This window comes from Bos indicus, chromosome 13 (genome assembly GCF_029378745.1).
Source record: "Bos indicus isolate NIAB-ARS_2022 breed Sahiwal x Tharparkar chromosome 13, NIAB-ARS_B.indTharparkar_mat_pri_1.0, whole genome shotgun sequence".
In the NCBI taxonomy this organism is placed as follows: domain Eukaryota; kingdom Metazoa; phylum Chordata; class Mammalia; order Artiodactyla; family Bovidae; genus Bos; species Bos indicus.
Window position 1 is genome coordinate 74,012,150 of NC_091772.1, and position 72,089 is coordinate 74,084,238.

The 72,089-nt window shown below is 42.7% G+C and overlaps 2 protein-coding genes and 1 long non-coding RNA gene across 3 annotated transcripts; 2 read left to right on the forward strand and 1 right to left on the reverse strand.

Annotated features, from left to right (window-relative positions):
• The first annotated feature begins 13,567 nt into the window (after positions 1–13,567).
• On the forward strand, positions 13,568–23,698 carry LOC139186422 (trophoblast Kunitz domain protein 1). Its single transcript, XM_070800674.1, has 8 exons — positions 13,568–13,661; positions 17,363–17,446; positions 17,841–17,912; positions 19,123–19,221; positions 19,718–19,801; positions 20,878–20,949; positions 22,158–22,256; positions 23,502–23,698. The coding sequence occupies exons 1-8, from the start codon at positions 13,568–13,570 to the stop codon at positions 23,696–23,698; spliced, it is 801 nt and encodes a 266-aa protein (XP_070656775.1).
• Positions 23,699–24,119: 421 nt separating this feature from the next.
• Positions 24,120–44,107, forward strand: LOC139186423 (trophoblast Kunitz domain protein 1-like). Its single transcript, XM_070800675.1, has 11 exons — positions 24,120–24,246; positions 25,519–25,602; positions 26,686–26,757; positions 36,555–36,653; positions 37,151–37,232; positions 38,318–38,391; positions 39,558–39,656; positions 40,141–40,224; positions 41,303–41,374; positions 42,571–42,669; positions 43,908–44,107. Exons 1-11 carry the CDS (start codon positions 24,120–24,122, stop codon positions 44,105–44,107), a joined length of 1,092 nt encoding a protein of 363 aa, XP_070656776.1.
• Positions 28,778–32,105, reverse strand: LOC139186600 (uncharacterized). The gene is made up of 2 exons (XR_011570240.1): positions 30,586–32,105; positions 28,778–29,129 (listed from the first exon to the last, which is right to left on the reverse strand). It is a non-coding gene; the product is annotated as an uncharacterized lncRNA (long non-coding RNA).
• Positions 44,108–72,089: the final 27,982 nt, after the last annotated feature.

Sequence of the window (72,089 nt, forward strand, 5' to 3'; positions counted from 1 at the left end):
AAACCTTATATTTGTTATGAGAATCTGATGGTCTGAGACAGAGTAGCTCCTGGTATTGTTTTTGCTGACTGTACACAGCTTCTCTATCTCTGGCTACAAAGAATTCAACCAAAATAATTTTGGTATTGACCATTTGGTGAGGTCCATGTGTGAAATTGTATTGTGGATAAAGGGTATTTGCTATGACCACTGCATTCTTGGTAGAATTCAGTGTATCTTTGGTTCTCCAAGGCCAAACTTGCCTGTTACTCCAGGTATCTCTTGATTTCTTACTTTGGCATTCCAATCCTCAATGATGAGTAGACCACTTTTTTTTTTTTTTCTGGTGTTAGTTATAGGAGGTCTTCTAGGTTTTCAGAGAAATGATCAACATCAGCTTCTTCAGCATCAGTAGTAGGGGAATAAACTTGAATTACTGTGATGTTGACTGGCTTGCCTTGGAGATGAGCTGAGTACATGCCGTCGTTTTTGAGGTTGCACCCAAGTACTGCAATTCAGACTGTTTTGTTGCTTATGAGGGTTACTCCATTTTTTCTCTAGGTTCCTTACCCACCATAGTAGATAAATGGTCGTCTGAATTAAATTTGCCATTCCTGCCCATTTCAGTTCATTGATTCCTAAGATCTTGATGTCTATTGTTACCAATCCTGCTTGACCATGTCCAATTTAACCTCAAATTATGGACACAAAATTCTAGGTTCCTATGCAATACTGTTCTTTGCAGCATCTTATTTAACTTTCATCAGCAGACACATAAACAACTGAGCATCATTTCCAATCAGGTCCAGCTGCTTCATTCTTCTGAGGCTGTTAGTAGTTCTCCTCTGCTCTTCCCCAGTAGCATATTGGACAGCTTCTGAGCTGGGGGACTCATCTTTCAGGGTCATATCTTTTTGTCCTTTAATACAGTTCATGAGGTCCTCATGGCAAATATACTGGGGTGGTATGCCAGTCCCTGTCCCAGTAGATCACATTTTGTCAGAACTCCCCACTATGGACCGTCCAACTTGGGTGGCCCTACATGGCATGGCTCATAGATTCATTGAATTACACAAGCCCCTTTGCCACAACAAGGCAGTGATCCATGAAGAGGAGTAATACTATATGTTATTTAATTTTGAATCATTATCAGTTTATAACAGTGTAATGAAAATGACTTGATATTAATGAAAAGAGTTTGGCTTCAGTAACTCACTGTGTTTTGTGATCTTGGGCAAGTCATTTTATCTCCCTGAAATACAGGTTCTTTTTTAGCAAAAAGAGAAAGGTGATATCTACATTAAAAATGCCCAGATTTGGGTACTCCAAGAACCACGATGATTTCAGTGCTAAAGTGCTTTGAACACCACAGACTAAGGCAAATTGTCTAGAAGCAGAGAGTTTTATTTTCCTCTGTTCCTGACTGCTCTTAAATGAGCTGTCAACTGGAGTAAAGAAAGGAAGAAATAACATTGACCTTATTAGTGTCATCTTCTAGATACCCTCGGGAAACTGCCCCAGTGCCAGATTGGAGTCACAGTCTCAATTTCTAATAGGTCTCCTTCCTCAGAAGTAGCCAAAAGCCCTCAGGCTTCAGTGATTGATCTCACCTTGGTCCAGCAGTTTCCCCACTCCTCCTTGTGTTTATTTGACTCTCTTGACAATGTTGTTAAGTGTTCAGTTCAGTTCAGTTGCTCAGTCATTTCTGACATTTTGTGACCCCATGGACTGCACCACACCAGGCCTCCCTGTCCATCCCAACTCCCAGAGCTTATTCAAACTCATGTACATTGAGTCGGTGATGCCATCCAACCATCTCATCCTCTGTTGACTCATTCTCCTCCACCTTTCTTTACTAGCATCAGAGTATAATCCAAGGAATCAGTTCTTTGCATCAGGTGTCCAAAGTATTGGAGTTTCAGCTTCAGCATCAGTTCTTCCAATGAATATTCAGGACTGATTTCCTTTAGGACTGAGTGGTTTGATCTCCTTGCAGTCCAAGGGACTCTCAAGATTCTTCTACAACACCACAGTTCAAAGCATCAATTCTTCGGTGCCATACTTCTTTATAGTCCAACTCTCAAATCCATACATGACTACTGGAAAAACAATAGCTTTCACTAGACAGAATTTTGTTGGCAAAGCAATGTCTGTGCTTTTTAATATGCTATCTAGGTTGGTCATAGCTTTTCTTCCAAGGAGCAAGCGCCTTTTAATTTCATGGCTGCAGTCACCATTTGCAGTGATTTTGGAGCCCCCAAAATACAGTCTCTCACCATTTACATTGCTTCCCCATCTATTTGCCATGAAGTGATGGGACTGGTGCCAGGGACCCTTTAGACTTCTTCGCTTTCTGCCATAAGGGTGGTGTCATATGCATATCTGAGGTTATTGATATTTCTCCTGGCAATCTTGATTCCAGCTTGTGTTTCATAGAGCCTGGCGTTTCCCATGATGTATTTTGCGTGTAAGTTAGATAAGCAGGGCGACAATATACAGCCTTAAGTATTCCTTTCCCGATTTGGAACCAGTCTGTTGTTCCACGTCCAGTTCTAACTTTTGCTTCTTAACCTGCATACAGATTTCTCAGGAGGCAAGTAAGTTGTTCTGGTACTCCCATCTCTTGAAGAATTTTCCACAGTTTGTTGTGATCCACACAGTCAAAGGCTTTGGCATTAGAAAAGAAAAGAAAAAGTAGAAAAGAAGAAGAAGTAAAGAAGTAGTAAAGAAGAAGTAGATGTTTTTCTGGAACTCTCTTGCTTTTTCATAATCCAGTGGATGTTGGCCATTTGATCTCTGGTTCCTCTGCCTTTTCTAATTCCAGCTTGAACATCTGCAAGTTCATGGTTCACATACTGTTGAAGCCTGACTTGCAGAATTTTGAGCCTTACTTTGCTCATGTGAGATGAGTGCAATTGTGTGGTAGTATGAACATTCTTTGGCATTGCCTTTCTTTGGGATTGGAATGAAAACTGATCTTTTCCAGTCCTGTGGCCACTGCTGAGTTTTCCAAATTTTTGGCATATTGAGGGCAGCACTTTCACAGCATTATCTTTTAGGGTTTGAAATAGCTTAACTGGAGTCCCATTCTGTCTACTAGCTTTGTTCCTAGTGATGCTTCCTAAGGCCCACTTGACTTAGCATTCCAGGATGTCTGCTCTAGGTGAGTGACCACACCATTGTGGTTATCTGTGTCATGAAGATCTATTTTGTACAGTTCTTCTGTATATTCTTGACACCTTTTCTTAATATCTTCTGCTTCTGTTAGATCCATACCATTTCTGTTCTTTACTGTGCCCATCTTTGCATGAAATGTTCCCTTGATATCTGTAATTTTCTTGAAGAGATCTCTAGTCTTTCCCTTTCTATTGTTTTCCTCTATTTCTTTGCATTGATCACTGAGGAAGGCTTTCTTATCTCTCCTTGTTATTCTTTAGAACTTTGCATTGAAATGGGTATATCCTTCCTTTTCTCCTTTGCCTTTCATTTCTCTTATTTCTAGCTATTTGTAAGGCCTCCTCAGACAACCATTTTGCCTTTTTGCATTTCTTTTTCTTGGGGATGATCTTGATCACTGCCTCCTGTACAATAGTTCTTCAGGCACTCTGTCTACCAGACTTAATCTCTTGAATCTATCTGTCACTTCCACTGTATAATCATAAGGATTTTGATGTAGAATATACCTGAATGGTCTAGTGCTTTTGCCTACTTTCTTCAATTTAAGTCTGAATTTGGCAATGAGGAGTTCATGATCTGAGCCACAGTCAGCTCCCGGTCTTGTTTTTGCTCATTGTATAGAGTTTCTCAATCTTCAGCTGCAAATGATATAATCGATCTGATTTCAGTGTTGACCATCTGGTGACGTCCATGTGTAGAGTCTTCTCTCGTGTTGTTGGAAGAGGGTGTTTGCTATGACCACCATAAAGCCATAACTTAGTTAAATGTTAGTTATAATAATTACTGATCATAATTATTTCAAAGGATTTTGACTTTGCAGGGAGAAGAATATATGTCTTTGGCCTTTAATGATTCAGAGCAACCCCAGGATGTGAGCAACATGATATCATGTCACAAGTGAAGAAGAGTGTAATTTCCAGCTCCAGATCACATAGTTAGGAAATGGCAGAACTGAGACTCAAACTGAATTCTTCTGTTTCAAAACCCACTAGAGGAGAGTCCAGAGTTGAGGAGGGGGTATATGGGTGGTAGGTAATCTTGCAAAGTCCCTGAGATCCACTCTAGTCCCTGAGGTCCACTCTGGCAGGTGGCTCTCCTCTTATTGAAACCAGATGAGGGGCAGTGGGTGGTCATGCTCTGGAGATGTGTTTATGTCTCTATTTCCCTTCTGCACACTCCCTTTACCTTATTTCAACCCAGAATATCAGAGTTTGTGCCCCAGATGGAGCTGCTCTTCCCCAGCTCAACATCTCTTTGGAATAGTGCCAGGTAAACAGCTTGTGTGTTCCAGTAGAGATGCTGCCACAATGGTTGCAGGAAGCTTACCTGTGTCATATCTGTCTTCTGAAGTAGGTGGAAATAATGTGAGAGGGGGAGCATTGACAGGTAGATATGAAGTCTCCTCATGAGGATGTAAAGGAGGATCTGGGCTAACACACTGCTGGTCACCTAGCAGTCTTTGATCAGCTCTCATCCACTCATGGGCCATCCATCACGTGCCATGCAGTGCTCTAGGTGCTGCAATGCCCCTTGAGTGACTATACTGCACAGAATTCCACATGGAGAATTACATTCTCTTTTCTCACAAGACCACAGACAGAGTCAAGTTTAGAATCATACTTCCTGGGCATCCTCACCAAAGCAGACAGAAGCAGGACAGAGGAACCTGGCGGTCTACAGTCCTTGGGGTCTCAAAGAGTCAGATGAGACTGAGTTACTGAGCAGATACACACATACAAGCAGAAGCAGGACAATAAGGTGATGAGATTTCACATTGCACATGCTGCTGCTGCTGCTAAGTTGCTTCAGTCGTGTCTGACTCTGTGCGACCCCATGGACTGCAGCCCACCAGGCTTCTCCGTCCATGGGATTCTCCAGGCAAGAACACTGGAGTGGGTTGCCACATTGCACATAGCTGACCCCAAATCCTCCATTTCCACACTCCCTCTTCGCGTTTGTTCTTACCCATCAGCTGGGGTGTAAACATATCTGTCAGCACCCTTCTCTCCATAAATGCCATTCTTAAAGGCCAAAAACATGAGCACACTCTGACTTTCTGCAGCCCTTCTCGTCCTCCTGGGGACCCTTCTGGCCGGCATTCTGGGGGGTGAAAAAAGCAACCGGGTCTGGGGTACGTCCCAGCTCACCTGTCCTCTACAGACTGGAGGGAAAGGAGGGGAGTGCATGGAAGGGGCAGGAAGAGGAGTGTGGTGGATGCTGCCAGCCCTCTGAGGATTTCTTCTGGGAAGTGAACAGTTGAACTCCAAGGACATTTCTTGACTCTCAGAAGTATCATTATGTGTTCTGCTTTTAATAAAAATATCTCACCTCATTTTACAAAATCATGAATTTCATCTCTGAGACTGTCCATTCCTGGTTTCTTCCTTTTCCCTAAACTCCACTTTGGAATAGTAAAAAGATCCAGTTTGATCCTTATCCTGGTTTATGCCCCAGGACACTGGAAACTCTTGGAATTTATTGTCTTACTTTAAGCACTGAAATCTCTGAAGGAAAAGAACTTAGATAGTATCTGTGTACAGCTGGACTCCAGAAATGCCATCAGATGTTTAGAGGGTTAGAATTATCAGTCTCCCTGGGGAGAAGAGAATAGATTCTGAATTCCATCAATAATGGCCAAAGATTTACTCAAACTGAACACATCAAACCATCAATTAAAATCCAAGAACACTGGATTCAGAAAGCTTCAGAGGGTTGATAACATCAAGAGTTTGTAAGGGAGGAGTGTCTGGAGATGGTGTAGACGCTCGGCAATTCCTACTCCCTCTTTGCCTTATGCTTTTCCTCTCTCTAGCTGTCTCAGAGTTTTATAGTTTATAATAACTGGGGACCATAAGTAAAGGTAAAGTTCTGTGAGTGGTTCTGATAACTTGTTCAACATGGGAATTGGGTCAAGGAATCTGAATTGACAGCCAGTTGGTCACACGTGTAAATGATCCCAGGACCTGTGATCAAAACTTGAAGGGTGGGCTGTGTTCACAGATGGAGCCCTCACCCTATAGGGTCTGGATCACCTCTGCAGATTTAGTGTCAGAAGTGAACTGACTCCTGGATGTCCAGTCGGTGTGGAGAAACGGGCTGCTGTCGGCAAAGACCTCATATGTTTGGTGTCAGGGACAACACCCAGACTTACACTTTTCCTCCGTTTCTGTCTGGGGTGAGGCTCAGGGACAGTTGACTATATTATGTTGAACAGAGCACTCAGAACGCCTCAGTAGTTTTCTGCATTTTCAGAATTCTTAGCAGAATCGGACTTGATAAGATGGGTTGTGACAGACTGCGTCTTGTCCTCATCCTACCACCTACATGCTGTGCCTCCGGGGATATTCCCACCTACAGCTTTTTCATGAGAGCAGGGTCACCATGTTCCTAGAGATTTTTGAAAGGATTACTAGTCATGAGGACAAAGAATTTACACCTTTGTGGCCCGTGGTTTCCATTTTCCCCCAAAGCATTTTCATCTGAAAGACTTGTCAACCTACCTACATTTACTTCTCCATGATGTGCAAAAAAAAAAAAAAAAAAGTGTCACAAAACGGTCATTTCTTTGTGATGAAATTAATCAGAGAGTTGCGTGCCAGTGGAGGCAATCAGTTCAGAGGCAATTGTAGGCAGAGCAAGAAATGAAGTACTTTGTTGAGTTTGCTCTTGGGGCTGAGATTGTTTTTCCCAGGCTGGTATGATCTTAGTAAAGACTCAATGCCCTTCCCTTTGCTCACATATCAGACTATATTTTATTTTTCTATAATAATATTGATGACAGTTGCATTCATAATTATATAGATAGGCCTCATCATCATAGAGACTAATAGGAATATTACTCTATTGACTCCCTACAATGATGATGCACTTGACATGAGTATGAAATATAAGAGTTATTTACTTGAGGATTATTTATCAAAATGGATCTTTCTGATTTGAAAGCATAGTTTTTTAAAGTAAGGAAACAGCTCTAAACAAAATACAGTAAAATAATATACACATTAAGGAGGGAAACACACAGTGAAGACTGGAGAATATCTTATGCCTACAATGGGTGCTGTGAAGAAGAAGTTTTGGGAATTCAGAGTGTGGCAAGGGTCAGGGAAATACTCTGTGATAGGGTAGCTTTGGACAGAGCTGTACAAAAAAGTGCCTGAATGTTAGAGCAGCAACCAGGAACAGAATGGCTGAGGCTGAGAAGGTTGAGGGGCAGGGGAGTGGACGGGATGAGACAGAGAGGGCCTGGGGACAAGTCATGAAGAGGCTTGTAGAATTTTAAAAATCAGAATTTAACTCTTAGAAAGCTAGGGGTTTACTGAGGGAATGGTCCTGGGACCCAGGGGATAGGATTCAGTTTGAAACAGGATTCTTGTGGCTGTAGTATGGAGAGTGGCCTCTAGGGGGTGATAGGCAGAGACAGAGGACCCTGGGCAGGCTGCTGTATTTTCCAGGGGAGCCATGATGAAGTGTGTATTCATATTGTTGTCTGGATTGATCTCAGTTCATTAGAATAACCTGAATAGACTTGCTCTATTGAGACTTCTGTGGCAGCTTAATCACAAATCAGGATTCATTAAATCTTCAGGCATTTGTGATGTATTCACCCATGAAACTCTCAACTTTCCATGAGGTTTGGGGTCAGGGAAAAGCAGAAGGTGAGGATTAAAGCCTTTATCTATCACTGACTCATGTTGATGATTGACAGAGAATAACAAAATTCTGTGAAGTAATTTCCTACAAATAAAAAAAATGTATAAATTTAAAAAAGCAAAGTACTCAACCACCAAATCAGGTTAGTTACCCAGGCAACAAACCTCCATTCTAAGGTTAGATTGAGGTTTTGCTAGTGACCTCCCTCACATCATGAAAGACTCCCTTGGTTCTTTCATTTCCTAGGAAATCCAATTGTTTTAGACACTCTTTTCCAGGAATGGTTAAAAGACCAATTAATACTTCTTATATAAGTCAAAGTATCAGTATACCCACAATATTCCTTAATTCCAGTGCCCATTATGTGAACACAGTGGGGGATTTTCTTCCAAGTCTTCCTCCATTAAATCATAATGCCTTCACACTTTCTTTTTTTGTACTGGAAGCTTTCAGCTACATACATGTACAGATATTAGTATTATAAACTCATGGACAAATGTCCAGCTCCAGTCATGATCAACATATGGAGAATATTCTTAATATGTATCTTTTATTCCTGTCCTATTAGCAGCTAATCAGTGGCAACATGCCAATTCATGTAAAAATATCAGTAATGATATGTAATTATTTACAATATTACCCTGTCGATCTGAAGCCTAAAAACATGAATAATATTGTCCTACAAAGCAGGATATGAAACAGCCTTTTCACATGCACCCCTACCAGGCTTTATTGCAAACAAACTGGTATTTTCTGTATTGACCGTTTAGGCCCAGCTGTGATAACCATCTTCCTATTTCACTGAGATCCTCCCATCCCTATAGCCTGACATGTGCCTGGAGCCTCCATACACAGGTCCCTGCAAGACCAAACTAATCAGACACAGCTACAACACCAAGTCCAGCTTCTGGGATATTTTTGTATATGGTAGCTAAAATGATAAGAATAAAGAGAAAAGGGAACCCTCTTACCCTGTTGGTGGGAATGCAAACTAGTACAGCCACTATGGAGAACAGTGTGGAGATTCCTTAAAAAACTGGAAATAGAACTGCCTTATGACCCAGCAATCCTAGTGCTGGGCATACACACCGAGGAAACCAGAATTGAAAGAGACACGTGTACCCAATGTTCATCGCAGCACTGTTTATAATAGCCAGGATATGGAAGCAACCTAGATGTCCATCAGCAGATGAATGGATAAGAAAGCTGTGGTATATATACAAACGGAGTATTATTCAGCCATTAAAAAGAATACATTTGAATCAGTTCTAATGAGGTAGATGAAACTGGAGCCTATTATACAGAGTGAAGTAAGTCAGAAAGAAAAACACCAATACAGTATACTAACGCATATATATGGAATTTAGAAAGATGGTAACGATAACCCTGTATACGAGACAGCAAAAGAGACACTGATGTATAGAACAGTCTTTTGGACTCTGTGGGAGAGGGAGAGGGTGAGACGATTTGGGGGAATGGCACTGAAACATGTATAATATCATATAAGAAACGAATCACCAGTCCAGGTTCGATACAGGATGCTTGGGGCTGGTGCACTGGGATGACCCGGAGGGATGGTACAGGGAGGGAGGTGGGAGGGGAGTTCAGGATGGGGAACACGTGTACCCCCGTGGCGGATTCATGTTGATGTGTGGCAGAACCAATACAATATTGTAAAGTAATTAGCCTCCAATTAAAATAAATAAATTTAAATTAAAAAAAAAAAAAAGATTACTGTGGGGACCAGGCTGTGTTAAGACCCATGCAGGTGCTATCCTATCCTGGGTAAGATAGAAGGCATAGAATGGGGAGAGGGAAGGGGCTGGGAAAGAGGTGGAGCTCATGAGGATACACACTCCTCAAAATCACCCACAGCGACTATTTTCCTAGCTACCTCCTGGGAGAAGTGGCTGCAGTGCCCTTAGAAACATGTGCTGAGCATGTCCTCCAGGTGCCAGCTTGGCAAAAGATCAGCCCTAGAAGCACCGTCCTGATAATCTGAGCTTACTCATTCTCCCCTTCTTGCATGGGAAGAGTAAGTCTGCCATGCCACAGAGCAGGTCTGTAGTTCTACCTCTCCTCGGCTTGAAAATTCACTTCCTTTTTGGTTGTCATTGTGATACTGAGAGCACTGTGGTTGCTCATTTCCAGGATGGCTTAGGTCCTGTCCAGGTACATAGTGTCCGGGTCTGGGGCTTCCGAGATTCAATCATCAAGTTCCTCTCCTTTTACAGAGGCCATGAGAACTGGGCTCCCCTGAGAAGCTGAAGTCCGAAGAGGACCCAATCAGGGCTGAGCTCTGGCTGTTTGTGATAATACTCAGCCTTTCGCTGTTGCTTCTCAACCCTACCTTCCTCAGCAGAAATCTGCCTCTATCCTCTCTCTCATATGATACTTGCTTTGCTCCTGCCTCATCCAGTTGGCTCTAAGCACCGTGAGAGCAGGACTTCCCTTTATCCGTAGAACTTTGCACAGCTCCAGGCACAGAGGATAGTCCACAAATATAGAAGTAAGGATGGAAACAGTGCAGGAGAAAAGCTCCTCGTGAAGCAGTGAGAGTAGAGCCTGGGATGCGAATTCATGATTCTTGCTGTAATCGTCTTCATTACTGCATCCTCACCTCCATCCTCCACCCATCAACACTTCAAGAGACTTGGGAATGTGGCTGCCTGAATGCTGCCAAAGAGGCTGGGACCACCTCTTATTCTTGTAAATATGATGTGACACTCATGAAATTACGTTTAATACCTTTGAGGCATCATCTGTGTTAATATCAAATAGATATACATGGGTTGTGTTCATTTGTTTGTGTATTGTTGAAATTGAAATATCTGAAAACACATGAAAAGCAGGCAAGTATCTTCCTCCTGATTTTCATCTATTTGTCTTCCAGAAAGTCACTTTTCCATAGCTGAGGTTCAGTGTCTTCATCTGTAAAAAAGGAATAATGATACTTAATTGCTAATATTGTTAAAGAGGAGCAAGGTATCTTTTTAGCAACACTTACTGTGGGCCCACATCTCAGGTCACAATTTTAAATTCCCTCCAGGACAGGTGAGTAATGTAAATGGAAGTTCGGAGTGGAGGCAGGTGGACAATAAGGAATGGTGGAGACTATGGAAACTGAGAAAATGCTCCCTTCCCGAGAAGAGGGTTGCTCTTCTTAGCTTAGTTCGTGGTTTTCAAAGTGTGGTCCCTTGAGCAGCACCTTGGGAACCTTGTTGGTGCAGCTACTCAGATCCCAATCTGTCCTACTGAATTGAAACTCTGGGGATGAAGATCTCAAATCTGTGTTTGGCCAAATGGCTAAGGGATTCTGATGCTCAATCGTACTTGAGACCCACGGTCCTTGTTAAATACCGGGACTGTGATGCCAGCTTGTTTACTTGTCCTGCATTGATAGAAAGTTTTTATATGAAATGTCCCACTGTGAAATCTTATAAATGCCTAAACTTGTAAAATGAACTCTGCTGTTAATGATAAATATATTTTAGCCAGATGTGCATCCTCTGGTTACACTCCCTTTTAATCTTCAATATAATCTGGAAAAACATATTACAGGGTTCAAAAAGTCCGGTGCTCTTTTATCATGTAGCAGAAAGTAATCAGCCATTACTCGGATATGAACATACCTCTCTGATGGCACAGCATGTCAAATACCTAAACATCTTCTGTCTGCCCCAGGTGCATTCCATCCATTTGAACATGTGGCCTTTGATACCAAGGAATCAAAGGTTCTCATTATTCAGATGGAGATACTGAGGAACAGAAGCAGAGATATGACCTGGGGTCCCAGAGGGTTGGGGCCGCTTGTCTTCATCCAGTATACAGCGACTGTTTGTTCCTGTTCTTCAATTTCTCTAAAGAGGCCTGCAGGAGCCAGGGAGGTTTCTAATTAGAGACCAGACATCCATGAACAGGGAGGGGGGAGCTGGAGTGAGAACTGGCCCATCAGAAGGCTTGTGGACCCGGGGGACCTCTAATTACGACAAGAGTGAGGAGGATCAGGAGAGGAGGGTATTGGGAGAGAAAGACAGACTGATGAGAGACGAGAAGAGAGAAAAGAGGAATTTCTTCTGGGGAGAGTCTCAGCTACTCCCTGGTCTCAGATGCAGAGATTGACTCAGAAAGAGGGGCAGGGCCAGAGCACCTCCTAAATGCAAATCCTTGTTTTACCATCAGCAGGCTGTGTGTCCTGAGCAAGTGGCTTTACCTTTGAGCCTCTGCTTTCTGCTTGACATAAAGGGAGAGAATCCCAGATGTTGTAGGATTGACATGAGGCTAAACGAAATCATGCACGTGGAATGTCTCTGAAGTGAGTAGACCCTTGACTCACAGTGGCTTGTTTTGTGAGTAATGCACTGCTGTTGCACATGTGTACTAACCCAGCTTGGTATTGAGAGCTCCCACCATTCTCAATGGTGTTCTATGTTTGTAACTACAAGTAATAAACAAGAGTGAGTGGAGGGATGGTGGTGTGACATGTGTGCACTCTAATTTACAGCTTGCAGTGCAGCAGAGTGTACGTGCACAGACTCTAAGTCAGATCGCTGGGTCCAAATCCTCTCTCTACAAGCTATGATCTAAGAAAATTACTTTATTTCTTTATATCTCAGGTCCCTCCTCAGTAATACGAGGATATGTCAACAATTTATCCCCCTTTCTTTAAAGATTTTTTAGGATTAGATGAACTACATATTTCACGTGTCTAGGATAATGCCTGTTATAATAAAGAATTGAAGTTTTGCCTGGAGAAGTTACTCATTACTGTTTTTATTACTATTACAAAGGACTTTGCCTTCTCGGGAGAAGGAATATATGGCTGTTGCATCCATTGCTTCCATGGCAACCACGTGGGTGCACAGCACGTATCTCATGTGATTCCTGAAGACCCGGGGTTCTGAGAAGTTTAAATCCTCAGGGAAAGGTAAGAAAATGCAGAGCTGGTACCCAAACTGAGGTCCCGTGGCCCCATCGACAGAGAGGGAGAGAGAAGGAGGAAGTGGGTGGCTACAGTGTTCTTCCAAGGTTGCCTGATGTCCACTCAGGGAGACCGCTCTCCTGTTGGTGAAACCAGGTGAGGGATGATTGCTGGATATGCTGTGGAGACAGATTCAGCTCCCTGTTTCCCCTCAGCCACACCCATTACTCATTTTTTGATGCATAAACAGGGTTATTGCCCAGGACAACATCACCTTCACCAGCTAAGTCCCTTCCTGGACCAATGTCTGGTAAAGTGCAAGTGTCCATCCACCGGAGAAGCTGTGGCAATGGTTGTAGGAAGGTGACCTGTGTCACAGTTGTCATCTGAGGTAGGGGAGGGGGGTTGGGACATTGAGGTGCACCTGCAGCTGGCTGAAATGGCAGACCTGGTTATCACACTGCTGGTCACTGGTCTGTCCTCTGATCTGCCCTCATTCACCTGCTTATCATTCATCACATGCCAGGCACTGCTGTAGGGGCTGGGATGCTCCCTGACTGTCCATATAGGACAAACTCCATCTCGCTGATCACAATCTGTATTTACATGAGACCCACAGGTATCATCAAGTGAGAAGTGCTCTTACTGGGCATTTGAGCCCTGCAGACAGAAGCAGGAGGGATGGTTAGGTAGGGAGATTACGCAATAAACAGGACTGACCCAACTCCTCCCGTTGCCCACTCCCCTCCTCATCACCTGATCCCACCCCTCACCAGGATATTAAAAGGTCAGCCTGTCCATCCTCAGCATCCTCAGGAGCCCTCCTGCAAGGCCACCAAGATGAGACGGCTCTGCCTCTCTGCAGCCCTTCTCTTCCTCCTGGTTATCCTGGTGGACAGCACCCCGCTGAATATACACCATATCCAGGATGAAGGTAGATCCAGCCTCACCTCTCCTCTACAGCTTCTGGGAAAATGATAGAACTCCATGGAAGGGGGCAGAACAGGTGTGGAGCGGGTATTGCTAAGCATCTTTGGATTTCTCCTGTCATGTTGGTCAGGATTACTGTCTGTTTCTTTGGTTTTGGCAGCACTGGGCTTCCTCCCTAAGAAAGGATATCTCTAGTTCCGTGGTCTACTCTCTGGCTGCGGTGTGTGGGCTTCTTGTAGGAGTGGCTTCTCTGGTTGCAGAGCAAGGGCTCTAGGAATTGGGCTCATAAGTTGCAGTTTACCTTCTTAGTTGCTGCCAGGCATGTGGAATCTTCCTGACCAGGGACAGAACCCATGTCCCCTGCCTTAGCATGTGCATTCTTATCTACTGGACCATCAGGGAAGACTTAAATTGCAAAGATTTGACTCCACTGATATGTTGACTATCAAGAGGATATATATTACAATTTTATTATATTTTATTATGTGTGTATATATATATATATATATCAGTTCAGTTTGTATGTATATATATATATCAGTTCAGTTCAGTCACTCAGTTGTGTCTGACTCTTCACGACCCCATGAACCACAGCATGCTAGGCCTCCCTGTCCATCACCAACTCCTGGAGTTTACCCAAACTCATGTCCATTGAGTCGGTGATGCCATCCAACCATCTCACCTTCTGTATCCCCTTCTCCTCCTGCCTTCAACTTTCCCAACATCAGCATCTTTTCAAATGAGTCAGCTCTTCACATAAGGTGGCCAAAATATTGGAGTTTCACCTTCAACATCAGTCCTTCCAATGAACACCCAGGACTGATTTCCTTTATGTTGGACTGGTTGGATCTCCTTGTAGTGCAAGGGACTCTCAAGAGTCTTCTCCAACATCACAGTTCAAAAGCATCAATTCTTCAACACTCAGCTTTCTTTATAGTCCCACTCTCACATCCATACATGACTACTGGAAAAACCATAGCCTTGACTAGATGGACCTTTGTTGACAGAGTAATGTCTCTGCTTTTTAATATGCTGTCTAGGTTGGTCATAACTTTCCTTCCAAGGAGTTACCATCTTTTAATTTCATGGCTGCAATCAGCATCAGCAGTGAAATTGGAACACCCCAAAATAAAGTCAGCCACTGTTTTCACTGTTTCCTCATCTATTTGCCATGAAGTGATGGGACCGGAGGCCATGATCTTAGTTTTCTCAATGTTGAGCTTTAAGCCAGCTTTTTCACTCTCCACTTTCACTTTCATCAAGAGGCTTTTTAGTTCTTCTTCACTTTCTGCCATAAGGGTGGTGTCATCTGCATATCTGAGGTTATTGATATTTCTCCCGGAAATCTTGATTCCAGCTTGTGCTTTTTCCAGCCCAGCATTTCTCATGATATACTCTGCATATAAGTTAAATAAGCAGGGTGACAATATACAGCCTTGATGTACTCCTTTTCCCATTTGGAACCAGTCTGTTGTTCCATGTCCAGTTCTAACTGTTGCTTCCTGACCTGCACAGAGGTTTCTCAAGAAGCATGTCAGATGGTCTGGTATTCCCATCTCTTGTAGAATTTTCCACAGTTTATTGTGATCCACACATTCAAAGGATTTGGCATAGTCAATAAAGCAGAAATAGATGTTTTTCTGGAATTCTCTTGCTTTTTCAATGAGCAAGCAAATGTTGGCATATTGATCTCTGCTTCCTCTGCCTCTTCTAAAACCAGCTTGAACGTCTGGAATTTCATGGCTCACATATTGCTGAAGCCTGGCTTGGAGAATTTTGAGCATTACTTTACTAGCGTGTGAGATGAGTGCAATTGTGCAGTACTTTGAGCATTCTTGGCATTGCATTTCTTTGGGATCGTAATGAAAACTGACCTTTTCCAGTCCTGTGGCCACTGCTGAGTATATATGTATATATATTTTATATATATATATATATATATATATATATATATATATATATATATATAAAATAATATATAAAATAATTCTGCCAGATCAGGGTCCCCATTTCTGAGACCCTCTTTTCCTGTTCCTTGCCATGTCCCTGAACCTCACTGTATTGTAGTAATAAAATAAGTAAAGTGAAAGGCACTCATTCATGTCCAACTCTTTGTGACCCCTTGAACTGCATAGTCCATGGAATTCTCCAGGCTAGAATCCTGGAATGGGATCCCTTTGCCTTCTTCAGGGGATCTTCCCAACACAGGGATCAAACCCAGGTCTCCCGCAAGGCAGGTGGTTTCTTCAACAGCTGAGCCACCAGGAAAGCCTTGCATAGTAATAGAAAGCTTCAAATTTGTACCATCTCTTAGTTAATGGCCTAGGTCTCCTAAAACTGTTGGGGTTTCCTGCCATTAGATGTTATGAGATGAGTCAGAAGAGGCAACTCAAGGGAACCTCAAGATGTGGTTGGTGTCCAAGAAATGACAAGCATACCTTTACTGTTTACAGTTTTCAACAACTGCCATTCCAGCACCTCTGAGGAGAAGGGAGGAAACTGAGAGTGAGATCAATCACAGTGGCTGATATTCCAGCCAACATGCCTGCTTAGTGAACCCTCGGGAGAAATACATAAGAACTGGGCTCAGAGAGCTTGTGGGTTGATGAATACAGGAAGCTGATCTGAGGGTGCTGTGCTCACTAGGGCACAGAGGCTGGGCACAGCTCCCTCCCTCTTTGCTGGCACATCTTTTCCATTTTTCTTGTGTTGAGTTATATTTTGGGAATATAAGCAATGGTTTTCTGAAGTTTAGCCACTGATTCTATTGAGTTGTTGAATTTGAAGATGGGGTCATGGACCCACAATCCCCCCTTTTAATTATTTGGTCACAAGCATGATTGACTTGGGACCTCATGGCTGCCATCTGAACTAAGGAGTTTTCAGCCCTCAACCTGCAGAATCGGCAGTAGCTCCATGGATTCCCGTCAGATGTAAATGGACTTGTTGCACATCCAGTGGGTGTTTGGGGAATTGGGTGCTGTTGGTAGAGACTCCACATATTTGGTGTCAGGGAAAAACACAGAATCACTCTCCCTTGTGATTTGGGGCTCAGGTAATGCTCCAAAAAGGGGGAGTAATGAATGTTCACATTGCAGCCAGAAACTGTTCTCAGTTGTATGTATTTTCAGAGTTCCTGGGAGAATCAGGGAGTGTATCAGATGGGTTGTAACATGCTAATATCTTGTCCTGGCCCTGCCACGCACATGCCTGGGGCAGGTCGTCTGCAATTTTCTTCTCAAACAGGGGACATATGTTACACGGGTTTTGAACCGATTACCATTCATATGTATAAGGAGGTGAATGATATTTCATGCTGAATTTTATACATTTTCCACCAATATGTGTTAATCAGAAAAAATCTGAAAAAATTTACTTTACTATTTACTTTGGGCAAGAAAGAATATTTACATGTCAAATAATGAGTGTTCTTCTATCATGAAAACTAATCAGAAAGACCTGGAATGAATGTGCTGCAGGGAATTGTAAGAAAGAGCCCTCTGTAGGCTGACCAATGGACCAAGGCTGAGACAATATTAGGAAAGTGTCCAGGCCCTTCCCCATGTCTCCTTTTGACTATAGTCCATTATCCATATTTGATTTCTCCCTTGTCCACTGTTGACACTATTTTATTTGCATATTTCATCCTTACTTGTTTCATGCCACAGGCTTGCTGAAACTGTTGGAATTTACTGTCATTCATAGGTTTGGAGACAGGCCATAGAAGGGGACCTGAGAAGCGTTCAGTAATAGATGTGGCTACAAGTATCATCGACGGTATTGATACAGGTGTGAATTTTCTGCTACTCTGGGGAAAGAAGAGGGCACTGAAATTGAGAACAGGCCCCACTGGATAATGATTCAATCAAAATGCCTATTTAGTGAAACCTCAAGAAGAACAGTAGATCAGTGCTAAATGAGTTCTTTGAACATTTACCAGCCAAAAAAGAAACTGCTCCTTCGCATTTCAGGTCACGTTTGGTCATTTTCCTTCGGGATATATTCATGAAAAGATTCTCTGCCTGCTTCCTTGGGCTGGTGGGACTGAGGCTGGTACAATATTAGCAAGTTTTTCAGGCCTTTTCCTTTGTCCACTTTTGCCTGTGACTTTATTTTCCATATTTGAAACTTGTCCTGGTTCATGGTCCAACATACCTGAAAATTTGAAATTTTTCTTTCATAGGTACCAAGATTGTCAAAAAGGGAGCTGGTATACTAACAGGATTGGCTGAAATAATCACTAAAGCAATTAAAGGTTTGAACTTTCTGTACCTCTGAGGAGAGAGAAGGGCGCTGAGACTGAGATCAGTACCACTGGCTGATGATTCAATACTTATGCCTGTTGAGTGAAACCTCAGCACAAATCCATAAATATTGGCTCAGAGGGCTTGTGAAAGGGAAACAAAATGGTGCTGAGGTGAGGGTGCTCTGCTCAGGAGGGTGTGGACACTCTGCCTACTCCACTCCTCCCATACCCTAAAACTCTCGTCCATTTCACTGTTTCTGAGTTTTCTCCTAGACATTAATTTGAAAACAGTGATTTAGAGTTTTCCTGAGTTTGGTCACCTGTTCCATTGAGTGTTTGAGCATGGAGGTGGAGTCAGGGAATTTTCAAGTTTTAGTCACTTGGTCAGAGGCATGATAACTCGAGAACACATGGCTGGCATCTGAAGTTAGGGCATTCTTGATACCTCAACCTTGGCATTGGCCCTGACTCCACAGATACGGTATCAGAAGTCAGTGGACAGTGGGCGGCAGGTTGGGTGTGGGAATTGGATGGTTGGGGGGAAAACCATGTATTTAGTTCAAGGAAAAAACCCAGACTCACCCTCTCCTGTGATTTGAGGGCTCAGGTGAGGCTTGGAGAGAGGTGAGTACTCAAAGTAAGACCCTGGACCTGGAAACTCTCCCCAGTTCTCTGTATTTTTGAGTTCCTAGCCAATCAATCGTGCATCAAATGGGTTGTGACATGACAGTATCTTATCCTGACTTGGCCACCTACAGGCTTGTGTCCTGCAGCAAGTCTTCTGCAGTTTCCTCATCTGAACGGGGGAAACAGGTACATGAGTTCTTAGAGCAGATGATGAGTTATGAATAAAAAGACTTTATTCACGTGTCATGACCAGATTTCTCCATTTTTCACCACAATGTTTTAATCTGAAAATAATTGTCTACCTACTTGCTTTGGCTGAGTAAAACTATTTCTTTATCAAATAATGTTTATTCCTGTATTATTAACAGTAATCAAAAGATGTCAAACCATGGAGGAGGGCAATTGCAGAGAAAGCAAGAAATGCAGCCCTTGTGGGGTAGCCTGTGGGAGGAAGGCTTAATCAATATAACGAAAGTCTCCAGGCCCTTTCCATTGTTGTCTTTTGACTGTTATTATCTTATCCATGTTTGATCCTTTCCCTGTTTCATTGACCAGGCCTCCTGAAACTCTTGAAATTTGCTTTCTTTCATAGGTCAGGTGATGATTTCCAGAATACAATTTTATAACCATACATGGGAAGAATTGCCAACACTCAACATTGAATACTCTATACTAAGTGGGGAGAATAAAGGTTTGTAGTTTCTGCACCTCAGGGAAGAAGGAAGGACGCTGAAGTTGTGATCAATGACCAATGATTCAATCAATAAGCCTATTTCTTGAAACCTCAACGGTGCATAAATATTTCATGGTGAATTTTGTGCATGTTTCGCCAAGATGTGTTCATCTAAAATTTTTTCTTTAACTACTTACTTTAGGCACGAAAGAATATCTAGGTTTCAAATAATGAGTATTCCTTTTTCATTAAAAATAATTAGAAACACCTGGGATGAATGTTCTGGAGGAAATGTAAGAAAGAGCCCTGTGTAGGATGACTCCTGATACCAAAGCTGAGACATTATTGGAAAGTTTCCAGGCCCTTTCCCATGTCCCCTTTTGACTATTGTTTATTATCCATATTTGTTCCCTCCCTTGTTCACAGTAGACTACTATTTTATGTGCATATTTCATCCTTACTTGGTTCATGTCCCAGGCTTCCTAAAACTGTTGGAATTTCCTGTCTTTCATAGGTGTGGAGACAAGCCATAGAAGGGGAGTTGAGAAGCGTTCAGTAGTAGATGTGGTTACAAGTATCATCAATGGTGTGGCTACAGGTGTGAACTTTCTGCAACTCTGGGGAGAGGAGAGAGAGCACTGAGAATAAGAACAGGCACCACTGGCCAATGATTTTATCAAAATGCCTATTTAATGAAACCTCTATAAGAATTCATGAATGTGGGCATTCAGAGAGCGTTTGGGGTGGTAACACACGGTGGTGATGTGAGGGTCCTGTGCTCTCCAGGGCATGGAGCCTCCCCACATCTCAACTTCCACTTTGCCTTGCACTACACTCTCATCTCTCTGTGCCTAGATTCATCCTTCATGAAAACATGACATCCTTATGTGAGTGATCTTCCTGAGTATAGTCATCTGATTTACTGAGTTATTGAAGATGGAGTGGGGTAATGGAACTTCCCAGTTTTAGACACATTGTCAAATCAGGGGTGACTCAGGATAACATGGCTGGCATCTGAACTGAGGACAGTTCTGAGCTCTCCACTTGCACAATCCATACTATCTCCCTGGATTTGCTGTCAGAATTAAATGGCCCTGTTGGACACCCAGCGGGTGTTTGGAGGAATTGTGTACTGTTTCTTGACGCATCATAGATTTGGTGTCAGGGAAACCCAGACTCAGTCTCCCTGTGCTTTGGGAGCTCAGGTGAGTCCTGGGGACAGGGGAGTAATGAAAGTAGGGCACTGCACCCAGAAGCTCTCAGCATTTATCCATGTGTTCAGAGTTCCTGGCTGAATAGGACAGTGTATCCAGTGGGTTTTGACAGGGAATATCCTCTTTGGACCCTATCAGCCTCTTGCTAAGTGTCCTCAGGCAAGTCATCTATAGTCCTCGTCTGAACAGTAAAGAAGTGCTAAAGGAGTTCTTTGAATGTTTACCAGTCGTAAAACTAACAGCTTATTCTCTTTCATGGCCAAGTTTGGTCATTTTCCACCAGGATAGACACATGAGAAGATTTCTCTACATACTTCCTTGGGCTCGTACAATATTAGCAAATTTTCCAAGTCTTTTCCTTTGTCCACTTTTTCCTATGACTATTTTTTTCCCTTATTTGAAACTTGTTCTGGTTCATGGTCCAATGTTTCTGAAAAATTTGATATCTTTTCTTTCATAGGTACCAAGATTGTCACAAAGGGAGCCTGTATACTAACGGGATTGGCTGAAATAATCAATAAAGCAATTAGAGGTTTGAATTTTCTTCACCTATGGGGAGAGAGGAGGGCACTGAGACTGAGATCAGTACCTATGGCTGAAGATTCAATACTTATGCATATTGAGTGAAACCTCAGTAAAAATCCATAAATGTTGGCTCAGAGAGCTTATGAGGTGGGAACCAATGTTGACGGGAGGGTGCTGTGCTCACCAGGGCATGAAGGCTCCTCTCACCTCCACTCCCCCTTTGGCCTAAACGTCTCCTTCATTTCACTGTTTCTGATTTTATCCTGTAACTTAAAGTGAGGACAGTGAGTAAAACATTTCCTGAGTCTGGTTTCTGGTTCGACTGAGTTTTTGAGCATGGAGTTGGGGTGATGGAAAGTTCAACTTTCAGTCACTTGGTCGGAAGCATAATGCGAGGCCACATGGCTGGCATCTGAAGTCAGAACAGTCTTTATAACTCAACCTGTGGCATCGGCACTAACTCCACAGAAATGGTATTAGATGTCAATTTACAGTGGGCTGCCCCTTGGCTGTTGGGAATTGGACGGTTGGTGGAAAAACCAAGTATTTGGTGTCAGGAAAAAGCTGAGACTCACCCTCCCATGTGATTTTAGGGCTCAGGAGAGCCTTGGGGAGAGGTGAGTAATGAAAGTAAGACCCTGGACCTGGAAACTCTCTCCATTTCTCTGTATTTTCAAGTTCTTAGCCAATCAGTAGTGTAGCAAATAGGTTTTGACATGAGAGTAATTTGTCCTGACATGGCCACTCGCAGGGTTGTGTCCTGTGGCAAGTCATCTGCAGTTTCCTCTTCTGTATAGGGGAAACATGTTACATGAGTTCTTCAAATAGATGACGAGTTATGAATGGAAAGACTTTATTCACGTGTCATGACCAGATTTGTCCGTTTTCCACCCAATGTGTTACTTTGAAAAAACTTCTGTGCCTACCTACTCGTTTTGGCCAAGTAAAAATTTTCTTTATCAAACAATGTTTATTCATGTATTATTAAAAGTAATCAAAAGACTTTGAACCACAGAGGAGGACAAATGCAGTGGAACAAGAAACAGAGCCCTTGTGAGGTAGGATGTGGGATCATGGCTGAGACAATACTACAAAAGTCTCCAGGCCCTTTCCCTTGTTGTCTTTTGACTGTTATTATATTTTCCATGTTTGAGCCGTTTCCTGTTTCATTGAAGCAGGCCTCCTGAAACTCTTGAAATTTACTTTCTTTCATAGGTCAGGTGATGATTTCTGGAATACAATTCGATAACCACACACTGGAGGAATACCAAACACTCAAGATTAAATACTCAGCACTCAACAAGGAGAATAAAGGTTTGTAGTTTCTGCACCTCGGGGAAGAGGGACAGGCACTGAGATTCAGATCAATGACCAACACCAATGCTTCAATCAAGAAGCCTGTTTCTTGAAACCTCAACAGTGCATAAATATTTGGGTTCAGAGAGTTTTATAGGTGGTGAATATGATTCTGAGGGTGCTGTACTCACAAGGGAATGGAATCTCCACACACACACACACACACACACACATCCCTTTGCCCTACACGTCTCCTCCATTTCACTGTGAGTGCTTCCTGTATATTTATCTAAGAACAGCAAGTAAGTGTTTTCCTCAGTTTGGTCATAAGTAACCGTCAGTTATTGAACATGGAGGTGAGGTTGTGGACTTCCCCATTTTAGCCGTTTGGTCACAAGCCAAAGTAAGTGGGGACCACGTGTCTGGCATTAAATTGGGGACAGTCTTGAGTGCTCAACCTGTGGGGTCTGCACCGACTGCTTGGTATTCATATCAGACGTCAGTTGAATGGGGGATGCCCAGTGGGTGTTGGGGAATTGGTTGATGGTAGAGACATCACAGATTTGTGTTGGGAGAAACCCAAGTTTACTCTGGTCTGTGTTGGGGGCTATTGTTACCTTGGGTACAAGGAAGCGATGAACAAAGGACTGACTCCAGATACTCTTACAAGTGTGCTGTACTTTCCGAATTCCTGGTAGAATCAGGTATTGTATCAGATGGGTTGTGACATCATAGCAATTTGTCCTGACTCTACCACCCACATGCTCTGTTCCTGGGAAAGTTATCTGCAGTTTCCTCATCTGAAGAGGGGAAATGTGTTACATGCATTCTTTGAACAGGTTACCAATCATGAATATAAAGAATTTATGCCCTGCTGCCTTAGTGTCTACAGCATTGGAGAGTATAGTTTCCTGACAAGGGATTGAACATATGGCTCCAATATTGGAAGCCAGATTCTTAACCACTGGACGACCTTGGATGCCTTACAGATGTTTTAAGGCTATTCAGTCACTGTACCAAACCTCCTTAGAAGACTGCATGAGGAGATATACATTCGTACATGATTACTACATCATGTCACCCCTAGCAACATTCATGATTCTATCCCAGAAAGGAGGTTTTCAAATGGTCTTTTCAATCTGGCATTCCTCCACAACCTTAACATTCTCTATGGCAAACAAACTGGGGGTTCTAGCTGTTGTCCTTGTATGGAGCTTGATGACCATCCTCATAACTGAGCCATTGCCCCTCTCCTTCCAGCAGCTTCTAAGCCTGCCCTCTGCCTGGAGCCAAAATTAACAGGTGGCTGCAATTCCATGATGACCAGGTACTTCTACAATGCCCAGACTGGCCTCTGTGAGCAGTTTGCGTATGGTGGCTGTGAAGGGAATGGAAACAACTTCAAAAAGTTAGAGGACTGCATGAAGACCTGCTCTCAAGAGGCAGGGTCCCTGTGGTAAGACAGGGGCCAAGGCACAGGGGGAGGGAAGGGCTGGGGAAGGGGCGGAGCTCAGGGGGCCACACACCATTCACCCTGCACAGTGTCTTCCTCCTCGCTGCTGCCAGGAGGAGAGGCTGCAGTGTCCTGTGAAACCACACACTGAGCGAGTTCTCCAGGGAGAGGATGGCAGGTCAATCCCTGAGGTCTCTTTTGGCATCTCAGCCTGCTCACATGCTCCTGTTTCTCAGTTGGGAACACTGATTCAGCCACCCTCCTGGGTGGGACTGCACTGCTTCTGAGTGCCCTGTGCAGGCTTTGAAAATTCACTTCCTTCTTGTTCCATGTTTTTTTGAAAATATGGGATCTATTAAGTTGACCATTGTCCTGGTCTGGGGCTACACAGATGGCACTCAACAACTTCCTTTCTTTTTGCGGAGGACATGCGAAGAGTGGATTCGGAAACTCTCAAGTCCGAGGAGGACCCCTGCAGGACTGGGCTGTGGCTGCGTCTGAACCTCTTCAGTCTCCTCACAGTCCTTCTCTCCCCGATCATCCTTAGCGGAGCCTGTCTTTTCCTTTCCTCCATTGGTCAACATGTCTAATTCTGTCTCATCCAGCTGGTTCTCAGCACCACGAGAGCATGTCTTTCCTTTACCCCTAGCTCTTCACCCAGTTCCTGACACTAATGGGACAGTTCAAAATTATTTGTGCAAGGAAGGAATGTAGGAGCACTTTCTCATGACCAGAGTAACTGCAGAGCCTGCGGTGTAACACAGGATTTTTGTTTTCACCCCCATCCTCAAGGCATCCTCACCTTCATCCCCCTGCCCACCATCACTGCTTTCCTTGTGGGTGGCCAAGGTGGAATTTCCAGCATCTAGTTCTCAACATTGTAATGAGAGAAGAGTTTGGTTTAAAAAGCCCCCTTTTCCACACAGTGATGTTGCAATTTTCATTTCTGTAGCTTCAAACACTATAGTTTATATTTCAGTAAATGTATATTCAAAATTAAACTGACTGAAGTAGATTCTGTTGTTTGTAATTACAAACCTTAACCAATAGGGTCCATGGAAATCATTGTCCTTCTAACTGTTCTGCAGACAGCGGGCATCTCCTGTTCCCCTTTCCAGAGACTGTGCCCTAATGGGCATAGGAAGCAAACCCACTATATCATCATCGACTCCTTAATCACAACAGAAGCTACACAGAATTCTGGGAGATTCATACGTCAACATGACAGCTTTTCTTCCTTCCTTCTAAGTTCAGTCAAACTGGGGGGCAGGTTTTCTTCCTGGGCCTCAGAAGGAGAATGGGTATTAGACTCAGTTATCCACTTTTCCAAGAAATCCACATCCCTAAGGTCACATGTGGGGAGGAGGCTTCATATTTCAGTTAAAGAAATGCAAGCTACTGTTTAGCATCCCAGGCTCTGAGTTAGCATTTTGCCTACATTTTTTGATTAATCATGCTAAGAATCCTTCAAGGGAGGAAATGGAGGTGTAGAGATGGCACTTAGCTGCTGTATTCATTGCCTAACATAGCACATCCTGATTTCCCAAGCAGAGGAACTTTGATGATGCTTTCCTGCTCTGCTTCTGGGAAGATTTAGAATGGAGGCAAATTTGGAAACAGACAGCATCTGTTTCACCACAGATTAGTAAAGTTTGGCATGGAGACCACAGAAGTATTAGTATTAGAATTAATGAGAACACACAGGGTGCTGGTGCTCTTTTTCATATCCTTGTTCACAGTAAACTACTATTTTTTGTGCATATTTCATCCTTAGTTGGTTCATGTCCCAGGTTTCCTGAAACTGTTGGAATTTCCTGTCTTTCATAGGTCTGAAGACAAGCCATACAAGGGGAGTTGAGAAGCGTTCAGTAATAGATGTGGTTACAAGTATCATCAACGGTGTGGCTACAGGTGTGAACTTTCTGCAACTCTGGGGAGAGGAGAGAACACTGAGATTGAGAACAGGCACCACTGGCCAATGATTCAGTCACAATGCCTATTTAATGAAACCTCAATACAAATCCCTAAATATGCGATTCAGAGAGCGTTTGGGTTGTAGCTCATGGTGGTGCTGTAAGGGTTCCGTGCCTTCTAGGGCAAGTAGGCTCCTCACAGTCCACTTCCACCTTGACATGCACTTCTCACTCATCTCTCTGTGCCTAGATTCATCCTTCATGAAAACATGACATTCTTATGAAAGTGGTCCTCGTTAGAATGGTCATCTGATTTACTGAGTTATTGAAGATGGAGTGGGGTAGTGGAACTTCCCAGTTTTAGACACTTTGTCAAATCAGGAGTGACTTGGAATAACATGGCTGGCATCTGAACTGAGGACAGTTCTGAGCCCTCCACTTGTACAATCTATACTAACTCCCTGGGTTTGCTGTCAGAATTAAATGGCCCTGTAGGACACCCAGCAGGTGATTGGAGGAATTGCATGTTGTTTCTTGACGCATCACAGATGTGGTCTCAGGGAAGCCCAGACTCAGTCTCCCTGTGCTTTGGGAGCTCAGGTGGTCCTGGGGACAGGGGAGTAATGAAAGTAGGACACTGCACCCAGAAGCTCTCAGCATTTATCCATCTGTTCAGAGTTCCTGGCCGAATAGGACAGTGTATCCAGTGGGTTTTGACAGGGAATATCCTCTTTGGACCCTATCAGCCTCTTGCTATGTGTCCTCAGGCAAGTCATCTATAGTCCTCGTCTGAACAGGAAAGAAGTGCTAAAGGAGTTCTTTGAACGTTTACCAGTCATAAAACTAACAGCTTATTCTCTTTCATGGCCAAGTTTGGTCATTTCCCACCAGAATAGACACATGAAAAGATTTCTCTACCTGCTTCCTTGGTATCGTGGGACCAAGGCTGGTACAATATTAGCAAATTCTCCTGGCCTTTTCCTTTGTCCACATTTGCCTATGATTTTATTTTCCATATTTGAAACTTGTCCTGGTTCATGGCCCAGTATTCCTGAGAATTTTGAAATCTGTTCTTTCATAGGTACCAAGATTGTCGAAAAGGGAGCCGGTATACTAACAGGATTGGCTGAAATAATCACTAAAGCAATTAAAGGTTTGAACTTTCTGCACCTATGGGGAGAGAGGAGGGCACTCACTGAGACTGAGATCAGTACCTCTGGCTGACGATTCAATACTCATGCCTGTTGAGTGAAACCTCAGCACAAATCCGTAAATATTGGCTGAGAGAGCTTAGGAAGGGGGAACAAATGGTCCTGAGGTGAGGGTGCTCTGCTCAGGAGGGCGTGGATGCTCCGCCTAACTCCACTCCTCCCTTGCCCTAAAGATCTCGTCCATTTCACTCTTTCTGAGTTTTCTCCTAGACACTAATTTGAAAATAGTGATTTAGAGTTTTCCTGAGTTTGGTCGCTTGTTCCATTGAGTGTTTGAGCATGGAGGTGGTGAAAGGTTGTTGTTGAATCACGCGAATACACCGGGATTCTTGGCCCCTGGAGGAGAAGAATTCAATCCGGGGCCAGAGACGAGGCTTGATCGCTCAGAGCTTTTGTGTAGTAAAGTTTTATTAAAGTATAAAGGAGATAGAGAAAGCTTCTGACATAGGCATCAGAAGGGGGCAGAAAGAGTACCCGCTTGCTAGTGTTAATAATGAGGTTATATAATCCAAAGAATGTCTGGAGGTTGTAAAGACCTCCTCCGACCTACTCCCATAATTTACATTTTAAAATAACAGAAGGTTGAATCCAAAGACTGTCCTTAGGCAGGATACATTATTGGTATATAATCCTAAGGAATGTGGAGAAAGAAAAAAAGTTTGTCCTTTTTTCCTCCTTGAGAATTCCAGACCCCTCTCTCTTTGGGGACCCCTAGACTCCCTATCAACCTGCCTAGGAAATGACTCTCTCATTCCCCCCTTTTCTTTTAGGAGAATTATGTTGCCTAGGGAAAAGGGGCGTCGTTCTCGTTCCATAACTGCTTCCAAGCTGATAAGGGGCACTGTCCCTAAATTGGTGAGGCAACATATTCTCCTAATCCTCATATTGAGGATATCTGATCCAGGGGCCCCAAATAGTAGCTGGAGGAAGCTACAGCAGTAGCAGGAGTTTGAGCAACCATTTGTAACTTAAAAGCTTTCATGCGGCTAGAAACAAATCCAGTTATACAATTACAGATGCAGGGAGCAAACAGCAAGAACAAAACAACCAGAATTATTGTAATTAAGATAGTTGTCCACCATGGGGAATTAGTTAACGTTTTCCAAAGTGAAGCAATTGAGGCTTCAGGAGTGTCCATGGCCCTAATCATCTTGTTCATGTGGTTAGTAAAATGAGTAACACTCGTGCTCATATCAGGTATATATGTACAGCATTGGGTATGAATAATGGCACAAGTTCCTCCTTGTGCAGCTGTCAGAATATCTAGAGCCAATCTGTTTTGTAAAACCACCTTTCTAATTTGTGCTTGTTCAGCATTAAGAGCTGAAATAGCCTTTTGAGAATCTTGTAATGCCTGTTGAGTAAAATTAGTCAAAGCATCCACTCGTAACATAACATCTGTAGTTCCCAAAGAGGGAACAAACGCTGCAGCCAAATAATCATACCAATAAAATACAGACCTTGCCCACCGAGTTCTAAGGTGGGGTAAATTAGCAGGCTTTTCTGGAAGCTCTGAAAATATAAAGCCATGAGTAAAGGCTAGACCCAGGGTGCATCTCCCTATCCAACCAGGGGGAAGGCATGCCCATAGGTAAGAGCCACATATCCAATAAGTCCCGTTTGGAGCAAGCCAGCGCGACTGAGATATCCAGTCCCAATTTGTGCCTGGCCAGACAAAGGGAGAACCTGAACTGGGATTGGAAAACACGGGAATGATTACATTGCATGTTTCCTGAGACAAATATCCCATTTGTTTCCAATCATTGTAATTAAGTTGTTGGCTAACTTTTGGGGACGGCTCTGTTTGTTCCCAGCATATAGAGGCAGTAGATATTAAATGTCCTTTTTCAGGAGTTAGCCATGTAACCTCATCCCATATTTGATAAACGTCAGGTAAAAAGCCATTAGATCTAGACCTATTTACCTTATATGTAGCAAAATAGTTATTGAACCGAGACAATGTATAATCAAAATTAAAAGTCACATTATGTCCATAGTTAGAGTACAAAGTGTTGCACCAGTCCATTTTAGGGTTGGTAGATGTCATCAGATGACGAAGAGGCATCGCATGTGATTGTTGTCGAAGGTATTCACAGACTTGGAGAAAGTCTTTTCCTTGAAGTGGGGATGTCCACCACGGGAAGCCTTCCACTGATGAAGAGGGGAGCGCTCCGCAGACCCAGCAGTTAGACCGATTGTAGAATGCAGCATAGGAGTGAGCCCAGGACAGGAAGACATTGTCTTGAGGATCCAACGGCAGACGCAGGATATTTGGAGTCAGCAGAAGTAAGCTCACATAGGTTATCAGGCCCATCTAAAAGGTACAAAGTCAGAGCATAGAAAGTAAAGACATAAAATGAAGTCACTTAATTTTGGTCAGGGTGCCACCTCTTAACTCGAGTATGATGTACCCACGAATCAATTCCTGGCACTTTGACAGCTGTGGGAGAGGAAAGAATAACCTGGTAAGGACCTTCCCAGAGAGGCTCGAGGGATGGCCCCCCAGATCCCACTGTTTTTATGAGGACCTCGGTTCCTGGCTCAAATAGAGGCCTGCTTGACTCGGAGGCTGGGTCAGGAGTCTTCTCCCGGAGTTCTGTTAATGTCTGTTGAAAAGCTGAGAGCTGAGTTACATAATTAGTTAATTCCAAGGCTTCAGGGTCTATAACAATGTCTGTGCATAAGAAAGGCCTTCCATAAATACATTCAAAGGGGGACAGTCCCTCTTTTTTTGGAGTAGTTCGAGCCCTCATTAAAGCTATGGGTAGGACTTTAATCCATTTGTCCTGCGTCTCTTGAGTTAATTTGCGCAGATGCCTTTTGATAATGTCATTAGCTTTTTCAACTTTCCCGGAGGATTGGGGTCTCCAGGAACAGTGTAAGTGATATTCTATTCCTAGAGCTTTAGACACCCCCTGAGTTACAGCAGCTTTAAAGGCGGAGCCATTGTCACTCTGAAGGCTCCGTGGCAGCCCAAACCTGGGGATAATTTCATGAATTAAAATCTTTATAACCTCCTTAGCCTGTTCACTACGACAGGGAAAAGCCTCAATCCATCCAGTAAAGGTATCTACCCAAACTTGTAAGCAAGAATATCCATTAGCTTTTGGCATATGAGTAAAATCAATTTCCCAATCCTCTCCAGGATACTTCCCACTTCGTTGTAATCCAGATTTTGCTAGCTTTTCAGTCTTTGGGTTATTTTTTTGACAAATCTCACACCTTTTGATAATATTCTTTAAAGTTTTCATTACATTTTTACCTTCAAACAAACGAGAAACCATTTGGTAAGTACTCTCAGCACCCAAATGAAAACTCTGATGTAAACCCTTAAGAATTTTCCACTGAGCATTTTCAGGAATTATTAATCGTCCATCCTCGGACTGTAACCATCTTTTATCAGTAATCTTGGCTCCTCGTTTCTCATATCTTTCTAATTCTTCCTCAGTATATTGTGGTCTTTCCTGTTCCACAGGACCTGTCCAGATCAAAGGCGTCTGTAGTGAAGGGGTTTCGTAAAGTGCCGCTTTTCTGGCTTGACAGTCAGCCAGATGATTACCTTCGGCTATTTTACTCCCATCCCTGCTGTGCCCTTTGCAGTGCATAACAGCTACTTCTTTAGGACAATATATAGCAGTTAAAAGTCTCTCGATCTCTCTGAAATGCTTAATAGGTTCTCCTGTTGCTGCTTTAAAGTGTCTCTCTTTCCATATTGCAGCATGAGCATGTAAAGTCAAATAAGCATACTTAGAATCTGTATAGATATTTACCCGCTGCCCTTTGCTTAACTCTAGAGCTCGGGTCAGGGCCACAAGCTCCGCTAACTGAGCACTAGTTTCCTGGGGGAGAGATTTTGCTTCTAAAACCTGTTCAGCAGTCACCACGGCGTAACCTGCTTTACGCTTTCCATCCTGAACAAAAGAACTGCCATCTGTAAATATTTCCATGTCAGGATTGTCTAATGGGGTATCCTTTAGATCCTCCCGAGCTGCATAGTTTAAAGTTAGGAATTGAGAACAATCGTGATCAGGTGTTTCATTTTCCTTCTCAGGAAGGAAAGTGGCAGGATTTAAATTTCCACAAACTTTAAGCTTAGTTACTGGTCCTTCTAACAACAATGACTGATACTTAAGAAGCCTACTGTCTGTCATCCAAATATTAACCTTAGAATTTAAGATTCCACTCACATCATGAGAAGTCAGTACAGTAAGGTTTCGTCCATTAATTATTTTTAAAGCTTCAGGTGCTAATAAAGCCGTTGCCCCAATTACTCTTAGGCAGTGGGGCCACCCACATGCAACTACATCTAATTCTCTGCTTAGATAAGCAATAGGTTGTTGGTGAGGCCCTCGGGGTTGTGTCAAAACTCCCAATGCCACACCTTTTCTTTCAGTGACAAACAAATTAAATTCTGACCCTGTGGGCAAGCTCAGAGCTGGAGCTTGCAGGAGAGCAGTCTGAAGAACCTTAAAAGCCTTTTGAGTTTCTGGAGACCAAACCAGTTTGTCGGTTTGGGCCTGCTGAGTTTCAGCTATAAGTTTATATAAAGGCCGGGCAAGTTCCCCATAACCCGGAATCCAAATGCGACAGTAACCTGTGATTCCCAAAAATCCTCTCAATTGTCTTAAAGTCATAGGTAGGGGGTGATTTAGTATAGGTTTAATTCTCTCAGGGCCTATGGCCCTAGTCCCTTCTGATATGATTAGGCCCAGATATCTAACCGATTGTTGACAAAGCTGAGCCTTTTCTCTTGATGCCTTGTAACCACAGCCTGCCAGAAAGTTTAAGAAATCTTCTGAGGCTCGCGAACAAGCTTCCTCTGTCTCAGCACAGAGCAAAATATCATCTACATATTGTAACACCACTGCTTCAGAGCTATTAAAATTTTGTAGATCTCATGACAAAGTTTGTCCGAATAAGTGAGGACTGTCACGAAATCCCTGGGGCAAAACTGTCCAGGTTAACTGAGAAGCTGGCTGCGTAGGGTCTTCAAAGGCAAATAGGAATTGACTTTCTTCCGCCAAAGGCACTGAATAGAAAGCATCCTTTAAATCAATTACTGAGAAATATTTGGCCCGTTCAGGAATTTCAGACAATAGAGTATAAGGATTAGGCACCACGGGGTGTAAAGGAACTACAGCCTCATTTATTATTCGTAAGTCTTGAACTAGTCTCCATTTACCATTTGATTTCTTTATACCCAAAATAGGAGTGTTGCAAGGACTGTTACAGGGAATTAATAGTCCCTGTTCTTTTAAATTTTTGATGATGGGTTTTAACCCTTCTTTAACTTCAGGTTTCAGTGGATACTGCTTCTTATGTGGAAATACGTGTGGGTCTTTGAGCTTAACAACTATAGGAATAGCATTTTGTGCTCGACCCACAGATTTTCCATCAGCCTATACTCTAGGATTTACATTTTGTTCAACTAAAGGGAGAGAAAGGGAGGGCTCCATATTCATGAAAACAGAGGCATGGACCTTGCTCAGTATATCCCTTCCCAAAAGGGGTGAGGGAGATTCTGGCACAATCAGAAACTCGTGTGAAAACAGCACAGAATCCCAGTTGCAAGATAAAGAATAACTGAAATAATATCTTTTGGCTCGTCCAGACAGTCCCATTACGGAAGCGGATCGGGAAGAAAGTGGGCCAGGGGCTTCAGTAAGCACAGAATAAGTTGCCCCAGTATCTAAAAGGAAATCGACGGATTGGCCCCCCACAACTATTAATACCCGGGGTTCTTCAGGTGTAATTAGGACGGGAGCTTGTGTGGGGACCCCCGGGCACCTTCAGTCCTGATTGTCTTGAGAGTCCGACCCGGGAGACCTACGCCTCTGGGGGCAGTCTCTCTTCCAGTGTGGTCCTTTGCAGACCGGACATGGAGCCGGGGGCGGCTTAGATGCCTGAGGGCAATCCCACTTGAGGTGCCCCTCCTTTCCACAGTAGTAGCAAGCCCATCCCTTTTCACCTGGGCCCCTCTGGGCATTTTTCTCAGGCTGTTTAAGAACATTTTTCATAGCCATGGCGAAGGCTTCCGCCTTTTCCTTTGTCTTTTTTTGCCTTTCTTTCTTTTCCTCATATTCCCTACCATAATAGACTGTCTGAGCCAGTTGTAACAGAGTATCTAAAGACTGATTTGGTCCATATGCCTGTTTTAATAGCTTACGGCGGATATCTGGAGCCGACTGAGTGAGAAATCTATCTTTTAAGATCACTTTTCCCTCTTCACTTTCGGGATCAATCTCAGTGAATCTGCGAAGGCCTTCTCTCAGTCTATCTAGGAATTTACCAGGAGCTTCTTTCTCTTCCTGTTCTATATCTGCCAATTTGCCATAGTTTAAAGGCTTAGAACGCGCCTGCCTAAGTCCTTCAAGAATACATCTAACAAAATGACTCTGATCCCATCTTCCTTTAGCTGTGTTGTAGTCCCAGTCTGGTTCTATAGTTGGGACCACCTGATTCCCAGTGGGGAGGGCCGCTATCTCATTCTCCCTCTTCTCTACTGATTCATTACCAAGCCACTCATCTCCATAAGCAACCGCTTTTCCCAAAACTCGAGTCTTTGACTCAGGAGTCAGCGTTTGTCCCAAGATATACATCACATCCTTCCAAGTGAGGTCATAAAGCAGAGTAACACCTTTAAAAGCTCTAATATATTTTTCTGGGTCCTCTAAATAGTCTCCCAGATCCTCCTTGATTCTTTGTATTTCTTGATAAGAAAAAGGCTTATTAACTCTCATGGACTGATTATTTCTCCCGGTGGGTGTTTCATAAAGAGGCAACAGCTTGTGTGGCTGTTCCTCAGTCTCTCTGGCTGCTCTGCGCATATGATCCCAGGGATAGATTGGAGAAACCTGTTTTTCCTCTTCTCTTTGTCTCCTGTCCTCCATCTCATCGCTTACTTCGATGGTCTGAGTTTCTACTGAAACCAGAGTAGTCTGAGGTCGTACTGAGACAGGAGTTGTTTGGACCTCCATGTGGGCAGTTTGAATCCCAGTTTGGAGTCCCTGGTACGGGGGCAAAGGAAGAGGACAGGAGGGAGCTGAAGATTTCACGCCCAAATCTATACCCTTAGGACGTAAGTCTGGCATATTTCGCAGAGAGAAAAAGGGCAACACATATGCTACTTCTACCCATTTCCCTTGTTCCTTACAGAACCGGTCTAATTGCAGAACAGTATTATACTTAAGAGACCCTCCAACTGGCCACCGTTCGCCGTCCTCCAATGGATACCGTGGCCATGCAGTATCACATAGGAAGACCAGGTGTGTCTTTTTTAAGCCCTGGGGATCAAATCTATCCCAGTTTTTCAGGATACAGTTCAAAGGAGTGAGGCTGGAATTGTTAGCTCCCATCTGTAAGAGAGAAAAAAAGCGACCAGCGCCATTTTTTCTACCAGAGGCGTCCCTCCCTGCTCTAGATGGGGGTGTAGACAGACGTTACACCAAAAGCTTTTCCTTCCTGGTCGGACTTAGTCTGTCCCTTACCGACGCAGGCGCCATACTCGTCCCTCCCGGTTCTACCACCGGGATGGGGTGGGGATGTACCAGGGGTAGACTTGATAGCATCCCTACTTGACGTCCAGCTCTTCACCCTTAACCTTGCTTGCCTCTGATGTCACCCGGGGTGAATCAGAATAACCTTCCGGAATGCCTCCCAAGCTAAGACCATTGTGGGAAACATTCGTCACCTGAGTGCCTGTGCACGACCCTGAGTATTTCCTGACCACAATAAGACCGATGTGAACATAAAACTGAGATGTTCTTTCCAAGCATCACCACACCAGTATAACAGCCTCTTCTGATCCACTAAGAGCTGGCATTACCAAAGAAAAAAAACCCATCGCAGTCCCAATCTGAGTAACCTTTAACCTCAGAGATGTTCTGGGAGCTAGAGCTCCATCTAGCTTCCGAACTTTCGATTCCTAGCGAGGCTAGACACTTTCTTGACTACGAATCCAAGTTTGGGACCTAAGCCACAGTACACAGTAACAGTATAGATCACAAGTCTCTTGAAAGTCTATGATCCGATAGATTAGGTTAGTACTTCTAATTCCCAAGGAGTTATGAAATGGTCAAAGAGACCGAAAAGTTTGACCGAGAAAGGAGAGTTCGGTCCACACGCTTTGCCCATTTCTGGTCAGTTCCCGAAGGAGACATTGGGTGCCTCTTGGCATTGGCAGGTCGGTATAACGCCCCGACAGGTTTCTGCCATAAGCCCTATGAGATCACCGTGGAACCGCAGAGCAGGGCTCCTTACTTGTTTCACGCAGGGCATGCCATTCATTCACACAAGCACACGGTAGAGTTAGTAAAGCACAGCAGAAAACGTGTTCGCTAAGAGAACAAAGAACTAAAGCTCCAAGCATCCTTACCTTGTTCTGACGGATCCCAGACGAGCCCCCAAGATGAAAGGTTGTTGTTGAATCACGCGAATACACCGGGATTCTTGGCCCCCGGAGGAGAAGAATTCAATCCGGGGCCAGAGACGAGGCTTGATCGCTCAGAGCTTTTGTGTAGTAAAGTTTTATTAAAGTATAAAGGAGATAGAGAAAGCTTCTGACATAGGCATCAGAAGGGGGCAGAAAGAGTACCCGCTTGCTAGTGTTAATAATGAGGTTATATAATCCAAAGAATGTCTGGAGGTTGTAAAGACCTCCTCCGACCTACTCCCATAATTTACATTTTAAAATAACAAGGTTGAATCCAAAGACTGTCCTTAGGCAGGATACATTATTGGTATATAATCCTAAGGAATGTGGAGAAAGAAAAAAATTTTGTCCTTTTTTCCTCCTTGAGAATTCCAGACCCCTCTCTCTTTGGGGACCCCTAGACTCCCTATCAACCTGCCTAGGAAATGACTCTCTCAGTGGAGTCAGGGAAATTTTGAGTTTCAGTCACTTGGTCAGAAGCATGATAACTCAAGAACACATGACTGGCCTCTGAAGTCATGGCATTCTTGATACCTCAACCTGTGGCATTGGCCCTGACTCCACAGATACAGTATCAGAAGTCAGTGGAGAGTGGGCAGCCCGCTGGATGTTGGAAAATGGGTGGTTGGTGTAAAAACCATGTATTTAGTGCCAGGAAAATACCCAGACTCACCTTCTCCTGTGATTTGAGGGCTCAGGTGAGGCTTGGAGAGAGGTGAGTAGTCAAAGTAAGACCCTGGACCTGGAAACTTTCCCCAGTTCTCTGTATTGTTGAGTTCCTAGCCAATCAATCGTGCATCAGATGGGTTGTGACATGACAGTATCTTGCCCTGACTTGGCCACCCACAGGCTTGGGTCCTCGGGCAAGTCATCTGCAGTTTCCTCAACTGAACAGGGGAAACAGGTACATGAGTTCTTAGAAAAGATGATGAGTTATGAATAGAAAGACTTTATTCATGTGTCACGACAGATTTGTCCATTTTTCACCACAATGTTTTAATCTATAAATAATTGTCTACTTACTTGCTTTGGCTGAGTAAAACTATTTCTTTATCAAATAATGTTTATTCCTGTATTATTAACAGTAATGAAAAGATGTTGAAGCACAGAGGAGGGCAATTGCAGGGAAAGGAAGAAACCCAGCCCTGTAGGGTAGCCTGTGGGAGGAAGGCTTAATCAATATAACGAAAGTCTCCAGGCCCTTTCCTTTGTTGTCTTTTGAGTGTTATTGTCTTATCCATGTTTGATTCTTTTTTTGTTTCATGGACCAGGCCTCCTGAAACTCTTAAAATTTGCTCTCTTTCATAGGTCAGGTGATGATTTCCAGAATACAGTTTGATAACCATACACTAGAGGAATTGCCAACACTCCAGCTTGAATACTCAACACTCAGTGAAGAGAATAATGGTTTGTAGTTTCTGCACCTCGGGGAAGGGGGAAGGGCACTGAGGTTCTGATCAATGACCCACGCTTCAATCAATAAGCCTATTTCTTGAAACCTCAACGGTGCATAAATATTTCATGGTGAATTTTGTGCATGTTTCACCAAGATGTGTTCATCTAAAAAAATGTCTTTAACTATTAACTTTAGTTGGGAAAGAAGATTTGGGTGTCAAAAAATGAGTATTCCTCTTTCATGAAAAGTAATTAGAAATACCTGGGATGAATGTTCTGAAGCAAAAGTAAGAAAGAGCCCTGTGTAGGATGACTCCTGCTACCAAAGCTGAGACATTATTTGGAAAGTTTCCAGGCCCTTTCCCATGTCCCTGTTTGACTATTGTTTATTATCCATATTTGTTCCCTCCCTTGTTCACAGTAGACTACTATTTTTTGTGCATATTTCATCCTTACTTGGTTCATGTCCCAGGCTTCCTAAAACTGTTGGAATTTTCTGTCTTTCATAGGTGTAGAGACAAGCCATAGAAGGGGACTTCAGAAGCGTTCAGTAATAGATGTGGTTACAAGTATCATCAACAGTGTGGCTACAGGTGTGAACTTTCTGCAACACTGGGGAGAGGAGAGGGCACTGAGAATGAGAACAGGCACCATTGGCCAATGATTCAATCACAGTGCCTATTTAATGAAATCTCAATAGGAATACATAAATACGCTTTTCAGAGAGCGTTTGGGGTGGTAACACACGGTGGTGATGTGAGGGTCCTGTGTTCTCCAGGGCATGGAGCCTCCTCACCCCTCAACTTCCACTTTGCCTTGCACTACACTCTCATCTCTCTGTGCCTAGATTCTTCCTTCATGAAAACATGACATTCTTATGAAAGTGGTCCTTGTTAGAATGGTCATCTGATTTACTGAGTTATTGAAGATGGAGTGGGGTAGTGGAACTTCCCAGTTTTAGACACTTTGTCAAATCAGGAGTGACTTGGGATGACAGGGCTGGCATCTGAACTGAGGACAGTTCTGAGCCCTCCACTTGCACAGTCTATACTAACTCCCTGAACTTGCTGTCAGAATTAAACGGCCTTGTTGGACACCCAGTGGTGTTTGGAGGAATTGCATGTTGTTTCTAGAGACACCACAGATTTGGTCTCAGGGAAACCCAGACTCAGTCTCCCTGTGCTTTGGGAGCTCAGGTGAGTCCTGGGGACAGGGGAGTAATGAAAGTAGGGCACTGCACCCAGAAGCTCTCAGCACTTATCGATATGTTCAGAGTTCCTGGCCGAAGAGGATAGTATATCAAGTGGGTTTTGATAAGGAAGTGTCTTTTTCGGACCCTATCATCCCCATGAGATATGTCCTGAGTCAAGTCATCTATTGTCCTCATCTGAAGAGTGGATCACTGCTAAATGAGTTCTTTGAACATTTACCAGTCATAAAAAGATTCTCATTTGTACTACATGGGCAAGTTTGGTCATTTTCCATCAGGATATATTCATGAAAAGAGTTCTCTAGCTGCTTCCTTGAGCTCCTGGTAACAAGGCTGGTACATTATTAGCCAATTCTCGAGGCCTTTTCCTTTGTCCACTTTTTCCTATAATTTTATTTTCCATATTTGAAACTTGTCCTGGTTCATGGCCCAATATTCCTGAAAATTTTGAAATCTGTTCTTTCATGGGTACCAAGATTGTCGAACAGGGAGCTGGTATACTAACAGGATTGGCTGAAATAATCACTAGAGCCATTAAAGGTTTGAACTTTCTGCACCTATGGGGAGAGAGGGCACTCACTGAGACTGAGATCAGTACCTCTGGCTGACAATTCAGTACTTATGCCTGTTGAGTGAAACCTCAGCACAAATCCATAAATATTGGCTGAGAGAGCTTAGGAAGAGGGAACAAATGGTCCTGAGGTGAGGGTGCTCTGCTCAGGAGGGAGTGGACGCTCCGCTTAACTCCACTCCTCCTGTGCCCTGAAGATCTCCTCCATTTCACTTTTTCTGAGTTTTTTTCTGTACATTAATTTGAGAACAGTGATTAAGATCTTTCCTGAGTTTAGTCACTTGTTTGATTGAGTTTTTGACCATGGACGTGGAGTCACATAATTTTCGAGTTTCAGTCACTTGTTCAGAAGCATGATAACTCAAGAACACATGGCTGGCCTCTGAAGTCAGGGCATTCTTGATACCTCAACCTTGGCATTGGCCCTGACTCCACAGATATGGTATCAGAAATCAATGGACAGTGGGAGGCCTGTTGGGTGTTGGGAATTGGACGGTTGGGGGAAAAATCGTGTATGTGGTGTCGGAAACAAATGCAGACTCACCCTCTCCTGTGATTTGAGGGCTCAGGTGAGGCTTGGGGAGAGGTGAGTAGTCAAAGTAAGACCTTGGACCTGGAAAGTCTCTCCAGTTCTCTGTATTGTCGAGTTCCTAGCCAATCTATAGTGCATCAAATGGGTTGTGACGTGACACTCTCTTGTCTTGACCAGGCCACGTACATGCTGTGTCCTGGCACAAGTTGTCTGCAGTTTCCTCCTCTGAGCAGGGGAAACATTTACATAAGTTCTTAGAACAGATGATGATTTATGAACAGAAAGACTTTATTCCTGTGTCATGACCAGATTTGTCCATTTTCCACCGCAATGTGTTAATCTGAAAAAAATTCTCTACCAACTTGCTTTGGCCAAGTAAAAATATTTCTTTATCAAATAATGTTTATTCCCATATTATTAGGAGCAATCAAAAGATGTCGAACCACTGAGAAGGGCAACTGAAGGGAAAGCAAGAAATAATGAAAATGTCCAAACCCTTTCCATTGTTGTATTTTGACTATTATTATCTTATCTATGTTTGATCCTTTTCCTGTTTCATGGGCCAGGCCTCCTGAAACTCTTGAATTTTACTCTCTTTCATAGGTCAGGTGATGATTTCCAGAATACAATTTGATAGCCATACACGAGAGGAATTGCCAGCACTCAATATTGAATTCTCAACACTCAGTGAGGAGAACAAAGGTTTGTAGTTTGTGCACCTCGGGGAAGAGGGAAGGGCACTGATTCTGATCAGTGATTCAGTCAATAAGCCTATTTCTTGAAACTTCAACAGCGCATAAAACTATCATGGTAAATTTTGTGCTTGTTCTGGCTAGATATATTAATATAAAAAAATTCTTTAACTACTTACTTTAGGCCGGAAAGAGTATTTAGGTGTTAAATAATGAGTATTCCTCCTTCATGAAAAATAATCAGAAAAACCTGGGACGAATGTTCTGGAAGGAATGTAACAAAGAGCCCTGTGTAGGTTGAATCCTGATACCAAAGCTGAGAGATTATTAGGGACGTTTCCAGGCCCTTTCCCATGTCTCCTTTTGACTATTGTTTATTTTCCTTATTTGTTCCCTCCCTTGTCCACTGTTGACTATTTTGTTTGCATATTTGATCGTTACTTGGTTCATGTAACAGGCTTCTTGAATCTGTTGGAATTTACTGTCTCTCATAGGTGTGGAGACAAGCCATAGAAGGGGACCTGTGAAGTGTTCAGTAATAGATGTGGTTACAAGTATCATCAACGGTGTGGCTTCAGGTGTGAACTTTCTGCAACTCTGGGGAGAGGAGAGGGCACTAGATTGAGAACAGGCACCACTGGCCCATGATTCAATCAAAATGCCTGTTTAGTGAAATCTCAGTAAGAATCCATTAATATGGGCATTCAGAGAGCATTTGGGTGGTAACGCACGATGTGATGTGAGGGTCCTGTGTGGTCTAGGGTGTGGAGGCTCCCCACACCTCCACTTCGCTTTGCCCTGCACTTGTCACTCATTTTGCTGTGCCTAGGTTTATCCTTTATGATAGCGTGATATCCATGTGGAGAGGTCATCCTCAGTATGGCCATCAGATTTACTGAGTTATTGAACAAGGAGTGGAGTAATGGAACTTCCCAGTTTTAGACACTTTGTCAAATCAGGAGTGACTCGGGATGACAGGGCTGGCATCTGAACTGAGGGCAGTTCTGAGCCCTCCACTTGCACAATCTATACTAACTCCCTGGATTTGCTGTCAGAATTAAGTGGCCTTGATGGACACCCAGTGGGTGATTGGAGGAACTGCATGTTGTTTCTAGAGACACCACAGATTTGGTGTCGGAAACCCAGACTCATTCTCCCTGTGCTTTGGGAGCTCAGGTGAGTCCTGGGGACAGGGGAGTAATGAAAGTAGGACACTGCACCCAGAAGCTCTCAGCATTTATCCATATGTTCAGAGTTCCTGGTTTAATAGAATAGCATATCAAGTGGGTTTTGAGAGGAAAGTATCTTGTTTGGACCCTATCACCCTCATGGCATGTGTCCTCAGGCGTCATCTATAGTCCTCATCTGAACAGTAGATAAGTGCTAAATGAGTTCTTTGAACATTTACCAGTCATAAAAATAAACAGCTTATTTGCATTTCATGGCCACATTTGGTCATTTTCCACCAGGAGAGATTTAAAAAGATTTCTCTAGCTGCTTCCTTGAGCTCCTGGGACACAGGCTGGTACATTATTAGCCAATTCTTGAGGCCTTTTCCTTTGTCCACATTTGCCTATGATTTTATTTTTGAATTTGAAATTTATCCTGGTTCATGGTCAAATATTCCTGAATATTTTGAAATCTTTTCGTTCATAGGTACCAAGATTGTCGAAAAGGGAGCTGGTTTACTAACAGGATTGGCTGAAATAATCACTAAAGCCATTAAAGGTTTGAACTTTCTGCACCTATGGGGAGAGAGGAGGGCACTCACTGAGACTGAGATCAGTACCACTGGCTGACAATTCAATACTTATGCCTGTTGAGTGAAACCTCAGCACAAATCCATAAATACTGGCTGAGAGAGCTTAGGAAGGGGGAACAAATGGTCCTGAGGTGAGGGCGCTCTGCTCAGGAGAGTGTGGACGCTCTGCCTAAGTCCACTCCTCCCATGCCCTGAAGATCTCCCTGATTTCACTCTTTCTGATTTTATCCTGTACCTTAATGTGAGGACAGTGAGTAAGTGGTTTCCTGAGTTTGGTCGCTGGGTCGACTGAGTTTTTGAGCATGAAGTTGGGGTCATGGAAAGTTCAACTTTCAGTCACTTGGCAGAAGCGTGGTAACACGAGACCACATGACTGGCATCTGAAGTCAGAGCAGTCTTGATAACTCAACTTGTGGCATTGGCACACACTCCACAGATATGGTATCAGAAGTCAACTGACAGTGGTCTGCCCCTTGACTGTTGGGAATTGGATGGTTGGTGTAAAAAACCACCTGGTTGATGTCAGGAAAAAACCCAGACTCACCCTCCGCTGTGATTTGAGGGCCCATGTAAGGCTTGGGGAGAGGTGAGTAGAGAAAGTGAGACCCAGGACCTGGACACTGTCACCGGTTTTCTGTATTTTTGAGTTCCTGGCCAATCAATAGTGTATCAGATGGGTTGTGGCATGACAGTATCTTGTCCTGACCAGGCCACACACATGCTTGTGTCCTGGGGAAAGTCATCTGCAGTTTCCTCATCTGAACAGGGGAAACGTGTTACATGAGTTCTTCAAATAGAGGATGAGTTATGAACAGAAAGACTCTATTCACGTGTCATGACCAGATATGTGTTACTCTGAAAGAAATTCTCTGCCTACCTACTTGCTCTGGCCAAGTAAAAATGCTTCTTTATCAAATAATATTTATTCCTGTATTATTAAAAGAAATCAAAAGATGTTGAGCCACGGAGGAGGGCAACGGCGGGGAACCAAGTAACAGCACTTGTGAAGGAGGATGTGGGATGAAAGCAGAGAATACTACAAAAGTCTCCAGGCCCTTCCCCTTGTTGTCTTTTAACTGTTATTATCTTTTCCATGTTTGATCCTTTTCCTGTTTCATGAAGCAGGCCTCCTGAAACTCTTGAAATGTATTCTGTTTCATAGGTCAGGTGATGATTTCTGGAATACAATTCGATAACCACACACTGGAGGAATACCAAACACTCAAGATTGAATACTCAACACTCAATGAGGAGAATAAAGGTTCATAGTTTCTGCATCTCGGGGAAGAGGGACGGGCACTGAGATTCAGATCAATGACCAAACACCAATGCTTCAATCAAGAAGCCTGTTTCTTGAAACCTCAACAGTGCATAAATATTTGGGTTCAGAGAGTTTTCTAGATGGTAAATATGATTGTGAGGGTGCTGTGCTCACAAGGGAATGGAATCTCCACACAAAGATACATCCCTTTGCCCTACACGTCTCCTCCATTTCACTGTTTGTGAATGTTTCCTATTTGTTCATTTGAGATTAGCAAGTAAGTGTTTTCCTCAGTTTGGTCATAAGTAACCTTCAGTTACTGGACATGGAGGTGAGGTCATGGACTTCCCCATTTCATCCATTTGGTCACAAGCAAAAGTAAGTAGGGACCACATGGCTGGCACTAAACTGAGGACAGTCTTGAGCGCTTAACCTGTGGGGTCTGCACTAACTGCATGAATTTCATATCAGACAGCAATTGAATGGGGGAGGCCCAGTGGGTGTTGGGGAATTGGTTGATGGTAGAGACATCACAGATTTGTGTTAGGAGAAACCCAGGCTCACTCTGGCCCATGGTTGGGAGCTATTGTTACCTTGGGTACAAGGAAGTGATGAATGTAGGACACTGACTCCAGATACTCTTACAAGTGCGCTGTACTTTCCGAATTCCTGGTAGAATCAGGTATTGTATCAGATGGGTTGTGACATCATAGCAATTTGTCCTGACTCTACCACCCACATGCTCTGTTCGTGGGACAGTTATCTGCAGTTTCTTCATCTGAAGAGGGGAAATGTGTTACATGCATTCTTTGAACAGGTTACCTGTCATGAATATAAAGATTTTATGCCCTGCCGCCTTAGTGTCTGGAGCATTTGAGAGTTTAGTTTCCTGACAAGGGATTGGATCTAGGACTCCAGTACTGGAAGCCAGATTCTTAACCCCTGGACAGCCTTGGATGCCTTACAGATGTTTTGAGGCTATTCAGGCACTGTACCAAACCTCCTTAGAAGACTGCGTGAGGAGATATACGTTTGTACATGATTACTACATCATGTCACCCCTAGCAACATTCATGATTCTGTCCCAGAAAGCAGGTTTTCAAATGGTCTTTTCAATCTGGCATTCCTCCACAACCTTAACATCCTCTATGGCAAACAAACTGGGGGTTCTAGTTGTTGTCCTTGTATGGAGCTTGATGACCATCCTCATAACTGAGCCATTGCCCCTCTCCTTCCAGCAGCTTCTAAGCCTGCCCTGTGCCTGGAGCCTAAAGTAACAGGTGGCTGCAATTCCATGATGACCAGGTACTTCTACAACGCCCAGACTGGCCTCTGTGAGCAGTTCGTGTATGATGGCTGTGAAGGGAATGGAAACAACTTCAAAAAGTTAGAGGACTGCCTGAAGACCTGCTCTCAAGAGGCAGGGTCCCTGTGGTAAGACAGGGGCCAAGGCACAGGGGGAGGGAAGGGCTGGGGAAGGGGCGGAGCTCAGGGGGCCACACACCATTCACCCTGCACGGTGTCTTCCTCCTCGCTGCTGCCAGGAGGAGAGGCTGCAGTGTCCTGTGAAACCACACACTGAGCGAGTTCTCCAGGGAGAGGATGGCAGAAGGTCCACCCTGGTGGTCTCTTTGTGATCATCTCAGCCTGATCACATGCTCCTCTTTCTCAGTTGGAAACACTGATTCAGCTACTCTGCAGGGCACGTCTGCAGTGCTTCTGTGTATCCTACATAGGCTTGGAAAATTCACTTTCTTCTTGTTTGTTATTTGGGAATGTGGTTCCATTTTTTTTTTTTGAAAATATGGGCTCTAATAAGTTGACCATTGTCTAGGTCTGGGGCTACACTGATGGCACTCAACAAGTTCCTTTCTTTTTGCAGAGGACATGCAAAGAGTGGATTCAGAAACTCTGAAGTCTGAGGAGGACCCCTGCAGGACTGGGCTGTGGCTGTGTCTGAACCTCTTCAGTCTCCTCAGTCCTTCTCTCCTCAACTGTCCTGTGCAGAGTCTGCCCATTTCCTTTTCTCTGTTGGTCAACATGTCTAATTCTGTCTCATCCAGCTGGTTCTCAGCACCATAAGAGCATGTCTTCCCTTTACCCTTAGCTCTTCACACAGGACCTGGCACCAATGAGACAGTTCATAACTATTTGAGGAAGGAAGGAAGGAATGTAGGAACACATTCCTCATGACCAAAGTAACTACAGAGCCTGCGGTGTAACACAGGACTTTTGTTTTCACCCCCATCCTCAAGGCATCTTCACCTTCATCCCCATTCCCTCCATCACTATTCTCCTTGTGGGTGTCCAAGGTTGAATTTCCAGCATCCAATTCTCAACATCAGCAATGAAAGAAGAGTTTGGTTTTAAAAAAGCCCCCTTTCCACACAATGATGTTGCAATTTTCATTTCTGTAGCTTCAAACACTATGGTTCATATTTCAATAAATATATATTCAAAATTAAACTGACTGGAGTGGAGTTTGTTGTTTATAATTACAAACATTAACAAATAGGGTTCATGGAAATGGTGGTCCTTCTAACTGTTTTGGAGACAGTGGGCACCTCCCGTTCCTCTTTGCAGAGACTGTGACCTACTGGGTATAGGATGCAAGCCCATTATATCATCATTGACTCCTTAATAGCAACACAAGCTACAGAGAACCCTGAAAGATACACACATCAATGTGACAGCTTTTCTTCCTACTTGTAAGTTCAGTCAAACGGGGGCAGGGGGGCACAGGTTGCTAAGACGTCAATGTTTATTCTTACCATCTCCTACTTGACCACGTGCAATTTAACTTGATTCACGAACCTAACATTCCAGGTTCTTATGCAGTACTGTTCTTTGCAGCATCAGATTTTACTTTCATCACCACACACATCCACAACTGAGCATTGTTTCCTCTCATTCTTTCTGGGGCTATTAGTAGTTCTCTGCTCTTCCCCAGTAGCATATTGGACAGCTTCCGACTTGGTGGGTTCACCTTTTGGGGTCATATCTTTTTGTCCTTTAGTACAGTTCATGAGGTTGTCATGGCAACTGTAGTGCGGTAGTACACCATTCCCTGCTCCAGTGGATCACGTTTTGTCAGAACTCGCCAATATGACCCGTCCGTCTTATGTGGTCCTACACGGTATGGCTCATAGATTCATCAAGTTACACAGGCCCCTTTTGCCACAAGGCAGTGATCCATGAAGAGGAGTAATACTATAATATATGTTATTTAATTTTTAATATTTATCAGTTTATAACAGTATAATGAAAGTGACTTGATATTAATGAAAAGAGTTTGGCTTCAGTAACTCACTGTGTTTTGTGATCTTGGGCAAGTCATTTTATCTCCCTGAGATACAGATTCTTTTTTAATAAAAAGAGGAAGGTGATATCTACATTAAAAATGCCCAGATTTGGGTACTTTGAGAACCGTGGTGAACACTGTGCTAATGTGCTTTCACCAGCACAGATTAAAACAAATTGTCTAGAAACACAGCTTTTTATTTTCCTCTGCTCCGGACTGCCCTTTAAATGTGCTGTCTACTGTATTAAAGACAGGGGGAAGTAACACTGACTGTAGTGGTGTCATCTTCTAGAATTTCACCCTCAGGAAATGGCCTCAGTGCTAGAGTGGAGTCATCGTCCCAATTCCAATCCGGTCTCCTTCTTCCTCAGAGGTTACTGAAAGCCCTCTTGCTTCAGTGATTGATCTTACCCCAGTCCAGCCCCTTTCCCACCCGTCCTCATCTTTATTTGACTCTCTGGACAATGTAGTTAAGTGTGAATTATTATAATTACTCATCATTATTATTTCAAAGGACTTTGACTTTGTAGGGGAAGAGTTGTGGTGGGGTTAAATGGGCAGTAGGTAATCTTCCAAGGTCCCTGAGATCCACTCTAGCCCCCGAGGTCCACTCTGGCAGGTAGCTCTCCTACTGGTGAAACCAGGGAGGAACAGTGGGTGGTCATGGTCTGGAGATGAGTTTATGTCTCTGCTTCCTTTCTGCCCACTCCCTTTGCTTTATTTCTACCCAGATTATTAGGGTTTGTGCCCCAGATGGAGATGCTCTTACCCCAGCTCAAAAACTGCCTGGGCCAGTGCCAGTTAAAGAGCTTGTGTGTTCCAGTAGAAGTCCTGCCACAATGGTTTCAGGAAAGTTACCAGTGTCATACCTGTCTTCTGAAGTAAGTGGGGTTAATGTGAGAGGGGGAGCATTGACACATAGATATGAAGATCCGTGAATGAGGCTGTAAAGAGGACCTGGGCTAACACACGGCTGATCACCTAGCAGTCCTTTGGTCTGCTGTCATCTTGGAGACATCTTGGAGACCATCCATAACGTGCCATGCATGGCTCTAGGTGCTGGGATGCTCCTGTGTGACCATATCGGACAAATTTCCACCTATAGCATCACATTCTGTTTTCACAAGACCACAGACACAGTCAAGTTTGAGGACTGAAATCACTGGTCATTTTCCATGAGCAGACAGAACCCGGACCAAGGAGCAGGGCATGCTACAGTCCATGGGGTCTCAAAGAGTCAGACCACACTGAATGACTGAGCAGACACACACACACAGGCAGAAGCAGGAAATGGAAGGTGGGGAGATTACACATTTACATCTGATGCCAGATCCTCCTTTTCCTCACTCCCCTCCTTCTCATCTGCTCTTACCTATCAGCTGGGGTGTAAACTGGTCTGTCAGCAGCCATCTTTCTATAGATGCCCCTCTTGCAAGGCCAAAAACATGAGCAGATTCTGCTTTTCTGCAGCCTGGCTCATCCTCCTGGAAACAGAAGTGGCTGACATTCCAGGCGGTAAAACCAGCAACAGGCCCAGGGTACAGCCTGGGTCACTTCTGCAGATTTTGTGTCAGAAGTAAATTGACTGCTGGACGCCCAGTGATAATGGGGGAACTGTTTGTTGTTGGCAGAGACCCTGCATGTTTGGTGTCAGGGACAGACTTACTCTTTTTCTCCATTTGTATCTGGGGTGAGGTTCAAGGACAGAGGGTTATATTATGTTGAACAGGGCTCTCAGAACCCCTCAGTAGTGTTCTGCATTTTCAGAATTCCTGGCAGAATCAGGGACCTGATTAAATGACTTGTGGCAGATTGTGTCTTGTCCTCATCCTACCACCTACATGCTGTGTGTCCTGGGACTTTCCCATCTACAGCTTTTTCATGAGATCGGGGCACCATGTTTCTGGAGATTTTTTTAAAGGATTATCAATCATAAGTGCAAAGAATTTACACCTTTAAGATCACTGGTGTCTATTTTCCACCAACACATTTTAGTCTAAAAGACTTGCTGACCTATCTACATTTCTCTATGACTTTTCAAAAAAAAAAATGTGTCAAATACTGATCATTTCTCTGTGATGAAATTAATCAGAGAGTTGAGTGACAGCTAAAGGAGGGTCTTCTCTTCAGAGGTAACTGCAGGCAAAGCAAGAAATGAAGTACTTTGTTGAGTTTGCTCCTGGGGCCAAGATTGTATTTCCCAGGCTCACATGATATTAATGGACTCAATGCCCTTCCCCTTGCCCTCCTATCAGAGTATACTTTAATTTCCTATAATGATATAAATGACTGTTATATTCATAATTATATAGATAGGCCTCACTATCATAGCAACTAACAGGAATTTTACTCTATCCACTCTCTTCAATGATGGTTCACTTGGCATGAGTATGAAATAGGAGAGTCATTTACTTGAGAGATATTTGTTCAAATATATCTTTCTGATTCTGAGAGCATATATTTTTTTGAGTAGGGAAACAGCTCTAAACAATATATAGTAAAATAATATACACACAGGAAAGGAGGGAAACATAGTAAAGTTGGGGAAAATCCTATGCCAGGTTTCTGAGTGTTGTGAAGAAAGAAAGTGATAGGGATATAGGTGGCTGGCAAGGGTCAGGGAAATGCTCTGTGATAAGGAGGTTTTGAGCAGAGCCTTCGAAAAATGTGCCTGAGTGTTTGAGCAGCAGCCAGGACCAGAGTGGCTGAGGCTGAGAGGGTTGAGGGGAAGGGGAGTGGAGGAGATGTGACAGAGAGGCCCTGGGGACAAGTCAGGAAGAGGCTTGTAGAATTTTAAGAATCAGAATTTGACTCTCGGAAAAGCTAGGGGGTCACTGTGGGAATGGTCATGGGAGCCATGGGTTATTTTTCACTTTGACACGGGATCCTTGTGGCTGTAGTGTGGAGAGTGGCCTCTAGGGGGCGAAGGGCAGAAACAGAGGCCCCTGGGCAGGCTGCTGCATTTTCCAGGTGAGCCATGATGAAGTGTGTATCCATATTGTTGTCTGGATTGATCTCACCTCATTAGAACAACATGAATAAAGTGCTCTATTGAGACTTCTGTGGCAGCTTCATCACAAATCAGGATTCATTAAATCTTTAGCCATTTGTGATGTATTCACCCTTCAAACCCTAGCCTGTTTTGAGGGGTGGGGTCAGGGAAAAGCAGAAGGTGAGAATTAAAACCTATATCTATGGCTGATTCTTATGGAGGTTTGACAGAAAACAAGAAAATTCTGTCAAGCAATTATCCTTCAATTAAAAAATATATAAATTTAAAAATAAAAAACATTCAACCACCAAATCAGGTATCAGTTACTCAGGCAACCAACCTTCATTCTAAGTTTAGATTGAGGGTTTGCTAGTCACCTCCCTCATATCATGAAGAAATCTCTTGGTGCAGTTATCTCTTAGGAAATCCAATAGATTTAAGAGCTCAGATTCAGAAATGGTTAGAAGACCAAATTAGTAGTTGTTACATAAGTCACAGCATTAGTGTTCCCTCAATATTCCTTTATTCCTGTGCCCATGACGTAAACAAAGTGAACACAGTGGGGGTTTCTTCCAAGCCTTCCTCCATGAGTTCATGGTGGCTTTACACTTTCTTTTTTTATACTGGAAGCTTTGGTGGCTCAGATGGTAAAGTGTCTGCCTACAATGCGGGAGACCAGGGTTCAATCCTTGGGTTGGGAAGATCTCTTGGAGAAGGAAATGGCAGCCCACTCCAGCATTCTTGCCTGAAAAATCCCATGGACGGGGGAGCCTGTTAAGCTACAGTCCATGGGTTCGCAAAGAGTTGGACACGACTGAGAGACTTCACTTTCTTTTCTTTTCAGTTACACGCATTTACAGATATTAGTATTATGAACTCATGGACCAATGTCCAGGACCAGTCATGATCAACATATGGAAAATATTATTAATATATATCTTTTATGCTTGGTCTATTTGCACTCATCTCACACGCTAGTAAAGTGATGCTTAAAATTCTCCAAGCCAGGCTTCAGCAATATGTGAACCATGAACTTCCCGATGTTCAAGCTGGTTTCAGAAAAGGCAGAGGAACCAGAGATCAAATTGCCAACATCCACTGGATCATCAAAAAGGCAAGAGAGTTCCAGAAAAACATCTATTTCTGCTTTATTGACTATGCCAAAGCCTTTGTGTGGATCACAATAAACTAAGGAAAATTCTGAAAGAGATGAGAATACCAGACCACCTGACCTGCCTCTTGAGAAATCTGTATGTAGGTCAGGGAGCAACAGTTAGAACTGGACATGGAACAACAGACTGGTTTCAAATAGGAAAAGGGGTATGTCAAGGCTGTATATTGCCACCCTGCTTATTTAACTTATATGTGGAGAACATCATGAGACACACTGGGCTGGAAGAAGCACAAGCTGGAATCAAGATTGCTGGGGAAATACCAATAACCTCAGATATGCAGATGACACCACCCTTATGGCAGAAAGTGGAGAAGAACTAAAAAGCCTCTTGATGAAAGTGAAAGAGGAGAGTGAAAAAGTTAGCTTAAAGCTCAACATCAGAAAACTAAGATCATGGCATCTGGTCCCATCACTTCATGGGAAATAGATGGGGAAACAGTGGAAACAGTGGCTGACTTTATTTTGCTGGGCTCCAAAATCACTGCAGATGGTGATTGCAGCCATGAAATTAAAAGATGCTTACTCCTTGGAAGGAAGTCATGACCAACCTAGACAGCATATGGAAAAGCAGAGATATTACTTTGCCAACAAAGGTCCATCTAGTCAAGGCTATGGTTTTTCCAGTGGTCACGTATGGATGTGAGAGTTGGACTGTGAAGAAAGCTGAGCGCCGAAGCATTGATGCTTTGAACTGTACTGTTGGAGAAGCCTCTTGAGAGTCCCTTGGACTACAAGGAGATCCAACCAGTCCGTTCTAAAGGAGATCAGTCCTGGGTGTTCACTGGAAGGACTGATGTTGAAGCTGAAACTCCAATATTTTGGCCACCTGATGCGAAGAGCTGACTCATTTGAAAAGACCCTGTGGCTGGGAAAGATTGAGGGCAGGAGGAGAAGGGGACGACAGAGGATGAGATGGTTGGATAGCATCACCGACTCGATGGAGATGAGTTTGAGCAAGCTCTGAGAGTTGGTGATGGCCAGGGAGGCCTGCCGTGCTGCAGTCCCTGGGGTCACAAAGAGTCGGAAAGAACAGTGACTGGATGCAACTGAACTGAGTCACTCTGTGCTCCAGGGAATCTGGTGGGACAGATTTGTAGATAGTTGGATGTTTTTAGGAACAGATTGCATGATCTCAGTCCTTGCATCTCCTCATATCTAGAGCAATAAATCCCTTCATGGTGACATCAAATCCTCACTCATGACTAACAAAAAATACATTTTGTAAAATGAGCTTTTCATGGTATTGAACTCCTTCTTCACCAAAACATTATATATTGACCTTCCCTCACTGTCGCTTTGGAGCAGTCTCTCAGAGCTATCTAAGATGCTCCCAGGCTGCAGTTTTCATTTTGCCCCGAATAAAACTTAACTTGCAACTCTCAAGTTGTACATCTTTTATGGTCGACAGCATCAGGCAGTCCACAGGGACAGGGGGAAGGGCAGGTGGAGCTCAGGAGGGTACACACCCCTCAAAACTACCCAAAGTGACTGTTTTTCTCGCTGCCTCCTGGGGAAAATGGCTACAGTGTCCTTGGAAATCATGGATTGAGCATCTTTCAGGAGCCAGCTTGACAAAAGGTTAGCCCTAGAAGCACCATCCTGATCATCTGAGCTAACTCTCATGCTCCCCTTTCTAGATGGGAAGAGTAAGTCAGCACCCCACAGAGCAGGTCGGTAGTGCTACTGAGTTCCCCACCTTGGCTTCAAAAATTCACTTCCTTCTTGGTGGTCATTGTGATCCTGAGCATGGTTGTTGCTCCTTTCTAGGAAGATCTAGGTCCTGTCCAGGTACACAGTGTACAGGTCTGGGGCTTCAGAGATTCAATCAGCAAGGTCATCTCCTTTTGCAGAGGCCATGGGAACTAGGCTCCCTGAGAAACTGAAGTCCAAGGGGCACCCAGTCAGGGCTGAGCTCTGGCTGCTTGTGATAATATTAGCCTTTCCCTCTTGCTTCTCAACCCTACCTTCCTCAGCAGAAATCTGCCTCTTTCCTCTCTTCCATACGACTGCTTGCTTTATCCTGTCTCATCCAGTTGGCGCTAAACGCCATGAGAGCACGGCTTCCCTCTATCCCTAGAACTCTGCACAGCTCCAGGCACAGAGGATACAGTCCACAAATATAGAGGTAAGGATGGAAACAGTGCAGGAGAAGAGCTCCTTGTGACTGCAGTGAGAGTAGAGCCTGGGATGCGAATTCATTTTTCTGTAATTTTTATCTCTGCATGGCAACCTTCTTCCTCCACCTCACCAGCACTTCAATAGCCTTTAGAATTTGGCTGCCTGGATGCTGCCAGAGAAGCTGGGACCACTTCCTATTCTTGTGAATATGATGTGACATTCATAATGTCATGTACAAAATCTTTGATGCTTCTTCTGTGTTAATATAAAATAGATTTGCCTTACTCAAAACAGTAAGGAATGTTTTCCTAAGTTTGGTGATCAGTAACACTCAGTTATTGAACATGGAAGTGGGCTCATTTACCTCTCCATTTCATCCATTTGGTCACGAGCAAATGAAAGTGAGGACCACGTGGCTGGCACTAAAACTGGCCCTTCTTATTGTTCTGCAGATAGTGGGTTCCCTTCCCTTTCCCTTTCCAGCAACTGTACCGTACCAGGTATAGGAAGCAAACCTGATATATCATCGTCAACTCCTTAATAGCAACACAAGTTACACAGAAACCTGGGATTTACACACATCAACATGACAGCTTTTCTTCTTTACTTGTAAGTTCAGGCAAACATGGGGGCAGGTCATCCTCCTGACTCTCCGAAGAAGAAAGGATTGGAGCCTCAGTTGTCCAGTCCTCTAAGAAATCCGATTCCCTGAAGTCACAGGTTGGGAGCAGGCTTCTTACTTCAGTTAAAAAAGTACAACTACCATTTAGTATCCCCGGCTCTTTGTTAGCATTTTGCCTACATTTTTGGATTAATCATGCTAAGAATCCTTCAGGGGAGGAAATGGAAGCATAGAAATGGCACTTAGCTGCTTTATTCATTGCCTAACATGGCAGGTCCTCGCTCTCCCAAGCAGAGGGACTTTGATGAGGCTTTCCTGCTCTGCTTCTGGGAAGATTTAGAATGGAGGCAACTTTGGAAACGGACAGTATCTGTTTCACAGAGATTAGTAAAGGTTGGCATGGAGACCACAAAAGTATTAGTATTTGATTAAATGAGAACACACAGGGTGTTGGTGCTCTGTTTCATATCTTTCCAGTCCTGGGCAAATTCTCAACATGTCTGAGGTTTTTTTCTTTAGTTTAAAATAAGGATAAGGCTTGTACTAGCTCATATTTCCAGCCAGAGATCACTAAAATCCTGCACTTTACCTCCTTGCTTTCCTTGCTCTTCAGAATAGTTTTGTTTGCTGCCTCCTGTACCATATTACAGACCTCCATGCAAAGGTCTTCAATCACTGTTTAAACAATTCTAATCCCTTGAATCTGTTTGTTACCTCCAGTACATATTCACAGTGGATTGGGTTTAACTCTTAGCTGGATGGCCTGGTAACTTTCTTTAGTTTAAGCCTGGGTTTTGCTATGAGAACCTGATGATCTGAGTCACAGTCAGCTCCTGATCTTGTTTTTACTGACTCCACACAGCTTTTCCATCTCCGCTACAAAGAATGCCACCAATATGATTTTGGTATTGACTATTTGGTGAGGTTCATGTGTGAGTCGTCTTTTGTGTTGTTGATAAAGGGTATTTGCTATGACCAGTGCATACTTGGCAGAATTCAGTGTGTCTTTGCCTTGCTTTGTTTTGTTCTCCAAGGCCAAATTTACCTGTTAAGCCAGATATCTCTTGACTTCCTACTTTTGTATTCCAATGCTCAATGATGAGTAGAACATTTTTTTTTGGTGTTAGTTCTGGGAGGTCTTCTAGGTCTTCACAGAGATGATCAACATCAGCTTCTTCAGCATCGATAGGAGGGGGATAGACTTAAATTACTGTGATATTGAATGGCTTGCCTTGGAAACGAACCAAGAACACGCTTTCATTTTTGAGGTTGCAAGTAAGTACTGCATTTCAGACTGTTATGTTGATTGTGATGGTTACTCCATTTCTTCAATGGGGACCTTGCCCATAGTAGTAGATAAAATGGTCATCTGAATTAAATTCGCCCATTCCCTCCCATTTAGGTTCACCAATTCCTAAGATGTTCATGTTCATTGTTTCCAATCCTGCTTGACCACGTCCAATTTACCTTGATTCACTGACCTAACATTCAAGGTTCCAATGCAGTACTGTTCTTTGCAGCATCAGATTTTACTTTCATCAACCGACACATCCACAACTGAGTGTCGTTAGGTACAGCCGCTTCATTCTTCTGAAGCTATTTGTAGTTCTTCTCTGCTCTTTCCCAGTAGCATATTGTTCAGCTTCCAACATGGGGAACTCATCTTTCAGGGTCATATCTTTTTGTCCTTTAATACAGTTCATGAGGTTCTCATGGTAAGTATACTGGGGTGATTTGCCATTCCCTGCTCCAGTGGATCACATTTTGTTAGAATTCTCCATTATGATCTGTCCTTTTTGGATGGGAATACCAGACTACCTGACCTGCCTCTTGAGAAACCTATATGCAGGTCGGGAAGCAACAGTTAGAACTGGACATGGAACAACAGACTGGTTCCAAATGGGAAAAGGAGTATGTCAAGGTTGTATACTGTCACCCTGCTTATTTAACTTCTATGCAGAGTACATCATGAGAAACGCTTGGCTGAAAGAAGCACAAGCTGGAATCAAGGTTGCTGGGAGAAATATCAATAACCTCAGATATGCAGATGACACCACCCTTATGGCAGAAAGTGAAGAGGAACTCAAAAGCCTCTTGATAAAAGTGAAAGAGGAGAGTGAAAAAGTTGACTTAAAGTTCAACATTCAGAAAACAAAGATCATGACATCTGGTCCCATCACCTCATGGGAAATAGATGGGGAAAGAGTGGAAGCAGTGGCTGACTTTAGTTTTTGGGGCTCCAAAATCACTGCAGATGGTGATTTCAGCCATGAAATTAAAGGACGCTTACTCCTTGGAAGGAAAGTTATGACCAACCTAGATAGCATATTCAAAAGCAGAGACATTACTTTGCAAACAAAGGTCCATCTAGTCAAGGCTATGGATTTTCCAGTGCTCATGTATGGATGTGAGAGTTGGACTGTGGAGAAAGCTGAGTGCTGAAGAATTGATGCTTTTGAACCATGGTGTTGGAGAAGACTCTTGAGAGTCCCTTGGATTGCAAAGAGATCCAACCGGTCCATTCTAAAGGAGATCAGTCCTGGGTGTTCTTTGGAAGGAATGATGCTGAAGCTGAAACTCTAATACTTTGGCTACCTCATGCGAAGAGTTGACTCACTGGAAAGACTCTGATGCTGGGAGGGATTGGGGGCAGGAGAAGAAGGGGATGACAGAGGATGAGATGGCTGGATGGCATCACCGACTCGATGGACGTGAGTTTGAGTGAACTCCGGGTGTTGGTGATGGACAGAGAGGCCTGGTGTGCTGCGATTCATGGGGTCGCAAAGAGTTGGACACAACTGAGTCACTGAACTGAACTGAACTGAACTGAAAACGCCATGGCTCATAGATTCATTGAGGTACACAAAGTCCCTTTGCTACAACAAGGCAGTGATCCATGAAGAGGAGTCATATTATAAATATTTGTTATTTAATTTTTAATCATTCTTAGTTTATAACAGTGTAATGAAATGATTGATATTAATGAAAGGAGTTTGGCTTTAGTAACTCACTGTGTTTTTTGGTCTTGGGGAAGTAATTTCATCTCCTAGAGACACAGATTCTGTTTTCCTAAAAAGAGGAAGATGACATATGCATTAAGATATGTCCAGATTTGGGTACTTTGAGAACCAGGGTGATTTCAGTGCTAAAGTGCTTTGAACACCACAGACTAAAGCAAATCGTCTAGATTCACAGAGTTTTATTTTCCTCTCTTCCTGACTGCTCTTAAATGTGCTGTTGACTGAAGTAAGAAAGGAAGAAATAACATTAACTGTATTAGCGTAATCTTCTAGAATTTCACCCTCAGGAATCTCCCTCAGGGCCAGAGTGGAGTCACCATTCCAATTTCAATTAGGTGTCCTTCTTCCTCAGCAGTCACCAAAAGCCCTCTTGATTCAGTGATTGATTTTACCAGTCTATCCCTTTTCCCAGTCCTCTTTGTCTTTTTTTGACTCTCTGGATAATGTAGTTACGTTTTCAGTTCAGTTCAGTTGCTCAGTCGTGTCCAACTCTTTGCGACCCATGGACTGCAGCATGCCGGGCTTCCCTGTCCATCACCAACTCCTGGAGCTTATTTAAACTCATGTCTATCGAGTCAGTGATACCATCCAACCATCCCATCCTCTGTCGTCCCCTTCTCCTCCTGCCCTCAATCTTTCCCAGCAGCAGGGTCTTTTCTAATGAGTCAGCTCTTCGCATCAGGTGTCCAAAGTATTGGAGTTTCAGCTTCAGCATCAGTTCTTCCAATGAATATTCAGGACTGATCTCCTTTAGAATGGACTGGTTGGATCTCCTTGCAGTTCAAGGGACTCTTAAGAGTCTTCTCCAACACCACAGTTCAAAAGCATCAATTCTTCAATGCCATGCTTCTTTATAATCCAACTCTCACATCCATACATGATGACTGGAAAAATCATGGCTTTCACTAGATGGAACTTTATTGCCAAAGTATGTCTCTGCTTTTTAATGTACTGTCTACATTGGTCATAACTTTTCTTCCATGGAGAAAGCATCTTTTAATTTCATGGCTGAAATCACCATCTGCAGTGATTTTGTAGCCCCCAAAATAAATTCTCTCATTGCACTCTTTCCCCATGTATCTGCCATGAAGGGATGGGACCAGATCCTATGATCTTAGTTTTCTGATTGTCGGTTTTAAGTTAATGTTTTCACTCTCCTCTTCCACTTTCATCAAGAGGCTCTTTAGTTCTAGTTCGCTTTCTGCCATGAGGGTGGTGTCATCTGCATACCTGAGGTTCACATTTCTCTGGGCAATCTTGATTCCAGCTTGTGTTTCATTGAGCCTGGCATTTTGCATGACGTACTCTGCATAAAAGTTAAATAAGCAGGGTGACAATATACAGCCTTGATATCCCGATTTGGAACCTGTCTGTTGCTCCACGTCCAGTTCTAACTGTTGCTTTCTTACTGATTTCTCAGGAGGCAGGTCAGGTGGTCTGGTATTCCCCCTCTCTTGAAGAATTTTCCACAGTTTGCTGTGATCCACACAGTCAAAGGCTTTGATGTAGTCAGTAAGGAAGAAGTAGATGTTTTTTGGAACTCTCTTGCTGTTTTCATTTTCCAATGAATGCTGGCCACTTGATCTCTAGTTCCTCTGCCTTTTCTAAACCCAGCTTGAACATCTGGAAGTTCACAGTTCACGTATGTTGAAGGCTGGCTTGGAGAATTTTGAACATTACTTTGCTAGCCTGTGAGACGAGTACAATTGTGTGGGAGCTTGAACATTCTTTGGCATTGCCCTTCTTTGGGATTGGAATGAAATCTGATCTTTTCCAGTCCTGTGGCCCCTGCTGGATTTTCCAAATTGGCTGGCATATTGAGTGCAGCACTTTCACAGCATCATCTTTTGGGATTTGAAATAGTTCAACTGGAATTCCATCCCCTCCTCTAGCTTTGTTCATAGTGATGCTTCCTAAGGCCCACTTGACTTCACATTCCAGGATGTCTGGCTCTAATCCAGTGATCACACCATTGTGGTTATCTGGGTCATGAAGATCTTTTTTGTATATTTTTCTGTGTATTGTTGCCACCTCTTCTTAATATCTTCTGCTTCTGTTAGGTCCATACCAGTTCTGTCCTTTATTCTGCCCATCTTTGCATGATTCCCTTGGTATGTCAAATTTTCTTGAAGAGATCTCTAGTCTTTCCCATTCTATTGTTTTCCTCTATTTATTTGCATTGGTCACTGAGCAAGGGTTTTTCTTTTTTCTTTTTTTTTTTAAATTTTTTAAAATTTCTTTGCTGTTCTTTGGAACTCTGAATTCAAATGGGTATATTTTTCCTTTTCATCTTTGCCTTTAGTTTCTCTTCTTTTCTCAGCTATTTTTAAGGCCTCCTCAGACAACCTTTTTGCCTTTTGCTTTTCTTCTTCAGGGGATGGTCTTGATCCCTGCCTCCTCCACAATGCCACGAATCTTGGTTCATAGTTCTTCAGGTACTCTTGTATCACATCTAATCCCTTGAATCTATTTGTCACTTCCACTGTATAATTATAAGGGATTTTATTTATGTTATGCCTGAATGGTCTAGTGGTTTTCCCTGCTTTCTTCAATTTAAGTCTGAATTTTGCAATATTGTTTAGACTGGAGAAAAAGCTTGAAGGAAAAAAATGATCTCTTTAAGAATTTGTGCCCTAAGGAAATACCTCCTCCTATACCTTTACACCAGAGCTCTCTGGATCACTTATCTAAACCATCTCTAATTCCTGAAACCAAAAGGGAAATAAAAGGGGAACAAGCCCTTTAAAATCCTATTCCCTTCATCGTTTACAACTAGTGAGCTTTGTATTGTGATATCTGATTCATAACTAAGTTTGGAAAGCAAAGCTATAGGATATCTTGTGCCTATTTGGATATATGTATGTCTGTGTGTCTTTGTTTTTTGGATAATATTGCTGAATGCTGAGATCAGTTTGTAAATGAGCCCTAATCTAATTGTCCTCGGGGAAAAAAAAATGTAAGCACTTACAAACCAAATAATTCTAAATAGAAGAGAAATTAACCTAAATGAATTTCAGGTTCACATGAACTGGGAAATAATCAGTATTAAATACCTGATATTAATGTCTGTTGATCTAGCTAATATATACGTGTCTTAGAGTAATTAACCTTAAGTAGAATATTTTCATTGTACCTAGGTTTAATATTGTTCAATATTATTATATTTGTTACAAGTTTGTCAACAAGGAAATTACCTCGAGTGAAGAAACTTCACAAAAATATAAATGAGATATGAGCTTTTAGATAAACTCTATTATGAATCATTATACTTTAGGAATGTCTGTCTAAAATAGTCTCTCCAGATTGGTGTAGCTTTAATTTCTAAGGGTTATGCTAAACTAAGTGCTGGAAGTGTATTGAATAGGTAGGTCATTTCCAAATAAAATAAAATTTTGGAACATTTGTTACTGAACACTAATCTCCTCTTACAGAGAAATAAAGAGATTTGGAACTAAAAATGAATGATGTTTGGTGCCATTCTAAAATGTGCTAAGAAAGCAAAGTTTTTAAAAATTATCACTGGTATTTATGCTCACAAATCTATAAAATGCTAACACAAAATTCAGATAATTCTATCTCACTGAGTGTTCTAAAGCTTTTTGATATTTATTGAAAAAACTTCCTAAATTATCCTAATAACCAACTTGATTTCTAGCTAATTTTGGGATGCTTCAGAGGGCCCCTGAAACATCCCAAAGAGAGATATTACACTAATTAGGTTCATTTTGCAGAATGACATGGGAAGTATTGTCAAGTGAGTAATAAGTCTCAGGTTATACTGTATGATTAATGTTACTAATATAGGTATCCTAGAAACTGTATGGAGTTCTTAAAATTCTGATGTGTTTGGGTAAAATGTTATCAAGCATAATTTTACTTACTATTTCAAAATATTTTCATAGCACTAGCCAAGTTTCACAGAAATGGTTCTTCCTCATGAAGATATATAGAAAGGACTTTTGGGTAAATACCAGTTTCTGAACTGGGTAAGGATTCTAATGGAAAACCTGATGGCTTCACAAAGGTTAACAAAGGGACTGAATGAACTGGTGATATGCTTTTAACTTTTATGGTTTTTAATCTGAAAAATCACTGATGTGAATCTGTGTTTTCAGGGTATAAGATAAAAACCTTCCCTTCAAACTAATTTTGAAAGTAATTTGGTAAAATTATATTTTGTAAACAAATTGAAACATTTATCTTTTCCCTCTATCTGAGCCCTCCAGAGTTTGGAAACTCTGTTTCCAGTAACTTTAATAGATAAGTTAGGGAGGTTATCTCACTCACAGGTACAGACATCTCAAGGAATTTTGGAGACCTTGAGAAGGGAGGAATTCACTCAGATCTGTTAGGTAAAGTATGTGATAAGCCTTTGGTGTGACTTTCCTAGCCCTGAAAGGTTTTATTTTGAAAGTTCATTCTTAGACTCTATAAAAAGTTTCAACAAAGCAAAAGATCTATGATCAATTATGGTTATATAAATCAGCAGGCCAAGTCTATTGATGCCAGATCTATGTCACAAATTTGGTTCTATCGGTCCCATCACTTCATGGGAAATAGATGGGGAAACAGTGGAAACAGTGTCAGACTTTATTTTTGGGGGTTCCAAAATCATTGCAGATGGTGACTGCAGCCATGAAATTAAAAGATGCTTATTCCTTGGAAAGAAAGTTATGACCAACCTAGATAGCATATTGAAAAGCAGAGACATTACTTTGCCAACAAAGGTCCGTCTAGTCAAGGCTATGATTTTTCCAGTGGTCATGTTTGGATGTGAGAGTTGGACTGTGAAGAAAGCTGAGTGCCGAATAATTGATGCTTTTGAACTGTGGTGTTGGAGAAGACTCTTGAGAATCCCTTGGACTGCAAGGAGATCCAACCAGTCCATTCTGAAGGAGGTCAGCCCTGGGATTTCTTTGGAAGGAATGATGCTAAAGCTGAAACTCCAGTACTTTGGCCACCTCATGTGAAGAGCTGACTCTTTGGAAAAGACTCTGATGCTGGGAGGGATTGGGGGCAGGAGGAGAAGGGGATGATAGAGGATGACATGGCTGGATGGCATCACTGACTCGATGGACGTGAGTCTGAGTGAACTCTGGGAGCTGGTGATGGACAGGGAGGCCTGGCGTGCTGCGATTCATGGGGTCGCAAAGAGCCGGATACGACTGAGTGACTGAACTGAACTGATGATGATTTTAGGAAGAAAAAGAAGTTTCAATGAATGTTAAACCCCACTTCGTTAATGGAGGTCTGTATCTACTAAGACTCATTTCTTGCACAGTTCTTAGCTGTTAGGGTATATCAATGCAAAATTTAATTGAGTTATTAAAGGACACTGTAGGTTTGTTTCTGAAGCTTATCTCAGTAATCTGTCTTTGGATGAAGATCAGGTGCGTCATGAATGACCTGCAACCGAGACTGGAAAAAGATAAAATTTAAGAAACTGTCTCCAACCTGGATGGAAGGACCTTTCTATCAGATACTCTTGACTAACACATGCCCAGTGAAATTGAAGGGATATTGACTTCCAAAGACCCCTAAACTGGACTGGTCTATAAAGAGGCCTGCTGACCTCAAACTCACCTTACCAATGCCAAAACAGAGGAAACTGCACTACACTGGGATGAGAAGACGACCTCAATAGTAGATAGCTTGCCCAAGATGCTGGAACTGATTCACATGATCATTTACAATATTTTCTTGATTCCTTGGACCTGTGCCTATCGATCAAATGTTTTCTATTATGGACATGATTCTATGCTAGTTTAAAACTCAATCCTGTTGTTGGGTTGTGACCAATTCCCTGTGTCTAGTATTTCTGGACAGTATTTTTGGTAATATTTCTACCCTGATGGATTTCTGTCCTTCAGGGCTCTGATTGGATACCCATAGGAAATTTATTTTAGATGAGTGTTCAGTCCTGTTCTCTCTATTCATGATATTACTAGTTGGGATCTTCTCACTGGGTCAATTAATAATACCTGTTCTGATGCCGGCCATAGATTCAAGTCTTCTCTTAGGGTCATTCAAACTCAGAGTGACAAACTAAGTCACAATAAAAGAAAAAAAATCTAACCTCTCATCTTTAAAAGGAAAACTCCCACAATTATGGGATGGATCTATATGGTTAACACCAGGCTATAGTCATTTAAGTTTAAAAGCTTCTCTATGTTGGGATCAAATTAAATCAAACTAAAAATGATTAACCTGGTAATATTATGAGACAAGGCTGGGTGCTTTATTAACTATGCTTATTATTACCCATAGAGAGTGATTGGTATGGAACTCAGTGGATTTGTGGCACTAATTTATGGCCTTGACATCTACAGGTATGGATACAAAGGTGTATCCTGGGATTCCCATGAATTTAAGGTCATACATGTTAGCAAATTAGAGGTCATCACAACCAATCTACCATTCACATGATCCCAATGGGTTAAAGATCTGTACTCTACTGGTATGACCACTTAGCAGCTTGTGTGTGTGTACATGTCTTCAATGGGGCTGCTGCTAAGATACTTCAGTCGTGTCCAACTCTGTGTGACCCCATAGATGGCAGCCCACCAGGCTCCCCCATCCCTGGGCTTCTCCAGGCAAGAACACTGGAGTGGGTTGCCATTTCCTTCTCCAATGCATGAAAATGAAAAGTGAAAGTGAAGTCGCTCAGTCGTGTCCAACCCTTAGTGACCCCATGGACTGCAGCCTACCAGGCTCCTCCGTCCATGGGATTTTCCAGGCAAGAGTACTGGAGTGGGGTGCCATTGCCTTCTCCATCAATGGGGTTGGAGGATGTAATTGGCTATATCGATGCCTTAGCAACTTTCAAAAGCTTTAAATGATAGTAACTGGTCTATTAGCCTATTGAATTCTGAAATCTCTATGATGAGAAAGGCAGTGCTATGCAACTGCAAGGCCTTTGACACCTTACAGAATCTCAAGGAGATATCTGTGCTCTCGTTCAAAGTGAGTGCTCTATTTTCATACCTGATAAATCCTTAAATGTAACACATTTGATGAACCACATGAAAAATCAGATTTCTGCTTTAAATGACCCATTCCCCAGTCTTGATGATCTTTACAACAAAACAAAACTGGTTTGATGTGGGAAGCACATGGCTAAAATATTTACTTTTAATTTCACTAATTTTTATTAACTATACTCTTTGTATTTTTCCTGTTTCACAGGATTATTGCTTCTTGTATTACCAAGTGTATGACTGAGCCTCCAATGAAAATAATGATGACCAGACTTAAAGCAATTCATCAAATGTATATCTCAATATATGATCAATGATTGTGATAGTGTAACTCTAGATATGGGAAGGTGCAATGAAGGAAATACTTTCTTGGACCATAACTAGAAGAGAGGTGTCCAGAGATCTTTGACTATGAAGACCTACTCCAGTAATAGCACACTGAGTGGCCTATCAGCAATAATCTTCCTCAGAACTGGGAACGAGCCTTCCAAGCAACACCAGACAAAATGGTCATGAAATACCCCCAGATTGGTCAGATTGATGACCACAAGAGGGCTGTGTCAACTACAAATTGGCACTTACCAAGGGCATTGGCAATGAGTGACAAGCAAAGGCATTTGCCATCTGCCTCTACGGAGATCGAACCCCATGTTGCTTGCTATAGCTGTGACCTTCAACAACCTGGAGGGAGTTCAGAGTGGAGTGAGGCACTCTTGAACCCCCCAAATCACTGCAGATGGTGACTGCAGCCATGAAATTAAAACACACTTGCTCCTTGGAAGAAAAGCCATGGCCAACCTAGATAGTGTAGTAAAAAGCAGTAGAAGGAAATAAATCTCTAAAATTAAAGCAGAAATAAATGCAAAAGAAACAAAAGAGACCATAGCAAAAATCAACAAAGCCAAAAGCTGCTTCTTTGAGACGATAAATAAAAATTGACAAACCATTAGCCAGACTCATCAAGAAACAAAGGGAGAAAAATCAAATCAACAAAATTAGAAATAAAAATGAAGAGATCACAACAGGCAACACAGAAATACAAAGGATCATAAGAGACTATCAGCAGCTATATGCCAATCAAATGGATAACTTGGAAGAAATGGACAAACTCTTAGAAAAGTACAACTTTCCAAAGCTGAACCAGGAAGAAATAGAAAATCTTAACAGACCCATCACAAGCATGGAAATTGAAACTGTAATCAGAAATCTTCCAGCAAACAAAAGCCCAGGACCAGATGGCTTCACAGCTGAATTCTACCAAAAATTTAGAGAAGAGCTAACACCTATCCTACTCAAACTCTTCCAGAAAATTACACAGGAAGGTAAACTGCCAAACTCATTATATGAGGCCACTATCACCCTAAGTTCTTCGCAGCACTGTTTATAATAGCCAGGACATGGACCAACCTAGATGTCCATCAGCAGATGAATGGATAAGAAAGCTGTGGTACATATACACAATGGAGTATTACTCAGCCACTAAAAAGAATACATTTGAATCAGTTCTAATGAGGTGGACGAAACTGGAGCCTATTAGACAGAGTGAAGTAAGCCAGAAAGAAAAACACCAATACAGTATACTAACGCATATATATGGAATTTAGAAAGATGGTAACAATAACCCTGTATACAAGACAGCAAAAGAGACACAGATGTATAGAACAGTCTTTTGGACTCTGTGGGAGAGGGAGAGGGTGGGATGATTTGGGAGGATGGCATTGAAACATGTGTAATATCATATATGAAACAAATCGCCAGTCCAGGTTCGATGCAGGATACAGGATGCTTGGGGCTGGTGCACTGGGATGACCCAGAGGGATGGTACAGGGAGGGAAGTGGGAGGGGGGTTCAGGATGGGGAACACATGTACACCCGTGGCAGATTCATGTTGATGTATGGCAAAACCAATACAATATTGTAAAGTAATTAGCCTCCAATTAAAATAAATAAATTTATATTAAAAAAAAAAACTACAGGCCAATATCACTGATGAACATAGATGCAAAAATCCTTAACAAAATTCTAGCAAACAGAATCCAACAACATATTAAAAAGATCATACATCATGACCAAGTGGGATTTATCCCAGGGATGAAAGGATTCTTCAAAATCTGCAAATCAATCAACGTAATACACCAACACTAACAAATTGAAAGATAAAAACCATATGATTATCTCAATAGATGCAGAGAATGCCTTTAACAAAACTCAACATCCATTTATGATAAAAACTCTCCAGAAAGCAGGAATAGAAGGAACATATCTCAACATAATAAAAGATATATATGACAAACCCACAGCAAACATTATCCTCAATGGTGAAAAATTGAAAGCATTTCCCCTAAAGTAAGGAACAAGACAAAGGTGCCTACTCTCACCACTACTATTCAACATAGCTTTGGAAGTTTTGGCCACAGCAATCAGAGCAGAAAAAGAAATAAAAGGAATCCAGATTGGGAAAAAAAAAGAAGTAAAACTCTCACTGTTTGCTGATGACATGATCCTCTACATAGAATACCCTAAAGACTCCACGGGAAAATTACTAGAGCTAATCAATGAATATAGTAAAGTTGAAGGATGTAAAATTAACACACAGAAATCCCTTGCATTTTTATACACTAACAATGAGAAAACAGAAAGAGAAATTAAGGAAACAATTCCATTCACCATTGCAACAAAAAGAATAAAATACTTTGGAATATATCTACCTAAATTAAAAGACGCTCACTCCTTGAAAGGAAAGTTATGATCAACTTAGATAGCATATTAAAAAGCAGAGACAATACTTTGCCCACAAAGGTCCGTCTAGTCAAGGCTATGGTTTTTCCAGTAGTCATGTATGGGTGTGAGAATTGTACTGTGAAGAAAGCTGAGCACAGAAGCACTGATGCTTTTGAACTGTGGTGTTGGAGAAGACTCTTGAGAATCCCTTGGACTGCAAGGAGATCCAACCAGTCCATTCTGAAGGAGATCAGCCCTGGGATTTCTTTGGAAGGAATGATGCTAAAGCTGAAACTCCAGTACTTTGGCCACCTCATGCGAAGTGTTGACTCACTGGAAAAGACTCTGATGCTGGGAGGGATTGGGGGCAGGAGGAAAAGGGGATGGCAGAGGATGAGATGACTGGATGGCATCACCGACTCGATGGACGTGAGTTTGAGTGAACTCCAGGAGTTGGTGATGGACAGGGAGGCCTGGCGTGCTGCGATTCATGGGGTCGCAAAGAGTCGGACACGACTGAGCGACTGAATTGAACTGAACTGAAAGAAACAAAAGACCTATATATAGAAAACTATAAAACACTGGTGAAAGAAATCAAAGAGGACACAAATAGATGGAGAAATATACCATGTTCATGGATTGGAAGACTCAATATAGTGAAAATGAGTATACTGCCTAAAATAATCGATAGATTCAATGCAATCCCTATCAAGCTACCAATGGTATTTTTCACAGAACTAGAACAAATAATTTTACAATTTGTATGGAAATACAAAAAAACCTTGAATAGCCAAGCAATCTTGAGAAAGAAGAATGGAACTGGTGGAATCAACCTGCCTGACTTCAGGCTGTATTACAAAGCCACAGTCATCAAGATGGTATGGTACTGGCACAAAGACAGAAATATAGATCAGTGGAAAAAAAATACAAAGCCCAGAGATAAGTGCACGCATTTATGGACACCTTATCTTCGACAAAGAGGCAAGAATATACAATGGAGAAAAGATAATTTCTTTAACAAGTGGTGCTGGGAAAACTGGTCAACCACTTGTAAAAGAATTAAACTAGAACACTTTGTACCACCATACACAAAAATAAATTCAAAATGGATTAAAGATCTAAATGTAAGACCAGAAACTATAAAACTCCTAGAGGAAAATATAGGCAAAACACTCTCCGACATAAATCACAGCAGGATCCTCTATGACTCACCTCCCAGAATATTGGAAATAAAGCAAAAATAAATAAATCGGACCTAATTAAACTTAAAAGCTTTTGCACAACAAAGGAAACTATAAGCAAGGTGAAAAGACAGCCTTCAGAATGGGAGAAAATAATAGCAAACGAAGGAACTGACAAATAATTAATCTAAAAAATATACAAGCAACTCCTGCACTCAATTCCAGAAAAATAAATGACCCAATCAAAAAATGGGCCAAAGAACTAAACAGACATTTCTCTAAAGAGACATACAGATAGCTAACAAACACATGAAAAGATGCTCAACATCACTCATTATCAGAGAAATGCAAATCAAAACCACAATGAGGTACAATTTCAAGCCAACCAGAATGGATGTTATCCAAAAGTCTACAAGCAATAAATGCTGGAGATGGTGTGGAGAAAAGGGAACCCTCTTACACTGTTGGTGGGAATGCAAACTAGTACAGCCACTATGGAGAACAGTGTGGAGATTCCCTAAAAAAACTGGAAATAGAACTGCCTTATGATCCAGCAATCCCACTGCTGGGCATACACACTGAGGAAACCAGAAGGGAAAGAGACACGTGTACCCCAATGTTCATAGCAGCACTGTTTATAATAGCCAGGACATGGAAGCAACCTAGATGCCCATCAGCAGATGAATGGATAAGAAAGCTGTGCTTTACATGCACAATGGAGTATTACTCAGCCATTAAAAAGAATACATTTGAATCAGTTCTAATGAGGTGGATGAAACTGGAGCCTATTATACAGAGTGAAGTAAGCCAGAAGGAAAAACACCAATACAGTATACTAACGCATATATATGGAATTTAGAAAGATGGTAACGATAACCCTGTATACGAGACAGCAAAAAAAAAAAAAAAAAGAATAATTTATTAATGACTTATAGCCAAATCTCTCATTATATCAAAATAAATTTATACTTTAGAAAGTTAAAAAAAAAAAAAAGAACTGCCATATGACCCAGCAACCCCTCTACTGGGAATATACACTGAGGAAACCAGAATTGAAAGAGACACCTGTACCCCAATGTTCATCGCAGCACTGTTTGTAATAGTCAGGACATGGTTGCAAACTAGATGTCCGTCGGCAGATGAATGGATAAGAAGGCTATGGTACATATACACAATGGAGTATTACTCAGCCATTAAAAAGAATACATTTGAATCAGTTCTAATAAGGTGGATGAAACTGGAGCCTATTATACAGAGTGAGGTAAGCCAGAAAGAAAAAACACCAATACAGTATACTAAAGTATATATATGGAATTTAGAAATTGGTGCTTTTAAATTATGGTATTGGAGAAGACTTTTGAGAGTGCCTTGAACTGCAAGGAGATCAAACCAGTTAATCTTAAAGGAAATCAGTCCTGAATATTCACTGGAAGTCTGATATTGAAACTCAAACTCCAATACTTTGGCCATCTGATGTGAAGAAATGACTCCTTGGAAAAGACCCTGATGCTGGGAAAGATTGAAGGTGAGAGGAGAAGGGGACAATAGAGGATGAGAAGGACTGATGGCATCACAGACTCAATGGAGATATGTTTGAGCAAGCTCCAGGAGTTGGTGATAGACAGGGAAGCCTGGCGTGCTGTGGTTCATGGGGTCACAAAGAGTCAGACAGGACAGTGAATGAACAGAACTGAACTGAGGCACTCTGTGCTCCAGGGAATCTGGTGGGACAGGTCTTTAGATAGCTGGATGTTTTTAGGAACAGATTTCATGGTTTCAATCCTTACATCTCCTCATATTTAGAGCACTAAATCCCTTCATCAGATCCTCATGACTAACAAAAAAACATTTTGTAAAATGAGTACTTCGTGGTATTGAACTCTTCCTTCACCAAAACTTTATATACAGACCTTCCCCCACTGTCACTTTGGAGCAGTCTCTCAGAACTATCTGAAATGCCACCTCCAGGCTGCAGTCTTCATTTTGCCCCAAATAAAACTTAATTCACAACTATCAAGTTATACATCTTTTATAGGTGACAGAAGCAGGCAAGGCATAGGGACAGGGGGAAGGGCTGGGGAAATAGTTGGAGCTCAGATGGGTACACACTCCTCAAAACTGCCCAAAGTGACTGTTTCCCTCTCTGCTTCCCAGGGGAAATGGCTGAAATGTCCTTGGGAATTGTGGATTGAGCATGACTTCCAGGAGCCAACTTGATGAAAGTTCAGCCCTAGAAGCACCATCCTGGTAATCTGAGCTTACTCTCATGCTCCTCTTTCTTAGATGGGAAGAGTAAGTCAGCACCCCACAGAGCAGGTTGGTAGTGTTACTGAGTTCCCCACCTTGACTTCAAAAATTTGCTTCCTACTGGTGGTTATTGTGATCCTGAGGGCATTGTGGTTGCTCCTTTCTAGGAAGGTCTAGGTTCTGTCCATGTACACAGTGTCCAGGAGTGGGGCTTCAGGGATTCAATCAGAAAGTTCTGCTCCTTTTGCAGAGGCCATGGGAACTGGGCTCCCTGAGAAACTGAAGTCCAAGGGGCACCCAGTCAGGGCTGAGCTCTGGCTGCTTGTGATAATATTCAGCCTTTCCCTTTTGCTTCTCAGCCCTACCTTCCTCAGCAGAAATCTGCCTCTATCTTCTCTCCCATATGACTATTTGCTTTACTCCTGTCTCACCCAGTTGGCTCTAAGCACCATGAGAGCAAGACTTCCCTTTATTTGTAGAACTCTACACAGCTCCAGGCAGAGAGGATACAGTCCATAAATATTGATGTAAGGATGGAAACAGTGCAAGAGAAAAGCTCCTTGTGACTGCAGTGAGAGTAGAGCCTGGGATGTGAATTCCTGACTCTTGCCTCAATCTACCTTGTCTCTGCATCCCAATCTTCATCCTCCACCCCACCAGCACTTCGATAGCCTTTGGAATTTGACCACCTGCATGCTGCCAGAGACGCTGGGACTGCCTCCTATTCTTGTGAATATGATGTGACACTCATGATGTCATGTCCAAAATCTTTGATGCTTCTTCTGTGTTAATATCATATAGATTTGCCTTACTCAAAACAGTAAGGATGTTTTCCTGAGTTTTGTCATCAGTAACACTCAGTTATTGAACATGGAAGTAGGGTCATTTACTTCCCCATTTCATGCATTTGGTCACGAGTAAATGAAAGTGAATACCACGTGGCTGGCATAAATTGAGGACAGTTTGGAATGCTCAACCTGTGGGATCTGCACCAACTATATGGATTTCCTATCAGCCATCAATTGACTGGGGGACGCACAGTGGGTGTCTGGGGGAATTGATTGAATATCGTAGAGACACCACATATTTGTGTTAGGATAAACCCAGGCTTACTCTGCTCTGTGAATTGGGGGCTTACTTTGGGTACAAGGTAGTATTGAAAGTAAGACACTGGCTCCAGAAACACTTGCAAGTAAACTGTATTTTCTGAATTACTGGTAGAATCAGATATTGTATCAGCCGTGTTTTGACATCATAGGAACCTGTCCTGGCTCTACCACACACATGTGCTGTTTCCTGGGGAAAGTTATCTGCAGTTTCCTCATCTGAAGAGGGGAAAAATGTTCCATGCATTCTTTTGAACAGAGTCATGAATATAAAGAATGTATGCCCTGCCACCTTAGTGTCTACAGCATTTGGGAGTTCATCTCCCTGACAAGGTATTGAAACTATGACTCCTTCTTTGGAAGGCGATTCTTAACCACTGGATGATCTCAGAAATCTTGCAATATTTTAAGGCTTATCTATGGCATTATACCAATCTTTCTTTAAAAGCTTTATGAGGATATATACTTTTGTACATGACTACTATATCATGTAATCCCTAGCAACATTCATAATTATGTCCCAGAAAGGAGGTTTTCAAATGGCCTTTCCAACTTGACCATCCTGCACAATCCTAACATTCTCTACTGCAAACAAACTGGGGGTTCTCATTGTTGTCCTTGTATGGAGCTTGATGACCATCCTTATAACTGATCCATTGCCCCTCTCATTCCAGCAACTTCTAAACCTGCCTTCTGCCTGGAGCCTAAAGTAACAGGAGGCTGCAATGCCATGATGAGCAGGTACTCCTACAACACCCAGATCAGACTGTGCAAGCAGTTTGTGTATGGTGGCTGTGAAGGGAATGGAAACAACTTCGAAAAGTTAGAGGACTGCATAAAGACCTGCTCTCAAGAGGCAGGGTCCCTGTGGTGAGGCAGGGTCCCTGTGTTAAGACAGGGGCAAGGGCACAGGAGGAGGGAAGGGCTGGGGAAAGAAGTGGAGCTCAGGGGGCCACACACCATTCACCCTGCACAGTGTCTTCCTCCTCACTGCTGCCAGGAGAAGAGGCTGCAGTGTCCTGTGAAAACACACACTGAGCAAGTTCTCCAGGGAGAGGATGGCAGAAGGTCAACCCTTGATGCTTCTTTGTGATCATCTGAGCCTGATCACATGCTCCCCTTTCTCAAATGGAACACTGATTCAGCCATGCTACAGGGCAGGTCTGCATGCTCCTGAGCACCACACCTAGGCTTGGAAAATTCACTTCTTTCTTGTTGGCCATTCGAGTCATAGGGACTAGTTCCATAGTGTTTTGAAAACATAGTATCTGTCAAGATGACAGGTGTCCAAGTCTGGGGCTACAGTGATGGCAGTCAACAAGTTCCTTTCTTTTTGAAGAGGACATGTGAAGAGTGGTTCCTGGAAACTCTGAAATCCGAGGAGGATTCTTGCCAGACTGGGCTCTGGCTGCATCTGAACCTCTTCAGTCTCCTCACAGTCCTTCTCTCCTCTACCCTCCCCAGCAGAGCCTGCCTATTTCCTTTCCCCTATTGGCCAGAATGTCTAATTCTGTCTTATCCAGCTGGCTGTCAGCACTATGACAGCATGTCTTCTGTTTACCCCTCACACTTTGCACAGCTTCTAGATGAATGAGATAGTTTATAATTACTTGAGGAAGGAAGGAAGGAATGTAGGAGCACATTCCTCATGACCAGATGAACTGCAAGGCTGCGGTGTAACACAGGATTTTTGTTTTAACTCCCATCCTCACAGCATCCTCACCTTCATCACCCTTCCAAACACCTCTACTCTCCTGTGGGTGTCGAAGGTGGAATTTCCAGCATCCAGTTCTCAGCATCAGTCATGAGAGGAGTTTTTTTTTTTTTTACAAAAGCTTCTTGACTGCACAATGATGTTGCAAGTTTCATTTCTGTAGCTTCGAACACTTTGGGTTATATTTAAATAAATGTATATTCAAAATTCAACTGATATGAGTGGAGTCTGTTGTTTGTAATTACAA

Excerpts from the sequence above, each read along its gene's own strand:
- LOC139186422 (XM_070800674.1), top strand. The coding sequence starts at position 13,568 with ATGAGACGGCTCTGCCTCTCTGCAGCCCTTCTCTTCCTCCTGGTTATC. Across the intron at positions 17,447-17,840 it reads CATCGACGGTATTGATACAG|GTACCAAGATTGTCAAAAAG; the intron begins GTGTGAATTTTC and ends TTTCTTTCATAG. Across the intron at positions 19,802-20,877 it reads CATCAATGGTGTGGCTACAG|GTACCAAGATTGTCACAAAG; the intron begins GTGTGAACTTTC and ends TTTCTTTCATAG.
- LOC139186423 (XM_070800675.1), top strand. The coding sequence starts at position 24,120 with ATGCGAAGAGTGGATTCGGAAACTCTCAAGTCCGAGGAGGACCCCTGC. Across the intron at positions 37,233-38,317 it reads ATCATCAACAGTGTGGCTAC|GGGTACCAAGATTGTCGAAC; the intron begins AGGTGTGAACTT and ends CTGTTCTTTCAT. Across the intron at positions 40,225-41,302 it reads CATCAACGGTGTGGCTTCAG|GTACCAAGATTGTCGAAAAG; the intron begins GTGTGAACTTTC and ends TTTCGTTCATAG.